Source organism: Xenopus laevis, chromosome 5S (assembly GCF_017654675.1).
Source record: "Xenopus laevis strain J_2021 chromosome 5S, Xenopus_laevis_v10.1, whole genome shotgun sequence".
NCBI classification, from domain to species: domain Eukaryota; kingdom Metazoa; phylum Chordata; class Amphibia; order Anura; family Pipidae; genus Xenopus; species Xenopus laevis.
The window spans coordinates 26021695-26093783 of record NC_054380.1 but is presented as its reverse complement, the minus strand read 5'-3'; the positions used below and the strand labels follow the sequence as shown (position 1 = coordinate 26093783).

Here is a 72089-nt window from a genome sequence, read left to right as displayed (position 1 = left end):
TAAACTTCCTGTTCGAGAGTCCAATACAATGGCACGAAACACACAGTATCAAAGGCACACATGTAGCAATGTTTTCGATTAATAGGTTATAGGAAAAGCATAAGGACATTTGATTGGAGGGACCGGTAATTAGGGATGCACCGAATCCACTATTTTGGATTTGGCCGAACCCCCGAATCTTCCGTGAAAGATTTGGCTGAATACCGAACCGAATCAGAATCCTAATTTGCATATGCAAATTAACATACACATATGCAAATTAGGGGTGGGAATGTGGAAAAAAAATTACTTCCTTATTTTGTGCCAAAAAGTCACGCAATTTCCCTCCCTGCCTCTAATTTGCATATGCAAATTAGGATTTGGAGTCGGTTCGGCCGAGCAGAAGGATTCGGCTGAATCTGAATCCTGCTGAAAAAGGCCGAATCCTGAACCGAATCCTGGATTCGGTACATCCCTACCGGTAATGCACCTGCTGTGCCCACATCCCGGGAGACAGAGAATGGGTGTCTGAGTGAAAAATGTTAAGGTAGTGTCGGGGCTCCTGGGATTCACATACATTTCTTTCTAATTTGATGTTAAATCAATTATCTATGCTTTCGCCTTCTATTTAATTTTTGAATCTGTCAACTATCTTTCAATCTATCATCAGCTATCTATCATCTATCTATCTATCTATCTATCTATCTATCTATCTATCTATCTATCTATCTATCTATCTATCTACTGCATCTATCATCTATCTATCTATCATCTATCTATCTATCTTCTATCAGTCTGTTTCTTATCTATCAATCAATCTATCATCTATTGTATATATATCACTCTATCAATTTATCATCTATCTATCTATTATCTATCAATCTTTCTGTGTGCCATCTATCCATCATCTGTCCTCTATCAATCTCTCTATCTGTCTGTCATCTGTCACATGTTATATAAATTTACAGAGACGGCGACCCCGCTCACAGCTGCTTCCGAAAGTTAAAAATTAATCTTTAAGATTCATTATTAGAAAAACAGTTGCAAATAGAAAATAGAGAGTAATTGAAAAAAGTTTATATTTTTGGTGAAAAATCTGAAATCGACAGAATTGGAAACATGTAAGGCTTAAATTTTAAGCCATGGGGTAAAGTTAGTATGGTTTTTATGTATGTACTTATTATCTATTATATAAATATTATATATATTAGGGTACATATATGTGCCGTGAGCAACTTCTTAAATAACCAATGTTTCATTACATTCAGCCTTTTGGCTGAACCAGAACCTTGTGGTGGTGGTAGCTCCAGGGTTCCCCTGGTTCAATAAGCACATGTTAAGACCAATACGGTTCTTACCAAGGAGGGAGCAGAATATAGGTAAACTAGAAAAGTCCAAAGTGTGGTATCCGAGAGCACTCGTGTACAGTTTTATTAATATCGCTCTGTTTACTACACACACTTATGAATGCAGCCACAAGTGAAGTTGTAGTGCATAAGCTCTTGCATCCAAAAACTCCTTGCACTAAGCCCCAATGCACCTGCCCAGTGATGAATCCTGTGCTTGTGTTCCTATTGACACTGGGGAGCTACTGTCACTGTGGTAAAGAGATAATTACCTGGTTCCCACAGTTGCTTTTGTCAGCAGCAAAATAACTCTTCTTGTAAATAACATTTTGGGTTTATGAGCCTTATTCAGCATCATCCATGGAAGCACCTTGCTGTACGCAGAAGTAATAATACAATGCATGTGGGTTTAATAATACATAGGGGCCCATTTACTTAGCTCGACTGAAGGAATAGAGGAAAAAAACTTCGAATTTCGAATGTTTTTTTGGCTACTTCGACCATCGAATGGGCTACTTCGACCTTCGACTTCGAATCGAACGGTTCGAATTAAAAATCGTTCGACTATTCGACCATTCGATAGTCGAAGTACTGTCTCTTTAAGAAAAAACTTCGACCCCCTAGTTCGCCACCTAAAAGCTTCCAAAGTAAATGTTAGCCTATGGGGAAGGTCGCCATAAGCTTTGGTAGCTTTTTATGGTCGAACAAAAATTGTTCGATCGATGGATTAAAATCCTTCGAAACGAACGATTCGAAGGATTTAATCGTTCGATCGAACGTTTTTTCGTTTGATTGTTCGATCGAACGAATAGCGCTAAATCCTTCGACTTCGATATTCGAAGTCGAAGGATTTAACTTCGACAGTCGATCATCGAGGGTTAATTAACCCTCGATATTCGACCTTAAGTAAATTTGCCCCATAATGTTGTTTTAATGCAAATAAAATTCACCTTGGGCTTTAGATAGACTTTAAGTATTACCCTTGAATGCATAACGATTAAGCTGAAATAATGTAACTAATGGTCCCTGACCTAACTGTTGAATAGTTTAAATATTTAGCCATTTTTAACCTGTTGTTTTACTTATTGAGGGCAATGAAAAACAGCATTTCTTAGGCAGCTAATGACAGTGTTTATTTGAGCGATTGTGCAAGCGCGTTGTGCTAAATACCCCCCTATCGGCCCATACGATTTGCTCGCTGTCATTCCCCCGAGTGTTTCTGCTTCCCCTCAGCTGACAGTGTTTGCCTTTCCTGCTCCCAAATATTATTTCAAAGGCAGGAAGGAAAAAAAATGAGAATACCTAAAGCTCTGTAATTACCTCGACTAAGATATGAAACACGCTGCATCAAAAAATAGATAAATTATCAGAGCGTTAAGCTGATAAACCATATTTAGAGCGTTAATCTCGAGTGTTTGTTATTCGGGCCTTTGCCTTTTAAGATGACAGGATGTGATCAATTGCTTCCTTAAAGGTTGGCAGCTGTCCTGCACCCGCATTTACATTCTTTTTCATGTCCTATGTTTTGTGTGAATGTTTGTGAACTACCGTTCGGATACAGAACCATGATTAAAATAATTTGTGCATCTGGTTATAATTAAAGAGCCGCTTGAAGGTAATGACAAGTTTATCTGAAGACTGGCAGAGCTAACCTCTCCTGAAAGAATCAGGGTTATAATGTATCAGTTGGATCGTGCGTTTGATCTCCTTGTTTCCTGAACACTGGACAATTGTGCTGATTGACATGGTACCTGTGGGCATGGTGGGAATTTTACAGGGACGGGGCTGGTGGAATTTTGATTGGTATAGCAAATAACTTTGTTGTGGATCTCTCTGGGCCAAATTAATGAGTTTATTATCATGATACAAATTAATGATTGTAACGATCGCCGCCCGGAGCAGGCCCAGGAGCTCCGGGCGGCGCGTCCATCTTCGCCGGCGTCGCTCCCAAAATGGCGGCGCCCATGGCCGCCACGTGGGTAGCGGCGCCGGGCGATGACGTCAGCGCGCCGACGTCGGCGCAAGAGCGTCAATGACGTCAGAATGGCGCCAAATTTGAATATAAAAACTCCAACTAGACGCCAGAATGGCGCCCAAGAATAGGATTACTTTCCTGAAGCATATCCTGGGTTTCCTGTGTGCCTTATTGCCTAATATTGTTCCTGCCTTGTATCCTGACCCTTTGCCTGGACTTTGGACTTTGATTGTATTCTGCCTGCCTGTGAACTCTTGCCTGATCCTGACTATTCTCCGTTTAACCCTTTGGATACCGCGACCTTGTTCCCTCAAGAGGGCTTCCTCCTTGATCCAGACAACCTCCCTGGAGGGAGCTCCCGGCTCCCTGACAATATTCTTGGGCCATGGATCCTTCTGAGGAAGCCACACCTCATGTCGGACGAGCGCTCCGCGGACTGGCATCCCGCATGGAGGACTACGAAAACCAGCAGGTTCGCATTGGGCAAGCACTCGATGTCCTGCTGGCTCAAGTGCCTTCTGCGTCCTCCACTGCTCCACCTACTGGGGATCCCCCCAGGGCGGCAGCCCCCACGAACACAAGCTACCCGACAGGTGAGCCTCGCATTCCTCCTCCCCCTCGTTTCAGTGGGGACCCACAAGCCTGCAGGGGATTTGCCACGCAATGCCAAATTCAATTTGAGTTCCAACCCACACAGTTTCCAAGCGAGCGTTCCAAGGTGGGGTATGTGATGTCTCGATTGGAAGGCAAGCCACTGGAGTGGGCAACGTCTCTTTGGGAGAAGAATTCCCCGCTGACTTTTGATGTTAAAGACTTTCTCCAAGCTTTTCGTATAGTCTTTGATGCTCCAGGTCGGGTTACGAACGCCCCTGCCCGTCTCTTGCAGCTCCGGCAGGGAAGCCGCAGTTATAGTATTCAGAGCAAGCTCACCGAATTTCTTTGTTGGCTTCTTCCACAGGTATTCTGTGTGTAATACCCAATAGTTCAATGCATTCAGTAGTTGTGGAACAAATCCAGGGCAGCAACTTGTCTGCAAAGTTCTTTATTGGGATAATGAGTTACACAACATGTTTCGGGCCCACGCCCTTTATCAAGTGTAAAAAGGAACAACCAAAAACAATCATTTATATTCTCATGTGACTACCAGCAGTGCAGTATGGGTAAAAATTTTCCATTAACTATTTAGTGTTATACATCTTAAAGTGCATTGTGCAACTATAACTCCCATATGGCTGCACACAGTTCATCATGGATAAAACTTTTTCATTAACTATTTAGTGATATCCATCTTAAAGTGCATTGTGCAACTATAACTCCCATATGGCTGCACACAGTTCATCATGGATAAAACTTTTTCATTAACTATTTAGTGATATACATCTTAAAATGCATTGTGCAATTATAACTCCCATATGGCTACACACAGTTCATCATAGATAAAACTTTTTTCATTAACTATCAGTGATATACATCTTAAAGTGCATAATAGAGATTTTACAAATTTATAAAAGCCTCTCACAAAGTGTAAAATTACAAAATATAATCTCTAATAAATATTGTAAAAACTTATTGTGACCCAATTCATCTAGCTATTAAAAGTGACACACATTATTTCATATAATACATGTTGAAATCCCACTGAAACATAATGTTAAAACCAGGTTACTGCTCAATCCGCCTAACCTGTAAAAGACCTGTAAAAACAAGGAAATTGCCATTAGCCTATCCAATTCACTTGAAATCTTTATGTTGTATCAATTTAGCACTTCTATTATATCAATTTAACAGTACCTAATCTCGCAACGTATGTTGCTATTCTAAGACATTCTGTAATTATTTCCTATCACTGGCTTCTATGTATATATTATCTTTCTTAGCAACAAGGTTGCAATATTATAGTTACCAATTCAAAAATAAACGATATATATATATATATATATATATAAAGACTCCTGATTGAATGGACTCACCCATATGTAAATGCAGCAGGAGTTCCATGTCATTACAACTTGGAATCTAGTTATAATTCCTGGGAACAAAGGACGACAAGCCATTACTATTAAAGAAAACATGATAAATTGCACTGCTCATTTAACCCTTTCGGATAAGCACTATCCAAGCGCTTTATCCATCTGGCCTCCCTCTGCAATAGTATCAAGTTATGATCACCTCCTCTACTGGGTTTTGCTACTGTCTCTAACACTATCCACTTTAGCTGACATACATTATGTTTTACAGTATCAAAATGTCTGGCTACAGGAGTGTCAGTATAGGTGTCATTTTTAAAATTGCGTATATTGCCTTTATGCTCTTTTATCCTAGTACTGACAGACCTTATTGTCTTCCCTACGTACATTTTCCCGCAGGGACATTTCAGAGCATAAATTACGTGGCTGGTTTTACATGTGGCGTATGACTTTAGTTTGATTACCTCACCTGTAATGGGATGATTTATACAAGGTCCTTTTATAATGGAATTGCAACAGTTGCAATTCATGCACGGGTATGTGCCTACTTTTGGTGTACCTTTAAACACAGTATTGCTATTATCCACTCTTGAAATGGCACATAATGTGTCTCTTATTGACTTACCCTTTTTATACGAGAACCGCGGGGGATTCGAAAAAACTTTTCCGAAGATAGCATCAGTTTGCAGAAGTGGCCAATATTGTTTCACTATCTTTTCTACCTTCTTACTCCTTTTGTCGTATGTACTTACGAAGGTTAATCTATCCGTCTCACCCTGCTTTTGTTTGGGCTGTAATAAAGCAGCACGGTCCATCCCTTTCACCTCTTCTACCACTGCTTTAAGTTTACCTTTGGGGTATCCCCTTTGCAGAAACCTTTCTGTCAGATCGCTACTTGCATGTTTATAACCCACTTCACTGGATGCTATCTTCTTGGCTCTCATAAATTGTCCCTTAGGGATCGCATCCAGTGTTCGTGGGTTATGGAAACTCTTACTGTGGAGGAGATTATTTCGGTCCATTGGTTTCCGATACAAATCTGTACATAGGCCCCCATTTTCTATTTTAATTTGTACATCCAAAAAACTAATAGTTTGATTGGATGACTCACTGGTAAATTTGACTGTATTGTGGGCCTCATTTGCAGTATCCACCATATTATTAAATGCCTCTAACGGTCCATCCCAAAGGATCAGTATGTCATCCACATACCTATAGTAGCATCTAATATACTGCAAATATGGCTCTCTCAGAAATAATTTATTCTCCAAATCATATACAAATAAATTTGCAAGGGATGGGGCGACCGCTGAACCCATCGACGTCCCTTGTTTCTGCCAATAGAAAAGATCGTCAAATTTGAAATAATTCTTTTTTAATACAATTTCAAGGCAGTCAATTAAGAAATAAACATATGAGTTAGACAAATTAGTTTCCAAGAGAGCATCCTCCACACATTTAATCCCCTCATCTTGGGGTATTGAAGTAAAAAGGCTCTGTATGTCGATACTACAGAGCCAAATACCTGGGGATATATTATGAACCTTATCCAATTTTAACAATAACTCATTCGTATCTTTAAGGCATGTAGGCAAATTACAAACTAAACCTTGTAGATGTCGATCAACGAGTTTGGAGAGGGGTTCAAGTACTGACCCTATTCCGGACACTATGGGTCTTCCAGGTGGGTTCTCTAGTGTTTTGTGAATTTTTGGCAATATATACAGCATTGGTATTCTGGGAAAGTCTGTAATAAGATATTCCTTAGTGCTCTTATCTATTGTTCCTGCAGTATAAGCATCAAACACCATTGTATCAATTAACGTTTTAAGTTTAATTGTTGGATCGCTTTCAATTAGGGAATAGTGCCCGGGGGTCTCCAATTGTCTCATAACCTCTGTTCTATATGCAGATATATCCATTATGACCACCGCTCCCCCCTTATCCGCCTTTTTTATTACAATATCTTTATTGTTTTTAAGGGTGGTTAATGCTTTCCTTTCTTCATAATTAAGATTATTGCGGACCCCACTATTGTTACCCCACACTTTTTTCACCTCCTCAGTGACCACCTGTGTAAACATTTCGAGGGCCCCACATGTTACATCAGGGATAAATGTACTTTTCTTTTTCAAAATCGGCAATTTCAAATCAGGCATAGCAGTGTTAGGTTTTACCCCTGAAAAATTCATTTTAAGTTTAGCAGAGCGAATAAACTTATAAAAGTCCACCTCCCAATCGAAAAGGTCTATAGAATAACTAGGTACAAAGCCTAGGCCTTTATTAAGGACTTTAAGTTCAGTCTCAGTAAGTGTAACAGAGGATAAATTAACCACAAGTTGATTTACCTCCTCTGGTTGTTGCTGTTGTTTCGATACCGCTGAGGATAGGCGTCTCTCTCTATCGGGTAGCGTGGATTTTTCTTCCCTATTGCTCCATTTTTCTTCCCTATTTTAACATTATGTTTCAGTGGGATTTCAACATGTATTATATGAAATAATGTGTGTCACTTTTAATAGCTAGATGAATTGGGTCACAATAAGTTTTTACAATATTTATTAGAGATTATATTTTGTAATTTTACACTTTGTGAGAGGCTTTTATAAATTTGTAAAATCTCTATTATGCACTTTAAGATGTATATCACTGATAGTTAATGAAAAAAGTTTTATCTATGATGAACTGTGTGTAGCCATATGGGAGTTATAATTGCACAATGCATTTTAAGATGTATATCACTAAATAGTTAATGAAAAAGTTTTATCCATGATGAACTGTGTGCAGCCATATGGGAGTTATAGTTGCACAATGCACTTTAAGATGTATATCACTAAATAGTTAATGAAAAAGTTTTATCCATGATGAACTGTGTGCAGCCATATGGGAGTTATAGTTGCACAATGCACTTTAAGATGTATAACACTAAATAGTTAATGGAAAATTTTTACCCATACTGCACTGCTGGTAGTCACATGAGAATATAAATGATTGTTTTTGGTTGTTCCTTTTTACACTTGATAAAGGGCGTGGGCCCGAAACATGTTGTGTAACTCATTATCCCAATAAAGAACTTTGCAGACAAGTTGCTGCCCTGGATTTGTTCCACAACTACTGAATGCAGGGAAGCCGCAGTGTCAATGAGTATGCTATAGACTTCCGAACACTGATGGCGGAGACTTCCTGGTGTGATGACGCTTACAAGGCTGTATACTACCAAGGCCTATCCATCCGCATCAAAGATGATCTCGTCTCCAGAGAGACTCCTGACACCCTGGAAGGGTTGATCGCTCTATCCATTAAGGTGGACACTCGTCTCAGAGAGCACCAGGTGGAGAGAGAGCGCAGTAGACGATTTTCTCCCATGTTGGCCCCTCGCTTTCAAAGGCCGATTCTGCAAACACCCGCTGTTCCTGTGACCCATGTGTCGACGTCTCCCTTGGAGGAACCCATGCAAGTAGGAAAGACTCGCCTCTCCGAGCAGGAAAGACTCCGAAGACGTATGGCAGGTCTCTGTTTATACTGTGGTGGGCATTCCCATTTTGCCAACGCCTGTCCTGCCAAAGCCAAGAGTTTTGTACCCCGAGGTATGTCTCAGGTTTCTTATGTAGGGGGCATCACTCGAGGTTCTCTGGAGAAGTATCAAGAAAATTCACGCAGGCTTCTCCTTCCTTTGCAGATTCACCTGGCAAGTAAGTCTATCTTCGAAAGGGCCTTCCTCGACTCCGGAGCGGATGGCAATTTCATGGATGCCTTTTTTGCCGAACGCATGAAGATTCCTCTGCTTCCATTGTCTTCTCCCCTGCGAATTACTGCCATAGATGACAAACCCCTGGAGTTTGAATTCGTCACAAAGTTCACGGCGGAACTATCTGTACAAGTTGGGGCGCTGCATCAAGAAAAACTTTCATTCTTCATCATCCCCTGTCCTTCTACTCCAGTGATATTGGGTCTTCCATGGTTACGTCTGCATAACCCCACCATAGACTGGTCCACTGGGCAGATCTCTCGTTGGAGTTTATTTTGCCTGCAACATTGCCTTCCGCCAAAACCCCTCGAGAAGGTGAATGTCTCCTCTGCGGAATTAAAGACTTTGCCCTCCACTTACAAGGGATTTTCCGATGTGTTTTGTAAAAAGTCTGCAGAGTTCCTTCCCCCACATCGCTCCTACGACTGTCCGGTTGAACTCCTGCCTGGAGCTATGCCCCCCAGAGGGCGCACCTACCCTCTCTCTCCTGCAGAGACTACCGCTATGAAGGAGTACATCCAAGAAAATCTCCAGCGGGGGTTTATCCGCCCTTCTACCTCTCCTGCAGGGGCTGGGTTCTTCTTCGTGGAGAAGAAGGACGGAGGCCTTCGGCCTTGTATAGACTATCGGGGTCTGAATAAGATCACCGTGAAAAACAGATACCCTCTGCCCCTGATTGCCGAGCTCTTTGACCAGCTGAAAGGGGCCAAGATTTTCTCCAAGTTGGATCTCCGGGGGGCCTACAACCTCATTCGCATCCGGGAGGGTGACGAATGGAAGACGGCATTCAACACTCGGGATGGGTACTATGAATATCTCGTTATGCCCTTCGGCCTATGCAATGCCCCTGCCGTCTTCCAGGAGTTTGTGAATGATGTGTTCCGAGATCTCCTAGGAAGGTTCGTAGTCGTATACTTGGACGACATCCTGATCTTTTCCAAGGACCTTGAAAGTCATCGCTCCCAGGTGAAGGAGGTACTCTCTCGTCTGAGGAAGAACTCTCTCTTCGCCAAGTTGGAGAAGTGTGTTTTCGAGGTATCCAAGATCCCCTTCCTAGGATACATTATCTCTCCAGAGGGATTTGAGATGGACCCCGTGAAAGTGTCGGCCATCCAGGAGTGGCCTCTCCCACTGAGTACCAAAGCAATCCAGAGATTCATCGGATTTGCTAATTATTATCGACAGTTCATCCGGGGGTTCTCTTCCCGCATTGCACCTATCCTGGCCCTCATCCGAAAAGGGGGTAAACCCAGCCTGTGGCCTCCATCTGCTATAGAAGCCTTTCAGTCCTTGAAAGAGGCCTTCACGTCCGCTCCTGTTCTTCGACATCCCAATCCTGCACTACCCTTCTGCATCGAAGTTGATGCTTCTGAAGTCGGAGCCGGAGCTATCCTGTCTCAGAGACATTCCTCTGATGGAAAATTGCACCCCCTGTGCGTTTTTCTCCAAGAAGTTCTCATCCGCAGAGCAGAACTATGACGTCGGGAATCGAGAACTCTTGGCAGTCAAGCTTGCCCTTGAAGAATGGCGTCACCTCCTGGAGGGTTCTGAAATTCCTGTCCAGATTTTCACTGATCACAAGAATCTGGAGTTCATACAGTCCCTCAAGAGGCTAAATCCCAGACAAGCCAGGTGGGCCCTTTTCTTTTCCCGATTTAACTTTGTTTTGACTTATCGCCCAGGTTCCAAAAATCTGAAGGCCGACGCCTTGTCTCGTAGCTTCACTCCGGTGGACCGTGACCCTGAGAGACAGGAACCAATCATTCCACCAGTCAAGATCATTGCCTCTCTGTATCCCCAATTTGCCGACCAGATTTTGGCTGGGCAGTCCTCGGCTCCTCAAGATACTCCGATTGGCATGGCCTTCGTCCCTCCAGAACTTCGCCTGGCCATCCTGCAACAAACCCACTGCTCCAGGCAAGCTGGACATCCTGGTTCGGCTAAGACCCTTGAACTCTTGAGGCGCCTAGTCTGGTGGCCTGATATCCGCAAGGATGTAAAGGACTTTGTGGCTGCTTGTAATGTCTGCGCCACTTCTAAGCCTAGCCATTCCCGCCCCAGTGGGTTGTTACAGCCTTTGCCGGTACCCTCTCGTCCATGGACGCACCTCTCTATGGACTTTATTGTCGAACTTCCTCCCTCCGGTGGGAATACTGTGATCTGGGTTGTTATTGATCGCTTCTCCAAAATGGCCCATTTCATCCCTCTGAAGAAGTTGCCCTCTGCGGTGGAGTTGTCCCAGCTTTTTATCCAGTACATCTTCCGCCTGCATGGTTTCCCGGTGGAGATCGTCTCCGATAGAGGCACCCAGTTTACTGCCAAGTTCTGGCGTTCCTTATGCAAAGACCTGGGAATTGTTCTTCAGTTTTCATCTGCATACCACCCGCAAACGAATGGGGCAGCTGAACGTGTCAACCAAGCCCTGGAGCAGTTCCTGAGGAACCACGTATCCCTCTGCCAGGATGACTGGTCTGATCTCCTCCCATGGGCGGAATTCGCTCATAATAATGCTTGTCATTCCTCTACAGGAAGGTCTCCGTTCATGTCGGTGTATGGTCAGCATCCTCAAGCTTTTCCCCAAGACTTTGTGCTATCTGACGTCCCGGCTGCTGACGACTCCGCAGCCCATATGTCTGCTATTTGGACTGCGACCAAGTTGAACCTAGAGAAGAGTGCTCTTGTTCATAAGACTTTCGCGGATCGTCGTCGAAGATCCTCTCCTCTCTACAAGGTGGGTGATAATGTCTGGCTCTCTTCCAGGAATATCCGGTTGAAGATACCATCTCCCAAGTTGGGTCCAAAATTCGTGGGACCATTTCCCATCTTGGAGATAATCAACCCTGTGGCTGTCAGACTCCAGCTTCCACCAGAGATGAGAATCCCCAACGTGTTCCACGTGTCTCTGGTGAAACCCGCCATCACCAACCGGTTCTCTGGCGGTCAGTCTCCTCCTCCTGCCATCTCAGTGGAGGGTCAACTCGAGTACGAGGTGGAGAAAATCCTAGACTCCAGAATCTCCAGAGGGTCCCTTCAGTACCTCATTCAGTGGAAGGGCTTTGGCCCTGAAGAATGCTCCTGGGAAGGACACCGTGATGTTCACGCTCCTCGTCTGGTGAGGGAGTTCCATTCCAAGTTTCCCCAGAAGCCAAGTCCTGGTGGTCCAGAGGCCCCCCGTGAGGGGGGGGGTACTGTAACGATCGCCGCCCGGAGCAGGCCCAGGAGCTCCGGGCGGCGCGTCCATCTTCGCCGGCATCGCTCCCAAAATGGCGGCGCCCATGGCCGCCACGTGGGTAGCGGCGCCGGGCGATGACGTCAGCGCGCCGACGGCGGCGCAAGAGCGTCAATGACGTCAGAATGGCGCCAAATTTGAATATAAAAACTCCAACTAGACGCCAGAATGGCGCCCAAGAATAGGATTACTTTCCTGAAGCATATCCTGGGTTTCCTGTGTGCCTTATTGCCTAATATTGTTCCTGCCTTGTATCCTGACCCTTTGCCTGGACTTTGGACTTTGATTGTATTCTGCCTGCCTGTGAACTCTTGCCTGATCCTGACTATTCTCCGTTTAACCCTTTGGATACCGCGACCTTGTTCCCTCAAGAGGGCTTCCTCCTTGATCCAGACAACCTCCCTGGAGGGAGCTCCCGGCTCCCTGACAATGATATTGTTATACTCATTCCAAATATGCCTGTAATTGCTACCTGCTTTCAGTTTTAGGTATATCCTTTAGTGATGTGTGGGTCTGGAAAAACTCAACTTGCACCCTAACCCGAAAATGTTACCAATCCTGGACCCGCACCAAACCTGTACCCATGATTTCTCACTCTGTACGCTACCTCTGTGTGCTCCTCTGGTTCCAAAACAGGGAATATATAGTAGTAGCGGAGAGCTGTACTTCCCTCGTCTGAACCTATCCAACCCTAACCCGCAATGGTTGGCCAAATTTCAACCCAACCAGTGGTCAACCCACGGGTTGCCAGGGGTTTCAGTGGTTAAATCGCATATCTCTAATATCCTTTAAAGAGATTCTGACACAAGATATTAAACTTTTTTTTACATCTATCATAAAACTGTCTTTGCATACTATCTATAATTTGCCATAAAAGTATTTGCAGATGCTTTTACATTACCCACTTGATCCCCAATGTTCCTATATGAGTGGGATGCCATATTTGAGCTTCAATAGGCCGTTAGCATTAGCAACTATAACTGACATGCTGAGAAGGGACAGTCAGATTGGCAAAACAGCCAGGTTTATTAACTTCAAATAACAATCACTTACAAAAGCAAACCTATTGGTGAAAAACGATTAACATGAGCTATAGGTGAATTTTAATGTAGATTAATATTTTGAAGAACACTTTTTTAGTGTCAGTATCACTTTAATTGACAATAGAGCTGTAATATGTGTGAAATAAAGAACAATCCTATATATATATATATATATATATATATATATATATATATATATATATATGGTATTGCTGAATTATCGTAAACTTTCAAGGGGTAGCTTTTAGTACTTTGGGCTCCAGTCCTTAAAAGGGATATAAATGAGCTGGAGAGAGTGCAGAGACTAAGTTCAACTAAACTGGTTAGAGGAATGAAAGAGGGGAGACTGTCAAGGTTGGGGTTGTTTTCTCTGGAAAAAAATACACTTGAGAGGGGACATGATTACACTTTACAAGTATATTAGAGAACATTATAGACAAATGTGAGGACACAGTGAGGTTGGGAATGCACTGCCAGATGATGTTGTGATGGCTGATTCTATTTATCTTTTAAGATGGGCTTGGATAATATTTTGGACAAGCAGAATATCATAGGCTATTGTAATACTAAAATTTACAGTTAGTATATACAGTACACTGGTATGTGCGGCTTATGGAAGTGTATGGAAGGTCTGTGTGAGTGTGTATATGTATGGACTCACGGTTTCATTTGGAGGGGTTGAACTTGATGGACTTTGGTCTTACTCAATGATTTTCTGAGACCATTTGTAGTCGGGTTTCTAGCTGAACCCTAGCAACCAGGCAGTGGCCTTAACGAGAGACTGCCAGATGAACTGGAAAGGGCCTGCATGGAAATATAAGAATACAAATTAACAATAACAATAACATTGTAGCCTTAAATAGCAATTTGTCTGCTGTGGTCAGTGCACTCCATTTGACATCTGGCAAAAAACAGAATAGGAAGACAAATCATTTTTAAAAAAACTACAAATGTGTAGGATATTCTATAACAAGATAAGTTAAAGGTGAACTATCCATTTAACCCATAGAGCCCTGCCTAACTAGTGAAGCGGGCTGATGCTATAAACCACTGATTTCTAAACTTTGACAAAGTGTCCAGAGCAGTGAGGCCCAAATTGAAGATCATTTGAGATTTCTGGAGAAAGACTAGTTTATGGGAAATTTGAGGTAATCAATTTTCTTTGAGGTATGAATGACTGGTTGATACGCTTGTCCATCTTAGAATTCTCAGAATGTAGAGGTCTTCAAAATTTCACTTAAAACTCACCCCTTTATTGAGGCTTATTTGATGGACTGATGTCTCTTTTCAACCCAAATGACCTATGTAATTATGTAATATTACTCATTTTCAAATACATGAGTGCGAGACCTGGGAATGCAATACTCCAGAGTAGTGATGTGCGGGTTGAGAAAAAATGGACCCGCACCTGACCCTAAGCCACTGCTCCTCCACCGGCACCTGACCCTAATCTGGCGTGCTCCCCCTATACCTGTACCTGTACCTGTCCCTCTGTGACACCACAAAAGGGGCAGGCCTGCACAAGTATATAAAAAGTAATGTGCAGAGGCAGAAGTGGGGCAGAAGAAGGCAGCAGGCAGGGAGAACAGAGCCTAAAGGTCAGCCCAAATCAGCCCACAGCCTGAGGATGTTGTGAGAAAGTCAGCCCAAACCCATTAGACCCGCTAGTAAACCCACTGGCCCTGGCCTGTTCATCAATACTCTAGAGCAGTGATCCCCAACCAGTAGCTCGTGAGCAACTTGTTGCTCTCCAACCCCTTGGATGTTGCGCTCAATGGCCTCAAAGTAGGAGCTTATTTTTGAATTTCAGGCTCGGAGGTAAAAACCAGATGTACTGCCAAACAGAGTCTCCTGTAGGCTGCCAGTCCACATAGGGGCAACCAAAGAGCCAATCACAGCCCTTATTTGGCACCACCCAGGAACTTTTTTCATGCTTGTGTTGCTCCCCAACTCTTTTTACATCTGAATGTTGCTCATTAATAAAAAAAAAGGTTGTGGACCCCTGCTCTAGAGGCCAAAGACAATCAAAGACAATAAATCACTGGCTGAAAATCAGCCATGGAAAGTGCTAGGGAAAGCATAAATTGTGTAAGAAAAGCCAATTGCATTCTAAAGCCATAGATAATAAAAAAAATATAAAATATAAAAATGGCTGGTTATGTGTCAATTTCTCTCATTATTTAGCCATTTAGTAGTTATAAGTAAGGTGGTGTTGGAAGGATGGAAGAGGAAATTTCAATGCATATGGCAGGACCAAATCTAGATAAAGATATGTCTGAGCAGATGTCAGGCAATGGAACACAAGTGGTTGGTAAAGAAAAGGTTATCACGCCTGACATTCCATTCCTCTGGAACAGGCAGAAGTTGCTGAAGAGCAATGAAGAGATAGTAAAGGATTTAAGTGCGTTAAGATGGGTGTTTGAGTCCGATGTGCAGCTGACGGAGCCAGCAAACCTTTGCAATGTTTTGGTACATATATATCAGGTTATATTTCAACATTATAGAAAAAATCAGATAGAAAAGAAAGACTGCATAATGAAATAGACTTAAGTCTTTTGAAGTTTCTTAACTGGATAGAAAGTTGCTTCTAAGCAAATTAAATGGATACTGCCACTTTTATTCCACTGATTTTTTTTACATTATTTATTTATACTTTTGGTAATTTATGTTGAATATTTTTGTAATTCAAATAAATTACTTAGAAGTATTAATATTTCATTCTGAATTATGCCACTAGGTGGCGCAGTCCGTGAAAATGTACAAAATATACTAAAATCCTTAGAAAAAGGCATTACTCGAGACATCAGTGTTTTAGCATTTTTTTTATTTCCCCCCCACATAAACTACAATACCCTGGAGCCTCCACAGTTTTTTATAGTCACAACATGACCTAAGGGAGTGCATGGCAGACAAATGCAGAGAAAAGAGACAGGGCAACTAACCTTCCTCTAAGCAAGCCTTTGGCTCTCAGGCAAGAAACGTGCAGCTTTTATTTAGGATGCAAACACCTTTGTTTTTGTTAATTGAATGTTTCAACTTAAGCCAGTTAAAAAAACTCAAGATTCACCTTTAAACGGGTTGTTCACCTTCAAACAACTAGTTGTTTTCAGATAGATCACCAGAAATAACAACCTTTTTTTAATTACATTCTATTTTCTACGTGTCACCGTTTTTCTAATATTGAAGTGTAAAGTGTCATTTCTCTCCTTCTGAAGCAGCTCTGGGAGGGGGGTCACCGACCCTGTAAACTGTTCTTTTGATACATTTAGTTGACACCTTTCTTATTTTTGTCCCTGCTGAGCAGAATCTCTGGGTTTCATTACAGGCAGCTATTAGAATTGATACAATTGTTGCTAATACTCCAGAGATGCAGCTGAGAAATGTATCAACTCAATGTTACAAAATTGTAACTGTTCAGAATCTGCACCTGAATTACTGAGCTGCCAGACTCAAACACCAGAGACAGGAACATTCAACTTCAAACTTAGAATTTGGAAAAACAGTAAAATATAAATAATAGAAAGTAATTGAAAAAAGTTTTTATTTCTGTGGAACAATCTGAAAATAATGGAAATGAAAAAAGTGTATGGAAGGTGAACAACCCCTTTAAGTTATGTTTTTTAGTGGAAGGAATCAGTAGGCATGAAAAAATGGAAAGTAGAGGTGGACAGTGTCTGGTACAGAGGAAGGTGAGTTCAGAAAAGAAGGAGCATTGTCAGATGCCATAAAGGAGTTCCAAAAAGGTGGCTGATTTTACTAGTAATCAATAAAGGGAGCTCTCTGACTGCCATTATGGCCCACTTCCTGTCCCACCTCCGCCCACTTCCCACCCGCCTCTGCCCCGCCCTATCCTGCCTCCTCTGCCCACTCACTGCCCAACTCTGCCCACTCTGAACCCTGACTTGTGTCCCTGGGGAGAAGGGGTTTTTATATTAGCTATAAAGGAAGCAGACCCCACAGTCCAGCCCCCCTGTTCCCGGGCCCCTCTATATTTACGCCACTGCATTCAGCTCCTCACTACAAATAATATAACCTTAAGCCAAGCATTTGGTTTTTTGCAAGTGTTGCTTAACTTACACCATCTGTAGACATTCAGTAATAGAGTATACTTCTAATGAACAAATGAACAAATCTATATTTTGCTAACGAGCAACAAACATTCTGCTCACATCACTGGAGATAGGAGACCACACAGCGCACAAAGGATTCACAGAAGTCTGGTTGGCAAATCGGGAGAATCTAAAGATCAAGAAATAGGAAAAAGCGTAACACTTGCCTTACAAGTGGTTTCAGTTCTACCTACTGCTTAGGTGTTGAGAATGTTAAACTTCAGCATAACATAATTTTATTCAACACAGGAGCCAAGAAATAACTGGCAAAATCACCACCTCGAACTGACAAAATCACCACCTTTCTATCAAAAACGAACGATCAAAGGTCCCGACTCATAAAACAAAAATAGAATGTAGGATATGATTCATAATGGTGGAAAGTTTTCACATAGAACGGCCTCAGAATAAATCCTGCATGAGCTCACAGTCTGTAGATAGGTAAGTGGAGGGATGCTGCTAGGCACCTTTAGAAACCATTAAGAGTTGCAAATATATATACTGACACATATGTCACGGTAAGTGCTGACATCCTTACGAGCTGCCAATCACTTTCAAGTTAAATAACACATTTTAATGGCTTTGAGTTAAAGGTTAAGGAGCTGGTAATGTCATTTGGCAGGTGTGTATGCATGACATATTAATACGAGGTACACTAACAAAATTAACCCAACATGGATTCACACGCACTATTTAACTTTACAATGGAATGCTACATTGGCTATTTGTATATCAAATTTATATCAAAGATTTCATATATTGTTTGTCAGATTGAGGGCACCCTTGATTGTGAGGCCTACTTGCTCAAATCTAATATGCCAAACACGACTTTTATGGACAAAACAATGCACAATGTGACAGAAACATGGCTGAATAAGTCACATGACTGGACAGTTAATATCAGCAGCTATATTTTGTTTCAGAGGGACAGGGCAATAGAAAAGGAGGAGGGGTATGTCTGTTTGTTAGGTAGGATTTAAATGCTAATATAAAGAGGGGGGTGGGCTGAAGTCTTTTGTGTGGAGTTCTTCAACAATTGTAAAGAGTCCAGCAAATTAATTGAAGGAGTCCCTATAGACCCCCTAATGTAAGTGAGGAGGAGGAGGCTAAGCTCCTGATGCAAATAGAAAATGCTGCTAGTTTGGGGAAAGTAATCATAATGGGGGATTTTAATTACCCAGATATTGACTGGAGCAACAGTACTGCCAGGTCACAAGTTTATAAACTTGTTGCATCACAATTTTAAGGAACAAGTTGTTGAGGAGCCAACCAGAAACCCTGCTAGACCAGTGATCTCTAATGACCCAAACGTATAGCAAATGTGCCAGTTGTTGAACCCCTGGGTAATAGTGACCATAATGTGATCTCCTTTAATGTCTGGTGCAAAAAACAAATAAACACTGGCACAACAACAAAAACCATGAATTTCATAAAAGTTAATTTTAGCGCCTAAAAAAAGTGGCTTAATATAGAAGTAAAGAAGTTAATAGGAAAGAAGAGAAAGACATTTAAAAACTATAAGACTGTGGGGACAGAAGCTGCATTTAATGAATATAAACACTATAATAGATGTTGTAAAACTGCAATCCGGAAGGCAAAGATACCAAACGAGGAGTGCATTGCGGCATATGCTAAGACTAAACCCAAAAAGTTTATTAGTATATAACTATACTAATAGTAAAAGTCAGAATTCCCAGGCTCACTTCATAGCTGCACTATTGGCTCTGCTCTAGTCAGTGGATGACTCAGGATATGGTACATAAAGCTTTAATAAAAACTAATGTAAACAAGGCACCAGGGCCACATGGCATACACCCCCAGGTTCTAAGAGAGCTTAGTTCAGTTTTAGACTGGCCTCTTTTTCTGATTTTCTCAGATTCGCTTTCATCTGGTATGGTAATTATGGATTGGAGGAAATATTGTCATTCCAATATTTAAAATGGCATTACAATCTCAGCCTGGCAATTATAGGCCAGTAAGTCTGATATTTGGGATCTGGAAACCAGTTATCCAGAAAGCTTTGAATTATGGAAAGGCTACCCAGACTCCACAGACTTCCCACAGACTCCATTATATTCATTTAATCCACATTTTTAAAAATGATTTCCTTTTCCTCTATAATAATAAAACAGTACCTTATACTTCATCCAACCTAAGATATAATGAATCCTTACTGGAAGCAAAACCAGCCTGTTGGGTTTGTTTAATGTTTACATGATTTTCTATTAGACTTAAGGTATGAAGATCCAACCTACGAAAAGATCTGTTATCCGGAAAACTCCAGGTCTCAAGCTTTCTGGATAACAGGTCCCATACCTGTGTTTGATTTCTGGAGTCCAATGGAACCCTTCAAATAAGGAGGGGGAACTACATGATTTGTGGTGGGATAGGTTGTATAGAACTTGTTGGTCTTATACTGGAGCCATTAACCCTATTCTATTCAAGGGAGTGATGGTCAGCTACACCAGGATATAATCCCTAGTTTCTAATCCTAAAAATCTGAACACCACCTGTGACCTTTGTTCCTGACCAGGGGGCAGAAGTTGAATAGGCATCATGTCATTGACTTTTCTTGTTGTCGGTGGGAGGGTGGAAGAAAGTATGCAAAATTAACATTTCTGCATCTCTTGGGTACTGCGCACTTGGGCTCCCATGGAGTAGAACCAGTAATGTTTTACATGCAGTTGAAATTGAAGCTGCACTTTTTGCATTACGTCTTTTGATTCTTAGTGACTTGAGCCAGTTTTTCCCTGGGTGAAATATAATATGGCAAGTATTCAATACATTCATTTAGCTACTGACATGAAGAGCATATTCTGTAATACACATTGATACATTTATACAAAAAAGGAAACGTAATGATTAACAGACATTATTGGGCAAGATTTTGTTTCAGCCGTGTTGTCAGAGAGACAGTAGTTCATTCACAGCCTTTCGAAAAATCCCCGAGAGCTGAGAAGAGGCAGGATATAACACATTTGCACTGGTTCATCTCCACCTTGGCCTCTGCAACACTTTATACCTCTAAGGAGGCGCGAGACATCAGACATAACAGCATTATGGATTCTGCTGGAACCATCAATTCGGAAGGACTGTGGCATTACACAAAACTCTTCAAAAACAGAATAAGAAGGCTAACAAATCATCCATTCTAAACAATTCCCCATGGATTACATTTTAAAAATAAGAATTTGCAACTGGTGACATTTATATAATGTGTTTTGCAAAAGGTATCTGTTACAATCTCTGTTGCGAAATAAATTTATTTCATACTTTCCTCTAACCATTTTAAACACTTACAACATTTGTATGTATTTGGAAAATTGCTTTCCTACAAAGAATTTAAAATATGCTGTTATTTTCACTTTGGTGAACTCTTTGGCCCAAGGCATGACTAAGTACATGTATGGGACCTCTTATCCAGAATGGTCAGGCCCGGGGGCTTTCTGGAAAAGGGGTATTTCCATAAGTTGGGTCTCCATACCATTCAGCTACTAAAAAGTAATTGAAATATTAAATAAACCAAAAAGGATTGTTTTGCCTTCAATAAGGACTAATTATATATAGTTGAGATTATAACAACACTGTACGGTTTTATTACTAAAGAGAATTTTTTCTTTTAATTAGATTAAAATTGAGTCTATGGGAGATGGCCTTCTCAGTATTTGAAACTTTCTAGTGGGTTTATGGATAATGGATCCCATACCTTGGTGTTTATTTGTCTTATTGTAAATTTTTTTTTTTTTTAAAAAAAAAAACAGATTCTTTATACAAAGTTATCCAAAACTGTGTATTTTGTTTTAAAATGACAATATAGTGCATAAAAAATGTGCAATAGTGCTTAAATACAAAAACAATAACAGTGCAATGCATTAAACAATGCATACTAAATATATAATAAATAAAATGTAGGGTTTTTTTTTTTTTTTTTAAAAAACATTATATTCTTTATACAAAGTTATCCAAAACTGTGTATTTTGTTTTAAAATAACAATATAGTGCATAAAAAATATATAATAAATGAAACACAGCTGCATTGTGCTTATAATGTGAAAATACATACTAATTTCCTACTGTAAAACACAAACAATATCCATAAATTTGAGTACATTGTGCATATTATATACAATACAAAGTGCCATATTGTTAACAAATATATTCCTAGAGTCATTAATATAGAAATAATTTAAAAAAAAAAACTAAAAAAGCTGTGGTGGTATAAAGTGAATAAAGTACCCCCTATTGTAAAATATAAGGATATTATGTCACTGAGGAGTTCCATGACCATATAAAAGCACGAGGCCGAAGACTGATAGCCTTTTCCTTAACCTCTCAGTTCTGACCTTAAGATAGAGTCCTGCGCGGGTCCATTTTTTGGAAGCCACATCCAACCCATACCCGCAACCTGCAATCCGGACCCGCAACCCATATTCTTATTCATATTCCAATCGGACCTGCTACCTGACCCACAAGTACCTTATTCACAACTTGGAACTGCGACCCACTGACCATCAAGAATCAGGAAGTGCTGTCATTGTAAACTGGAAGTGACATCATTGGAAGTAGACGTGATCAGAAAAAAGGAGTAAAAATCGATATTGAGAAGGCCCGCGGCCTGACCCGCATACCCGCAGAACCGCCGATCCGCGTCACCTGGAACTTCTACCCGCAACCCACAGGATACCGCTGCAGGACTCTACCTTATGACTCCTAAAACTATTTCCTGATTTTAATAAGTCAAACAGATAACTACAAGGAAGAGTTCCATCTTTAATGATTCTGGAAAAAAGCAGAGATACTGAACTATTGTTCGTCTGTCTATACAACTGAGCAACTCTTAATGAAGGTTTCCTTCTTAATAGTCCCAATTCTAGTAATACAACTGCATGGATCACACATGAGGAAATTATATATACATATATAATCCTCCAATGAAGAAGCCGCACTCACAGGTCTTATCCATAAGTATAAACAATTTATTCAAGAAACTAATGTTTCGGCTGCACCTCAGCCTTTGTCAAAGTTGACAAATTGGCAACTTTGACAAAGGCTGAGGTGCAGCCGAAACGTTAGTTTCTTAAATAAATCGTTTATACTTTTGGATAAGCCCTGTGAGTGAGGCTTCTTCATTGGAGGATCGTATGTTTTATTGGTGGCACGCACCCAATGAGAGCCGAATTATCGTGAGTGCTGTGATTTTGGGGAATATACATATTTGTTTACATTTGATCATTACATTAGATCCGCTGTAAGCAAGTGCACTTCCACATTCTTGCAATAGCTTTTGAAGCGATAGAGTGTCGAGTCTGAGTTCTTTGTCCCCAGACACCCCATGTGCCATCCCCCTAGGATTATATCGGCATTTTTGTACTGATGTCCCAAAAGCAACATTAATCCATCCTGGCTGTGGCTAATGGGACTGGTAAGCAATATTGTGACCACTGCCTGTTTCCTTTAATATTTGTTTATCTTGTAATATTAATGTATAAGAGCTTGACGTCCATTGTGTTACTTTGTATTGTCTACCCTACTGGACCTCTTTTCAGAGTACGGAATACAAATGCAAGAAGTGTGATACAGCGCACTTTATGGGAACTTAACCCAGAATTGAATAGGTTAAAAAAAGAGAGCCTTTAAAGTGATTCTAATTACAATAAAGTATGAAGTTATTCTCCATTCTGAGTAGTTCAAAAATATGTATGTGAAATATAACAATTAATAACAGTGTCAAGAAGCAATTCATTAAGTAAATGTAGTTGTAATACTAATCATAAATTTTACGTGTTTGAAGCACTTTTTATGGAATCAGTAGAATTTAGCCATGATTTAAAAACCGATGGCTCCACCTGCTGGCCTTTGGGTATATCTGGTATGTAATGCAAGCATCTTCTTTACTCCTCATCACATTTTTTGGAAGTAATACATATAATAATGCATGTCATGTGTTACTTAACTGATTGAAAGATTCATATAGATGTTTCTGTTTATTCCCACAACCTTTTCACAGCCAGTGTGTTGTTGCATTTCTAAACAATGCTATTTAATAACCCTGATAACAACATCCACTGGTGCTGGAACAAAACAGACTCTTTTGGGGGACTTTAATATGTTTTGTTAGGGGAAAAAAATGTTCGCAAAAACCATTGCAAATGTTAGCGACCATATCGTTTTTGACTGATTACAGATCTAAATGACTTCCTCGCAAAGTTTGCAACCAAATGGCTTTTGCAAGCATTTGCAGTGTATGTAATAACATTTCACAATCGCGAACGGGATTTTGCAAACCTTTGCTTAGTGATGTAATATTCGCCAGCGAATGATTTAATTACATTCCCTATTTTTAATTCTTCTCATGGCAGTGCCTCCACCTCATTAGGAAACATTCAACACACACACACACTTTATTCTGTGTAACAAATAACTTTATACAAGATAAGTGCAAATAAATTTTTTTGCAGAGCAGAGATATATCTGTGTATTGAGCGACCTTTTTACCATGGAGGGGGATCATAACTGTTTTTGAGACCCCAGATCCACAGCTTTCCATTGTAAATGGAACTATAAAGTATTATAGAATTTGTTTCTGTTCTGCTTGAAAATAGCAATGATGAGTTTCCAAGTATCTGATACAGGTTTTGAACCTGCCCCCCTCCCCCATGAATAACAGGACTGTGGTACAAGTACGGAATCTTTCTTCCAAATTATATTACAGGTATGGGGCCTGTTATCCAGAATGCTTGGGACCTGGGGTTTTGATCTTTCTGTAATTTTGATCTTCATACCTGAAGTCTACTAGAAAATCATGTAAACATTGCTTGGTTTTGCTTCCAATACGGATTAATTATATTTTAGTTGGGATCAAATACAAGCTACTGTTCTTATTACAGAGAAAAAGAAAATAATTATTAAAAATTTGGATTATTTGATTATAATGGAGTCTTTTTTCTACAAGCCTGGCACTAACTTTACACCTGTATAAAGGTTAAATGGAGAAAGCATGTTGCTTTTGGTTGATGACTTTGCATCCCCCCACCTTGAAAATATTGTATTGTCACTGTATGCCATAATTGCGCTATTTGCTAAAATAGCATAAGGGAAGCACCCCCACTACAGCATTGGTACTTGATGCTGGAAATGTACTATATTACCATTTACAAAATATCCAGTAGGTGTCAGCAAAATGACTTGGGTTTTGTCCAGCAGCAAGCTTGCATTTCATTTCACAGGTACAGATGCATTCACTACAGTCCCGTTTTCCATGAGGAATAGAGCAATTTGGAAAGCAGAAGCCTCTGTGAGTTTTGGGGCCTCTTCGGTATGTATTTGCAAGTGTGGTTGGGATTATAAATACATCTGGATCCCCAAAGGCAAAAATAATTTGGGGCCGCAGAAAATATTTTTTTTTAAAAAAACTTTGGCGCCATGACCCTCTTACAAGTTAAAAAAAATTGGGGCCCCAAGAACATTTTATAAAAAAACCTTGGCGCCAGCACCCCCTTACAAGTTAAAAAAAATTGGGGCCGCAGAAAATATTTTTTTTAAAAAACTATGGCGCCAAGGCCACCCTTACAAGTTAAAAAGAATTGGGGCCCCATAAAATATTTTTTTTAAAAAATTGTCAGGGGCCTATAGAGTATTAAAATAAAACAATGGTGGCCAGGGGATTAAAAAAAACCCACATTGAAGAATTGAACTCGTGGTTTTAGGACTTCAATTATAGCTGTTTTCGTGACATCTTTTCGCCGCTTCAGGACTTTAGTGCCGGCTCCTTTCGTGACTTTGTTTCCTTTTGCCGCTTCAGGACTTTAGTGTCGGCTCCTTTCGTGACTTTGTTTCTTTTCGCCGCTTCAGGACTTCAGTGTCGGCTCCTTTTGTGACTTCGGGTCTTAACGCGGCTTCAAGACTTTGTCTGTTCAGCACTTCCGCATTCGGCTGTTCGGGACTTTGATCGAGCAGCACCGCTTCGGAGCAGTCAAGGGGGGCCCAGGCCTGGGACACTCGTCCCCCCTGCCCCCGCTGATGGCGGCCCTGTTTGGAAGCATGCTAACAAGTCTCAAACCTCCATACCTACCCTAATTATATATTCTGGCCTTTCAATTCTACTTGAGCTTAAAGGCGGGTCAACTTTAAGTTAACTTTTTGTACATTATAGGGGGCTAAAAAGCCGAAATAACCGGAAAAAAACACATATGATAAAAAATGAAAACCAATGGCAAATTGTCCCAGAATATCATTCTCTACAGCAGTGATCCCCAACCAGTGGCTTGCAGGCAACATGTTGCTCGCCAACCTCTTGGATGTTGCTCCAAGTGGCCTCAAAGCATGTACTTGTTTATGAATTCCTGGCTTGAAACTACTGGCGGCCCCTGTGTGGACTGGCAGGCTACAGTAGGCTCTGTTTGGCAATGGTTGCTTAAACACCAAAGTTCACTGCTAAACAGAGCCTTCTGTAGGCTGCCAGTCCACACAGGGGCCACCACTAGTCAACCACAGTTTATTACTGGCACCCCCAGGAACTTATTCTATGCATGTGTTGCTCTCCAACGGATTTCTCCCCAATATGTCCACAGTGAGGTGGGCGATATCGGGCTGATGCGATCATGGGCCCTAGGGCCCAACAATCAGATCATAATGCTGCCAATACGGGCGGTCGGATTGTGGGACCGAATCTACGAACAGATGCGGCAGTGATCCGGTAGGATTTTTAACCCTGCCTGATCAACATCTGCCCGACGTTCAGCCAGATATCGATTGGGGATGATGCCTGTCGGAGGGTCACAAGCACGGGCCAATAAGCTGCCGACTCGGCAGCTTTTATCAGCCCGTGTATGGCCAACTTTAGTTAAATAAAGAGTGAGAATCCCTGTTCTTGACCAGTGGCATAACTACAGTGCGCCCCTGCAAAAAATTTTTAGAGGGGCCCGGCACACACCGATCCCCATCCTGCTGCCCACTTCCTGTCCTGCCTCTGCCCCGCCCAAATACCGCCCACTCCCACCGACTTGCTTCCCCATTGGAAAGAGAGCGCGGCTGGGAAGGAGGGGGGTTTTCATTAGCTACTGTATAACAGCTATAGCATTAACCCAAACACATATATGATCGCTATCGTAGCATTATCCCAAACACACAAACAGTAGAACCCCACTTTTCTCATGGGTCCGCGTGAAACAAAAGCAAAATCCGGGGAAAAATGAATGGAACGTACATCCAAACCCAGGACCACAAATAATCAGTGACTAATCCAGGAAAACAAGAAATTAGGTCTTTACTGTATATGACAGTTATGGTAGCATGTATGATAGCTATGGTGGAATTATACAAAAAACTATTTGTATACAGAAGCATAAAATTCCTCCTAAGTTCCCTTATAGAAGCATAAACTTGCAATTTAGAAACTCTCAGTTCCACTACAGACGCACATACTTCCAATTTAGGAGCACTCAGTTCCACTTTATTAATATACAGATCCACTCAAAACTCACAAACAGCTCACAACAGAAACCTACTTTTTAGGAGCACACGGTTCCACTTTTTGCACACACAGCTCCTATTTGGAAGCACATCTTTCCACTTTAGGAGCATGGTTTCCAAACTGCCGCACACACAGCCTTTATAGCACTGTCCCTGGTGTACTGGTACTTCATAGTCAAATTTCAGCAGTTCCAGATTTTGCCCTGTGTGCCATAGCCCTTATAAACCATTTCCATGCCGACAGCTGCCTTCCAATTACAGAAATGAGCACATATTATTCCCCATGTTGTGTATTATCTGGATTATGTCTGTATTGTTCCCCCCAGCCCTGTGAGCCAGTCAATGATTAATCTCAGGCAGGATGTGTGACTGACTATTACACTTATTTGTTTTTCTGTTTCTCTCTAGCGAAATCTCATTTCTGAATAATGTCAATAGGTGTTTGGAATTATCTCAGAACTTCTGATGAATGAATTACTCATGTGTTTTTATTACACAATAGGGTTTTTAAGGGTGTTGCCAGACAATAAAAATGTGCTGTGAGTAATAAAATAAAGTGTGCCGCAATCCATGTGTTTTACACACAGACATTACTGAGTCTATGTCATAATATGCTTATATTGTAGGTAAAGCTTCTGGGTTGGTAATGCTCCTTTTACCAGTAATATTGGCGATACACCTACTGATGTTGTCATCACATTCCTTAGGATAATGTGTTTGATCTTGGATGCTCTGGTCAGACTGGGAACAAATAATATAGAGGTACTCACAATACCACCAGTATGGAGATGCTTTATACCATTTATTCAGAAGTTATGCAGCAACACAGACACTTCTCAATGTGCTCAATCAGATCTAATTGCCCCATGGATGTTGATCCTTCCTGCGATCAAACAAAGTGTAACATTTCAGCTGTATTATATTTGAATTTTAAGATAACAATAGTAAGATCTATACAGAAAATACTGGCTTCGAGTGTGTGGCCTGTCTCATAACAGATATTGTCACAAATGATTTCACCATATTTATAGAATAGCATTTACATAGTATAGCCTGTATGTCAATGTCTCGTAGTTCAATATCCCAATATATGCCATTAGCTTGTAATTGCCCCATGGATGTTGATCCTTCCTGCGATCAAACAAAGAGTAACATTTCTATTTGAATGTTAAGATAACAATAGTTAGATCTCTACAGAAAATCCTGGCTGATGTCTTCGAGTGTGTGGCCTGTCTCATAGCAGATATTGGGGGCAATTCACTAAAGGTTGTTATTCCTTAACGCAATGTTTTGTGCGTTATTTAAGATGCGTTATTTAAGGAACGATTCATCAAAGTATTTTCGCATGCGCTAATCGACATATCGAAAGCATTAATTCTACATTTCTGCACAGCGGTATTCTAATCGCATTGCGATACTTATAGAATAGAATTTATACTAACGCATTATTATTATAAAATAGTGCGATAATTACTGTGAAATTTAACACCTCCTAGGAGTAGGCATTACTAAACAACATCAGATGGATTAATAGAGAAAGATTTAGTGAGGAGCTGTAGGGCAGCATTTAAAGACCTTTTGTAATAACTTACCCTGGTAGTCTAGTGGGGGGATGGCAGGGACGCCTGCCGCGCCGAAAATCTTCTATGGCGCCGGTTCTCTAGGGCGTGTGCCACGCACCACTTCTTCAATTATAGGCACTGGCGTAATGACGCCAGCACGCAATGGCTCGCAATTTAAATGTACTTAAGGGTACATTTTTCATTTCCACGCTGCCCGTTATAGGAGTTTGATTCTGGTGCTATCTGAGCTTTTGCTAACCTGTTTGGACCTGTTTGATTCCTGTTGTGACCCCTGCCTGGCTTTTGACTATTCTGACCTCTGGATCCTGACCCTTGCCTGAATACCAAGTACCTCTTCTGCTTAACCCTTCTGATTGACTTCCTGGTTTGACCCTTGCCTGCCTGACTACGTTTATTCTCTGCCTGCCCCGACCCGGCCTGATTTGACTACTCTATTGCCTAACGTCTTGTACCGCGACCTTCGGCCTAAAAGACTCTAACAGTCGTGCCCCTCTGCCTATACAGAACATCTAGCCTTGCACCTCTCGTTTAAGTCCTGGTGGCATCCAAGTAGCTGAGGGCTCCTCCCAATGCCAAAGGCGGTCACACTACAGGTAAAGCACGAGCCGAGACCAGGGTGCGTGGCATTTGTTCTGGTGTTTGGTGCCGACTGTGACACCTTTATGAGGAACTGAAGCCTTACCTACAGCCACTAACACATTTTCCTGATACCTTGGGCAGGTCCAGAATGTACTGTGTTTTGTGTCATGGCATTATATTAAGTTTCCCAGGGAAAGGAATGACTAGAATACTCTAAAATGAGACTACTACTCTGCCAGTGGTATCCCGAAAGTCTTAGGTGCTAATTGCACTAATAAAGTGTGACTTACGCCCCAGGACCGAATTTAAACATGTCCAAAACCAGGAGCCTTTTCCCTGGTTCTCCTATTTCCAGCTTAGACAGGCCGCCACTACCCAATTTCAAGGGAATGATATGAACCTTGAATATACAGCAGTCAGCAGATGAGAGATCAGCAGCAGTGCCCACAGCAGCTACACACAGAGCACTGCAGTAGAAGGTAGATTACTAGCCAGCAAAGCTACCTAACCTAAAATGTCCCTCAAATCCCTGCAGAGTTCTGTCCCTACAATACAGAGCAGTATCAAGTAGATTACTAGCCAGCAATGTTACTATCAACTGTCCCTCAAATCACTAACAGCTCTCTCCCTTCACTAGCTCTTCCAAGCACACACAGGCAGAATGAAAAAACGCTGCAGGGCTTCAGTTTATATATGGAAGGGGAGTGGTCCAGGGGGTGTGGGGGTGGTCCAGGAGGGAGAGCTTCCTGATTGGCTGCCATGTATCTGCTGGTCTGGGGTGAGAGGTCAAAAATAAGCGCCAGCTATGGCGAACCCAAATTGGCGAACGTCGCGCGACGTTCGCGAACATTTGGCGGACGCGAACACCCGATGTTCGCGCGAACTAGTTCGCGGGCGAACAGTCCGCGACATCCCTACCCACCACCAAGAAACTTGTTACCAGGCTATACTCGATTCTCCTCGCTACTATTAAACCTCCATTTAACGCAGCGGGTGCAGTTTGGAGCAGAGACATGCCAGGGTTGGAGGATGAGGACTGGGAAGAGGCAACTGATAGGGCCTATGACTACCTTGTCTCAACCAGAGATAGACTGATTCAGTTCAAGATCCTACATAGACTCCACTTAACCCCAAATAGGCTGTTCCTAAGTGTAGAGTCTCAGAGGCAACTTACCTACACCTCATCTGGTCATGCCCACGAATCCAAGCCTTCTGGTCCCAGGTTCTCAACTATATTCAGGATAAAACTGCACTTCCTAAAATAATAACCCCTCAGGTATGCATTCTTGGTGTAAGAGACGACATCACCCCAAGGGCGGTCAGGAGAATACTTTTCCGTACATTACTATTCTATGCCAGGAAATGTATCCTCCTGAATTGGATGTCCCCCCAACCCCCCACATTTAATGGCTGGTTGAACTTGTTAAAAACAGCACTCCCCCATATACGGCAAGAGGGTGTCCACAGAAGTATGACCTGGTATGGCAAGACTGGCTGGAAGCCATAGAGGAGCTTTAATGTCAGGGAGGGAAAGAAAACTGTGATATAACTATCTATAATATTTATTCAAGAGGACTAGGGGGTCGCAAATAGACAAGTATAACTGAATTAAAGTGTATACAGATGTACAGGATTCAAACATATTAAATGCTTATTCTGTACTGTCATAACTACAAAAAGACAAAACCACACATGATATAATGTACGTTTGTTTATTGTTATAAAATGCAAACTAAAAACCTTTTAAAAAAAAATAAAGTGCGACTATATCAAATGCCCTAAAATATCCAACAAAATAACGCACAGAATAAAGCATGCTATGAAATACTGCACACAATTCAGCTAAAATGAACGTAAAAATATCACTTCTTAAGTTAGACAAGTAAACTTTTAGTGAATCGATCGTTGATTCTAAAAATATAAGAAGTGATAAAATTTTTACGCCATGCTATAAATAACACTCACTCTATCAACCTTTAGTGAATCAGCCCCATTGTCACAAATTATATCACCATATTTATAGAATAGCATTTACATAGTATAGCCTGTATGTCAATGTCTCATAGTTCAATATCCCAATATATGCCATATACACGTATGGTAAGCACATAAGCACAAAAACATATAGGTGGGTTAGTTACTTCCTTATGGAACTGACCCTAGTGAGTATCAATGTGATAGGGGAATCAGCTTGTAAGCTTCACTGGGGCATGCAGGGAGATAATTTGTATACGGGCACCTGAGGGCCCATGTCTTGGGTGGCAATTTAGGGTGGGTGGCCCTTGGCTGCCCATAAAAAAATGTTTTTTTATTCTTTTAAATCCCTCGGCCCCGCCTCCAGATAGTTGGTGTGAAATCTGTAGCTGAGGGGGAAAGGGGTAGCTGCCTGTGATCTGATTGGTGAATTCACAAGCAGGGTCGCCATCAGTAGTCATGGGGCCCCTTCCTACTAAATTAGCAGGGCAACACCGCAGGGCACCTCATTAATTAGTCAGTTGGTCACCTGGGCCATCTGGGGTGTGGCCCTTACTGAAAAGAAAATGGGACCCAATGTAAAAAAACCCATTCATGCAAGGCCATGTCCCTGATCTGTCTCAGCCACTCCACAATTATGCTCAAAGCCCACTCATGAACCATAGACCTCCCATCCACTTCTCACACTATGTGCAATAGTCTAATTCTAAACAGGGTGGACTGTCCAGGGCCCCCATAGTAACAGTATGAATAATGATGAGTCAATATGTAAAGCAGTATATGAATATTATCCAATACATTCCAAGGGTTGGGTACGGTTTAACATTCTCATCTTTACTTTGTGGTATTTCATCATATTGGAACTGACCAACCTATGGCCTGTTTTTAAAAGGAACTCTCAGTGGACCCTGGAGAGTTCAAGGGGCAGAGTGAGGTGCACGGGTAGGGGGATGACATTGGGGGGCAGAGTGATGGCGCAGGGATGGCCCGATGACATTAGGGGGGAGAGTGATGGCACAGGGATGGGCCGATGACATTGGGGGGGCAGAGTGATGGGTCAAAGACATTGGGGGCAGAGTGATGGCGCGAAGATGGGCCGATGACATTAGGGGGCAAAGTGATGGTGCGGGGATGGGCCGATGACATTAGGGGGCAGAGTGATGGCCAATGATATTGGGGGCAGAGTGATGGTGCGGAGATGGGCCGTTGACATTAGGGGGCAAAGTGATGGCGAGGGGATGGGCCGATGACATTAGGGGGCAGAGTGATGGGTCAATGATATTGGGGGCAAAGTGATGGGCAAATGATATAGGGGGCAGAGTGATGGCGTGGAGATGGGCCGATGACATTAGGGGGCGAATGAACATAACTACGCTAATTCACTAAGATTGAGATTTTACTGAACGTTACCTCTTGCACCAGACTTGCCTTCGCCAGCTCAGACCAGTCGAAGTGCAATAGAGTAGATAGGACTTGGTCAAAAAATAGTTGAGAAAAAAAACTCTGGTGTCTTTTACTTTTTACAGGGTGATAGGCTGCAAAAGAAAGTAATTTTTTTTGGGGGGGTACCCGGCTTCTCCCCTACATTTCCTAACATATGGCACATAAACTATACACTGGGCTCATGTGTAGGGCAATATAACAACTGTAGTTTATTTTATTAAGGTTTCCTGGGCTTGTGTAGTCTAATGTATTTGATGCAACATATACGTCCATTTAACTTTAACTTCCCGCCGTATGCAAATCAGCCAACGCTATCGCAACTTCGCAAGCGTTCGGCACCCTGGACGCAACTTCCGATTTTCGTGAATTAGCATTGTCCTGACAAATCTACACCTGGCAAAGTGTTGCAATGTGAGCGAAGCCGTCGATGGCGCAATTTCGAAGGTAAGTAAATTTGCCCCAGTGAGCTGTTTTTGCGCTACTTGTTTTAGCCTATTGGCTAGTTTTGGGCTGGTTTTGTAGCTGACTTTGGCTGGTTTTAAAAATTAGGCCTCACAACCCTGCCAAAGGCTCTTCTCTCTCACACATACGTCGGGCCTTGGCCTCCAGGCGACAATTTCCGTGCACACGTGACTCACGGGCACCTCGTTCCTTCCCCAGGTACAAATTTGGGCGGTGGGGCTATCGACAAGGAGCAGGGCCGGGATACAGGGGGACGTGTCTGTGAGGAACATGGAAGTAATTCACATAACTAGGAGGCGTCAGAAAACCTCTGGCAAGTTGCTACCTGCCCTGCTCTTATCTCTCCCTCCCGCCGGTGCCACACAGACTGGGCGGGGCCCCAATTGTACCGCAAGCGACGGGCCAGAAAGCTGCCAACCCCCCTTCTGCCTGAGCTGGGTGGGGATAAACTAGTTCTCCGCTCACTTCTCTCTATTCCTGACACGGGGAAGCACTAGCAGGTGGCGGTGGGAGCGAGCAGCCCTGACAGAAAAGGTGAGACAAAGGTTCCTACCCCGGGCTAGGGATTATGGGAGGGCGCCGTCACCTTTAGCTCAGTACCTGCAAAGTCTCTAATAGATAGTGACACGGTATGAGGATCATCACTACTTACTGACACTGCCAGTGCCAATTTCAACTAGGTCCTCTCAGTTGTAGCCACTTATTGGCATTCCTCATAGCCCTGCCACTCACTCACTCACAGACACACTCACAGAAACACTCACTCACAGACACACTCACTCACAGAAACACTCACTCACAGACTCACTCACTCACAGACACACTCACTCACAGACTTACTCACTCACAGACTCACTCACTCACAGACTTACTCACTCACAGACACACTCACTCACAGACACACTCACTCACAGACACACTCACTCACAGACTCACTCACTCACAGACTCACTCACTCACAGACTTACTCACTCACAGACACACTCACTCACAGACACACTCACTCACAGACTCACTCACAGACTCACTCACAGACTCACTCATTCACAAACTCACTCATACTCACTCACATACTCACTCACATACTCACAGACATACTCACTCGCAGATACACTCACTCACATACTCACTCACGGACTAACTCACTCACAGACACACTCACTTGCAGATACACTCACTCACATACTCACTCAAATACACACTCACTCACATACACACTCACTCACAGACAAGACACACTCACTCACATACACACTCACTCACAGACAAGATACACTCACTCACATACTCACTCACAGACACACTCACTCACAGACAAGACACGCTCACTTGCAGACAGACACACAATGGCTGTTGTTATTGACTAGTTCCAGTCTCTGACTGACAAGACTGGGGCTTAGTCCCTAGTTTCCGTGGCACACACACAGTGTGTAAATAAACAGTGTGTATTTATGCCGTATTGCACACAACTAGGGTTGCCACCTGGCCAGTATTTTACCGGCCTGGCTGGTAAAAGTGATGGCTGATCCCAATGTTATTAATAGGGGAAAAAGAAAATATATAGGAATGTTGGGTTTGTTTTTCAGAAAACGTGGCAACCCGCCACACAACACAAATTATATTTTAACTAAAAAAAAAACAACTATGCTGCACCCCTCAGAAATGGTCGATAATGTGTTTTTATTTGTGCCAAAGACTGGGCAACATTTCGGACACCTGTGCTTTGTCGAGCCTTATAAGAGGCAAAACGTTGTTCAGTCTTTTGGCACAATGTACCCTCTAATTCCTCCTTCTGGCTGTGTGCAGATTTAAAAGTGCTCACGTCAGAGTGAATACAAAATTTTTACCTGCCAGGCCGCTAAAATACCGGCCAGGATGCAACCCTGCTCACAGCTTACAGGGGACAATGCCAGTTGTTTTTGGAGTGCGCTGTAACCCTGGCAGTGGGGTGAGCAGTCTGCGCCCAGCACTTCACAAGGCACTTGCTTCAGGTATGGGACCTGTTATCCAAATTGCTCAGAACCTAGGGTTTTCCAGATAAGGGATATTTCCGCAATTTGGATCTTCATACAATAAGTCTACTTTTTTATTAATTGCAACAGTAAACAAACCCAATAAGATTGTCTCTAATAAGGGTCCGTTATATATTCATTAGGATTAAGTACAACCCACTGTCTTCATTACGGAGAAAAGGGAAATTGATTTTACAAGTGAATTACATGATTAAAATGGAGTCTATGAGTAGGGCCACTCCTGCCTCAGGTGGCAGCAAGTGGCCGGATATAAGGGAAGGCAAAAAGCCGCCTCTTGTAACTATAAGAGCCAAATTTCCAGGTTTTAACTTGGAAATTCGCTCCTCTAGGGCAGGGAGAGCTATTGCACTAGTCACCAAAACTGGCAGCACTTTAAAGTGGTGCCATTGTTCCCTCGGACATTTGCATGCAGATTAAATGGAGCATTGTTCATATTGTTTCTTATTGGCTCTTGGAGTGTTGTGCAGGTGTGCAAATACGATCTCTTCAGTTTGAATTGAATGTGCTTTATTGAATTTTCTGTATATTCAAAGAGATGCAAGAGAATGTGTGATAAAGAGAAAATATAGTTTGTTTATGAGTGTGCCTCATACCCTATAAACAGTAAAATGCCTTTACCAAGGCATTTATATGTTAAATGTATGAATATAATTATGCATAGAGTAGAAGGTCTCAAAGTGTCACCTTCCCTGTTTATTAACTAAATCATTAGCACTATACTTGATTATTATAGCAGGACTGCTGTACTCATTACAAGTCATTTCCACCCCTATCTGCCTGCACAAGTACCCTCCAACCTCACATTTTCTGGGGCCACACTCGAAATACACAAAAACACTTAACGCTAGCTTTTGATTTATTTTATTGTAAAAGTAAAAAGAAAAGAGGGTATCATAAACTTAGTTGGATTTTTGACATTGAAAATCAGATTTTCACGATTTTTTCTGATTTTTCATTCGATTTTCACAATTTTTCCGGATTTTTCATCTGAAAACTGAAAACTCCAAAAACTTTGGGGTATTGCAGGAAACCAAGTGCACATCAAAAAATCATTGGGACTTCTCCCATTGACTTATATGCAACCTTGACAGGTCTGAGATGCCAGATTTTCTGATTCTGACTTTTCCATCCTCTGGGTTTAATAAATTCCGTAAAATTTGTGATTTTTTAAAAGTCATAAAAAATTCTGAGTTTAGTAAATAACCCCCCAAGTGTGTTCATTCTTGAAAAAAGTTGCTCACAAATGTAGGCACTGCTTATATCCCTAGCATAGCGGGCGATGCCACTGAAGAATGCTTACCTGCCTTTGTAAGTAACCGAACGCTCACTTGTTAACTGCTTTCGTTGCTCTAGAAAGCGACACAACGCACACCCCATGTAAAATTTAAACCACACATGCACACAATTAGCGATCCTGTACATACGTGCTCTGTGCGTGACATTGCAACATGACGTTTCCTGGATTGGCGGAAGTTCAATCTGGGCCGCATTCATATCCATCCTGGGCCGCATGCGGGTTGGACACCGCTGTGTTAGAGCAAGGGGCATAGATTAATCTGCATAGGACTTTTATACCCAGGGTCAGAAACACCAGCACTTTTCCATAATCCATGAGCATGTTTCCAATATATATTTCTTGCAGTTTGTTAACAGTTTTAAAGTTACAAGTTACAGCAATGTATCCATCTGTCCCATGATATTTATCCAGTGCTTGTCCTGATTTCATGAGCCATTGACTCAATGTAGCAGTAGGCAGCCTTCCTTTAGCCTAAAACTCTATTTCCCACAATGCCACGGCACATGGGTGTTTTGTCGGCTAGGTTATAAATATGCACATATATTTATATTGCTGCTGACTACGGCCTCTTATTATTTAGTTATGAAAAGCCAATTATATTCTGCATTTCTGTTTCTGTACAATAGATTGTAACGTTGGAGCCCTGCAGTAACTTATTTTGTTGGGAGCTGTAGTTTGATAACAGCCAAAGGGCCACAGGTCCGCCTTCTTACCTGATATCAGTATTTTCTTCTTGTTTTGTTGTCATGCAGTTTGTGCACACCACCAGAAGTGAATGCAAACATTGGTGTTGTTATTGGCGGTCACACAATATTACAATTATTCAAACATTTCTAAAACCAAGATTTTTCTGATCACAGTACAGCCAAACTGTAGCCATGAGTTATACACACACAGTGTCTTTAGCTTTCTGATACCATTCAAGCGGTGTGATTTACAAAATCAGAGTGTTCTGTGTTGTGCCCCACAAGCCGGAACTTGCTGCAGAGTTGCCTGTACAAAGTTCACCCTCAGGGAAGGGATTCTGGAAGGCAAGCAGTAGGAATGCAGAGCAACCTGGTGTGCTGTTAGAAGAAGATTAGCTCTGAAATTCCAAATATTGATATCTTCAGGAATCATCTGCAGCAAAGCCAGGCAATTTCATGCACAAAGTGAAATGTATTCTTTGTTTTACTCCAGTGAGGAAACATCAGAGGCATGTTAAGTGGCTAGGGGCCCGAGTATTCTTATGGTTATTATTGACACCTATTAACTTTAATAATACTTTGTGGGGAGAGCTTTATTTATTAACAGCACTGTTTGTCGGCTTTTTGGTTAGCTGCAATTTAAATAACCCTTGTCTCACTTAGACTGATGATGAGCTCTAGGGAATGGGCATCAGCAGTAGAAAGACTGTGACTGTGTGGCAGGATGGTTATAAAGTGATACAGTTGCCTTTTTGTCCTACTGTTCTCAGTTGTATTAACCTACTGTTATTATAGGCACCATCTCTCCCTACTATACCTGCTATCACACAGTCACGGTCCCTTCTTAGAGACTATTATTCCACTGTTACTATAGGCACCGTCTCTCCCTACGATACCAGCTATCCCACATTCACACATTCACAGTCCCTTCCCAGAGACTATTATCCCACTGCTACTATAGGCACCATCTCTTCCTACTATACCTGCTATCCCACAGTCACACTCCCTTCCCAGAGACTATTATCCCACTGTTACTATAGGCACCATCTCTCCCTACTATACCAGCTATCCCACAGTCACAGTCCCTTCCCAGAGACTATAATCCACTGTTACTATAGGCACCATCTCTCCCTACTATACCTGATATCCCACAGTCACAGTCCCTTCCTAGAGACTATTATTCCACTGTTACTATTGGCACCGTCTCTCCCTACTATACCTGCTATCCCACATTCACAGTCCCTTCCCAGAGACTATTATCCCACTGCTATATAGGCACCATCTCTCCCTACTATACCAGCTATCCCACAGTCACACTCCCTTCCCAGAGACTGTTATCCCACTGTTACTATAGGCACCATCTCTCCCTACTATACCTGCTATCCCAAAACCACACTTCCTTCCCAGAGACTATTATCCCACTCTTACTATAGGCACCATCTCTCCCTACTATACCTGCTATCCCACAGTCGCACTCCCTTCCCAGAGACTATTATCCCACTGCTACTATAGGCACCATCTCTCCCTACTATACCAGCTATGCCACAGTCACACTCCCTTCCCAGAGACTATTATCCACTGTTACTATAGGCACCATCTCTCCCTATTATACCTGCTATCCCACAGTCACACTCCCTTCCCAGAGACTGTTATCCCACTGTTACTATAGGCACCATCTCTCCCTACTATACCTGCTATCCCACAACCACACTCCCTTCCCAGAGACTAGTATCCCACTGTTACTATAGGCAACATCTTTACCTACTATATCTGCCATCCCACAGCCACACTCCCTTCCCAGAGACTATTATCCCACTGTTACTATAGGCACCATCTCTCCCTATTATACCTGCTGTCCCACAGCCCCTTCTCACCTGCAATCTCACACTTGATTTATGTACATGCATAAACCATATCATTGATTGCCATTTTTCAAGGAAATTCTCTTACCTAACCAGAAACCTCTTCTTTTTCTTCTTTCCCAGAATGACCCATACAGCGGCAGTAGGCCCAGCATCTTGGGAGCTCTCTGTAAAATTGGATGAGCAGAATGGAGTTGAGCCCCAGAAGGTAAAGATAAGAGTATCTGGAGATCTGCACATTGGTGGGGTCATGCTTCGACTTGTAGAACAAATCAGTAAGTTAACATCAACCTATACAATACAATTTTGAGTCTTAATGGTTTACTTTAATACAGCAAATGTTTATTTACTCAGGAAACACACAGGCAGGTTAGCTGTCTCTTAATTATATGTTGAATGTTTTAATTTCTTTGGAAATATTCCAAAAAACATCATATATTTGGTTTGTGTTTATACACACAGAGCTGATGTTTATTTTAGCAAGGATTATAGTGGTGAGCTCTCTAATATCTTAACCACAGCATGATTGTCACAAGCATGGTATACCAATTTTATATAAATATCAATTTTTTTTGTAATGACATATATTATATTGAGAACACAGTAGAAGTGGTTTTAACGGTAGCCTGTGGTCTACTGAATCTGGTGTAATATCATAAGTCTTCCTCTGATTAGTTTAGTGTAGTTATTACATAGTAACATCGTGGTTAGGTTGAAAAAAGACACATCCATAAATTTCAAACTTTTAGGATTATGTATAACCTATCTAACTGCCAGATGATCCAGAGGAAGGCAAAAAACACCATTTGAAGCCTCTCCAATTTGCCTTAAATGGGGGAAAAATTCCTTCCTGACTCCTGTACTATGAGCTATCTTCCATAACTCTGCATTCCTTCCCTTGCTGAACACCATCCAATCCCTTCTTAAAGCTATCTAATGTATCAGCCTGTACCACTGATTCAGGGAGAGAATTCCACATCTTCACAGTCCAATATTTAGGTGGAACCTCTTTTCTTCTAATCTCCTACTGGTAAATAAAGCATTAGAGAGATTAATATATGATGCCCTTATATATTTATACATAGTTATCCTATCACCCCTTAAGTTCCTCTTCTCCAGTGTGAACAACCCCAATTTGGCCAGTCTTTCCTCATAGCTAAGATTTTCCATACCTTTTACTGTCTAATTCAATAATGTCCTGTTTGAGTGCTGGAGAACAAAACTGCACGACATATTCTAGATGGGGTCTTACCAGTGCTCTATACAGTGGAAGAATTACCCCTCCTCCTGCAAATTTATGTCCCTTTTAATACAGCTCAAGACCTTATTTGCCCTTGATGCTGCTGCCAAGCCTATTGCTTGCGACAGCCAAGTTTATTATCTACAAGGACTTCAAGCTCCGTCTCCATTATAGATTTGCCTAGTGCAGTCCCATTAAGGGATATATAAGTGGATATTTTTACATCCCAGGTGCATGACTTTACATTTATCAACATTGAATTTCATCTGCCACTTAGCTGCCCAGATTGCCAGTTTGTCAAGATCCTTCTGCAAAGATGTTGCATCCTGGATGGAATTAATTGAGCTGCATAGTTTTGTGTTATCTACAAACACTCTTACAATACCCTCCCCTAAGTCATTAATGAACAAGATATATAAAAGTTGACCCAATACCGAGCCCTGAGGGAGCCCATTAAGAACCTTACTCTAAGTAGAGAATGTACCATTAAGAACCACCCTCTGTACCCGATCCTGTAGCCAGTTTCCTATCCATGTGCAAACAATTCATTAAGCCCAACAGACCTTAGTTTAGAAAGCAGTCATTTGTGGGGCATTTCTTAGTAACTCTAAAGCATTTGATCCTGCAGAAATACCAATGGGTCAATCTCAGATTACAGATATCTTCTGACCTCTGTAAATGTTTAAGGGAGCTAGCACACGGGCAGATTCAGGGGGATTTAGTCGCCTGGCGACTAATCGCCTCTTCTGCGGGGCGACAATCTCCCCGAACTGCCTTCTCCCCTGCCTTCCACCTGCTGTAATGAGAAAATGACAGCGCCAATGCACTCGCGGAGCATCGATTTCCGAAGTTGCATCACAAGGAATCTTTGGCTGAATTCGGCAATTAAAGTGCCGCGAGTGCATTGGAGTTTTTTCATTATAGCAGGCGGAAGGCAGTTCGGGGAGATTGTCTCCCCGCAAAAGAGGCGATTAGTCGACAGGTGACTAAATCTCCCCGAATCTGCCCGTGTGCTAAAGCCCTAAAGAATGGAGAAAATAAGCAGATAAAGATCAAGTTTTAACACAGGGTCAGAAATCTGACATCTCAATATATGTCCAAAAAAACTGTTACAAGTCACCATATAGCTCATTTATATATATACAGCAAGAGCAAAAACACCTAGTGAAATATGTCAAGAATTCTGTCAATTACGATTTCCATATTGATTGTACTTTTTGCATGTTTTATTTTCTTATTTCTTTTGTGCTGAGTATTTGGCTGTCCAGAAATGATTTATCCAATACAGGTATGGGACCTGTTATCCAGAATGCTCGGGATCTGGGGGTTTCCGTATAACGGATTCTACCGTAATTTGGGTCTTCATGCCTTAAGTCTACTAGAAATTCATTTAAACATTAAATAAACCCAGTAGGCTGGTTTTGCTTCCAATAAGCATTAATGATATCTTAGTTTGGATCAAGTACAAGCTACTGTTTTATTATTACGGAGAAAAAGGAAATCATTTCTAAAAATGTGGATTATTTGGATAAAATGGAGTCTATGGGAGACAGCCATTCTGTAATTCGGAGCTTTCTGGATATCGGGTTTCCGGATAAGGGATCCTATACCTGTACTTTGTTTTACTTCAAGTTAGATAATAGCCTCGCTGAGACACAAAAGAAATCAGTGTAGTGTCAGCTTCTTCAAAGCAAACTATTGTATCTTCCCACACCCGGTACTTCTTGGAAGTTGCTATTACACTTTTCTCTGCTTCACCTATTCACAATTGTTATATTAAGTGGGTTCCTGTCAGTTCACAGGATCAAGTTCACCTGTCCCAGTGAATCACCTTTAATGCCTTTGGTGCTGCCATGTAGGTCAGAGATGTCAAGTTCGGGCTTGTTTGGGGGTTGCTGCTGGATCTGGGTTTGACGTCCCTTTTCTGATGTTGACAGACAAAAGCCAATGAGCCCACCCAGTCCATCCATGTACTTTTTTTGGTCCTAAATTGCAGTGAATTGTTTCCTTTCATATAATAACTGCCACACTAATAGGATTCATGATGGAAAACACTAATGGACATATTTCATTGCCCTAGTGCAGAATGATCTTCAAAGATTTGGAGGGTATGCCTTACTTGCTGCTTTGTGTGTGGGATGTTGTTTCCTCAGGAGATCAGATAAAGCAGACAGAGTCCAGATCCCCTGAGCACACACAAATTCTTCTTATACTCTTGAGAAACATTCCAACATGTCTGATGTGTGCCAACACACAGCTTCTCTTTTGTACAATAAAAACAGTAAGAGTTTTAAAGTAATAACAATTGCCCTGCACTGGTAAAACTGGTGTGTTTGCTTCAAAAACACATATATAGTTTATACAAACAAGCTGTTGTTTGGCCATGGGGGCAGCCATTCAAGCACAGGATACACAGTAGATAACAGATAAGTACTACTATAGTTTATATAAACAAGCTGTTGTGTAGCCATGGGGGCAGTCATTCAAGCACAGGATGCACAGTAGATAACAGATATGTACTGAAGAATCCTATTATATACTACAGAGTTTATCTGTTATCTGGTGTGTGTCCTGTGCCTTTTCTCCTTTCTCAGCTTTGAATGGCTGCCCCAAGGCTACACAGCAGCTTGTTTATATAGACTATAGTAGTATTTATCTGCTATGTACTGTGTATCCTATGCTTGAATGGCTGCCCCAATGGCTACCCATCAGCTTGTTTATATAAACTATAGTAGTACTTATCTGTTATCTACTGTGTATCCTGTGCTTGAATGGCTGCCCCCATGGCTACCCATCAGCTTGTTTATATAAACTATAGTAGTACTTATCTGTTATCTACTGTGTATCCTGTGCTTGAATGGCTGCCCCCATGGCTACACAGCAGCTAGTTTATATAAACTATAGTAGAGTTTCTGAAGCAACCGCACCAGTTGTACCAGTGTAGGGCAACAGTACTTTATATTGTCATTACTTTAAAACACTTTCGTTTTTTGGCGTTACTCTTCCTTTAATTTTTTAATATTAATATGGGATTCTGCTCAGTCAGAAATAATTATTTCCTTTCATATTATCACTACTACACTTGGTTATTATTAATCACTGCATAACTATAAAAAACAGATTCCACCTCCATGCAGCTACATAGAGCTGAGCAGAGGGGAGATTGAGCTGAAAAATAAGAAAGCAGGCATTTTCAAGCCCATCATAGCTCCACTCGGCTCTGTGTAGCCACATTCAGGTAGAAACTGGACTTTTAAAGGAATTGTTCAGTGTAAAAATAAAAACTATGTAAATAGATAGGATGTACAAAATAAAAAATGTTTATAATATAGTTAGTTAGCCAAACATTTAATGTATAATGGCTTGTTGCTTTTGAATCTGAGCTGAATTCTAAGGATCAATTGCAAACTCACTGAACAGTTTTGTCCCATGTGGCCCCCCCTTATAATCACAGTTAGAGAGCTGAAAAGCAGGAAGTAGAGTTCTGGCTATTCTGTTAGACATCCAGTCACTTTAGCCTTTATACATTACATTTTTGGCTAACTAACTTATTAGAAACATTTTTTATTTTGCACAGCCTATCTATTTACCCAGTTTTATTTTTACACTGAACTGTTCCTTTAAATGCAGATAAAGGAAGTCGCTGATTTCAGCAGATACACTTCTCTCTGCCTCATTAAGATTCCTCAGGTGGAGAAAAGCACGCAATAGTCCGCATTCAGTTTGTCTGACCCTGCCCTAAAGCACAATATTGCTCATATAGTATTAGCAATGTTCTGAAATACAGTATACATACATTAAAGGAACAGTAAAACCAAAAAATGAAAGTGTTGTAAAGTAATGAAAATATCATGTACTGTTGCCCTGCACTGGTACAACTGATGTGGTTGCTTCAGAAACTCTACTATAGTTTATATAAACAAGCTGTTGTTTAGCCACGGGGGCAGCCGTTCAAGCACAGGCTACACAGTAGATAACAGATAAGTACTACTATAGTTTATATAAACAAGCTGCTGTGTAGCAATGGTGGAAATCCAAAAAAGGCTATATGGCACAGGTTAAATAGTGGATAACAGAAAACACTGTTAAGTTTTACAGAGCTTATCTGCTATGTGCTGTGTAACTTGAGCCTTTTCTCATTTAATTGGGGTCCCATTGCTACACAGCAGTTTATTTATATAAACAATAGTAGTGTTCCTGAAGCAAACACACCAGTTTTACAAGTGCAGAGTGACACTGCATTATATTTTTAGTACTTTAAAACACTTTCATTTTTTGATGTTACTGTTCTTTTAATCTTGTACATTGTGTTCCATTTTGCTACACCTGACATTGTGAAGAGCTTATTATATTATTTCATCTATCTAGGGGTATCCAAAGATTGGTCAGATTACGCACTGTGGTGGGAACAAAAGAATTGCTGGCTTCTAAAAACCCACTGGACCCTGGATAAGTATGGAGTTCAGGCCAACGCCAAGCTGTTTTTCACCCCTCAGCACAAGCTCCTGCGTCTCCGTCTGCCTAATATGAAAACTGTCAGACTGAAAGTTAGCTTTTCGGCGGTGGTGTTCAAAGCTGTTGTCGAGGTCTGCAAAATACTGAGTAAGTAAAATAAGCAATAGCAGGGAAACATAAGGTGCAATGGCTCCAAAACTGTTTAAGGCTGAAGATATTGTTCACATTTGGATTACATACAAAAGAACGATATTATATAGTGAATAAAGTACCCCCTCTTGTAAAATATAAGGATATTATAAGTTACCGAGGAGTTTCATGACCGTAACCAGGTCATGGAACTCCCAGGTAACGTCTAATATGCTCATATTTTACAACTGGGGGTACTTTATTTATTATAATACACAAATTTCAGTGAGTCATGTGACAGAAATGACATCAGAACTCACTGTTTATAACTGATGACATCAGAACTCACCGTTAATAAGAATATAATTTACAAGATATTCATGGCTTTTGTGTATTATATAGTGAATAAAGTACCCCCTCTTGTAAAATATAAGGATATTATAAGTTACCGAGGAGTTTCATGACCATATAAAAGTACGAGGCCGAAGGCCGAGTGTTTTTATACAGGTCATGGAACTCCGAGGTAACTTATAATATCCTCATATTTTTCAACTGGGGGTACTTTATTAATTATAATACACAAATTTTAGTGAGTCATGTGACAGAAATTACATCACTACTCACCGTTTATAACTCATGACATCACTACTCACCGTTTATAAGGATATATTCATGGCTTTTGTGTATTATAAGGATATAATTTACAGGATATTCATGGCTTTTGAGTATTGTATAAGTTGATTTTATATGCAGTATGGTTGTTTATAATACCCAACTCACACTTCAGTCCAGCCTCCTCCATGAATACCTGAGCGAAGCAATTTGCCTGGAAAACATATTTATAAACTGTATAGAAACACAGTTTCTCTTCCACTTCCCACAATACATGTTCTTGTTATTTCCTGACTCACATGGGGAAATGCAAGTTGTTAAATGGCTGTGACTGCACCATTAGCTTCTTGCAATGCAAACTTCGCTTATTTCCATAACATTCTTGAGCATAGTAAATAGCCATTGGCCATTGTATGGCTGTAATTTTTAGATAACCGTTGCTCCTGTGTTTCGAATATACTCCACAAATCAATCAGCCTATGAGGAAGTGGCCCAGTAGGCACGAAATGCGTTAGGCGGTCACTTGCATGTTCTAATGAATTATTTGAATTTTTGATTATTTTTGGTCTTTACTTTTGGCGAAAACTCACAGATTTTTGCACCCGTGGACTGGGGTGAACTGTGAGTATTTTTTCCCCTTTCATTATTTGCCTTGGACACTTCTCTTTGATCAATAATGGTACAATTACTGACATTGTGCACCAATTCTTGCAGTGTATGCTCCACAAATGCCAAATCCTCCTTAAAGAAACAGTAACACCAAAAATATCATTTAGTGTTGCCCTGCACTGGTAAAACTGATCTGTTTGCTTCAGAAACACTAATAAAGCTCATATAAACAAGCTGCTGCGTAGCAATGGTGGAAATTGAAAAAAAGGCTATATGGCACTGGTTAAATAGTGGATAACAGAAAACACCATTATGTTCTACAGAGCTAATCTGCTATAGCTATGTAACTGGAGCATTTTCTCCTTTGAATGGCTGCCCCCATTGCTACACAGCATCTTATTTATATAAACAGTAATAGTGTGTCTGAAGCAAACACAGCAGTTTTACCAGGGCAGTGCAACACAACATTATATTTGTATTACTATTTGTAATTTTTTTATGATATATGTTTTTTTAGCTATTCCCTAAAGTATCTGTCTTTCTTGATCCTCTATTCATACAGGAGTTGGGTGTCAGATTTTGATTGACTGATCTAATATATCTTTTACGGGGGGGGGGCTCCCTTTCTTAGGAGATGTATTAGAGCTAATCCAAATAACTTATTACAGTATACAAAATAACTGACTTTGGCACGAATCCTGCATGTAGAGAGACATGGTTATTGGTGATTTTGAAAGAGGGAGCTGAGATGCTGAGAGGGGGACAGTGAAGAGTAATTTGATTTAAACTAGGGATGCACCGAATCCCAGCCGAAGCGAATCCTAATTTGCATATGCAAATTACTTCCCTCCCCGCCTCTAATTTGCATATGGGAGGGAAATCACCTGACTTTTTGTCACAAAACAAGGTTTTCCCCTTCCCAGCTCTAATTTGCATATGCAAATTAGTATTCAGTTCGGTATTCGGCTGAATCTTTCGCAAAGGATTCGGGGGTTCGGCCGAATCCAAAATAATGGATTTGGTGCATCCCTAATTTAAACTGTACAGAATTTGCAATTAATTGAATATATTTAAAAAAAAATATTTCAGTTTATATTCCAGTTTTATGTTTGCAAAAGTTCCCCTCTAAGCACCCCATTATGAATGTGAGTTATGAGTAGGTTTCAGTGTGAGGGCAGAGACTGAGGAAGTATTTCTGGCCTTATAGATCACTGAAATACTCATGTGTAGTTTCAAGCAGCAGAGAACACCAGGTACTTTCTGGGGACACTTGTGCAGATCTATACTTCACAGAAGTACCGTGTAAATACTTGTACTAGGCAGAGCGAGTTCTTGAGGACAGATCTTAAAACATTCCAGGTATGTCCCTGGGTGATTTAGTTCTGTTTGTTTAAATGAGGCGCTCAAGGCAGACAATCATAGGCCGGGACAATTTGCAGTTCTCCATTTTTTTAATATGTTGTAGCTTTTGCATTATTTAAAGGGATTGTTCACCTTTAAATTAACTTTTTTGTATGATGTAGAGGCGGATGTTCAAAGATAATTTGCAATTAGTTTTAATGTTTTATTATTTGTGTTTTTTGAGTTATTTTGCTTTTTATTCAGCAACTCTCCAGTTTTCAGTTTCAGCCATCTGGTTGCTAAGGTGCAAATAAATTAATAGTAGGGGCACCTGAAGGTCTCTTAAAGGGGATGCTTACCTTACAACATTTTTTGCAGTTAGTTTCAGACCATTCACCAGGAATAAAGACTTTTTCCATTTTTTTCCCTATTTTCTATGTATGACTATTTTTCTAATATTGAAGTTTAAAGTTTAATTTTTCACCATCTTTTGTCTTTCTGAAGCAGCACTGAGAGGGGGTCGCCAACTCTGTAAACTGTTCTAAACTGATACACTGAGTATTGTGTTTGTCCCTGCTGAGCAGAATCCCTGACTTTCATTAAAGGCAGCTGCTAAAATTGATACACTTATATTCCCCAAAGATCATACTAAGAATTGTATCAACTAAATGTAGCAAATTGTAAGAATTCCGAATATGTTCCTGGATCAATGAGCTGCCAGACTGAGACACCAGTGACAGGAACATTAAAGGAACATTAAAGTAAAAAAACATTTTATGTAAAAAATCCCTTCTACCCACCTCCAATAACACATCTAGCATTAACAGGGTTAATAATCTTTAATTTTTTCAACCTAAATAATGACACAAAATCCCTCATCTACTGCTGTCTCTGAAAAAGGCTATAGGGCGACGAGCACTTGAACCAGCTTTTACGTGCGCAGCTACTGTCTCCCGATAGCCGACTATTTCTCTGCAGTGGAGGAGTGACTGCATTCGTGAGCTGACTTTGTTGGGGCTTTCTGAGATTTATGGCTGACCAGGCTGCTGCCTTTACTGCTGAAGTTAGTTTCTGTGGCTTCACAGAGCCTGCACTGTTCTCCCTCCTTGCTTGTTTGGGTTCGGAGAGTGTGTGGGTAGTTTTATTTGCTCAGCCGTGATTTATAGCAGCAGTAAACCTGACCCGAATCCGCATACTTACCCGCATAGATCCGCTACCCCACCCGCAAGTACCTTATCCGCAACCCGTTCTGTGACCCGCTGGCCATCAAGAAACAGGAAGTACAGTCATTGTAAACCGGAAGTGACATCATTAGAAGTAGGCGTGATCAGAAAAAAGGGAGTAAAACTCACTATTGAGAAGACCCTTGACCCGCAAACCCGGAAAACCGCCGACCTGCATCTATACCTGCTCCCGAAACTTCTACCTGCAACCCACAGGGTACCGCAGGTTTTTGTGGGTACCCGACCCGCTGCAGGACTCTAGATCAGGGTGCTAGGCTTAGGGAACTGTAAGAAACCCTTAAAATCATGAAAAGTCTGCATATTTTTTAATTGATCTATATTGAAAAGTTGCTTGAAATTATGTTTACTTTTCAAAAAGCTTAAGTTATCTTTTTGTGGAGTTCCTCTTTAAACTTCACAGAGAAAACGGTAAAAAATAAAAAATGGAAAGCAATTGAAAAAAGTTTTTATTTCTGGTGAACAATCTGAAAACAACTGAACTCAAAAGAGAGGCAAGAGATGGCTGTAAAGGCTTGTTTACCATTATATCCCTTTAGTTATAGCATATTTATTAATTCATGTGTCTGTATCTATTTCATGAGCGGGGCAGATGACAGGGGCAGAGGTTTCAAACTGTAGCTGTGGAATGTCATTGAGTAACAGACATAGTTTCAGTCACACCAAACAAGACTGAGCATGTGGCCCTATAAATACTCAATGAGATCTGTTACAACATGGCACATGAGTGAGAGCCGTCCTACATCAGTTATACACACTGAGCATAAACCCTGTCAGTTTTAATAAGCCAAAGAAATAGAGCTAATATTTTAGAATATTATTCTTCTGATTCTGCTAGTCCGCTTATACATGTTCTAAATTCACATGAGTTTAGTTTACTTTTATTTTATGTCATTGGCCCGGCGTTTACAGGTAATGCCGGTTGGATAGAGATGTATCCTGAGACCATTTGCTTTAAAGTCAGGTAGTGTGGGGGGGGTTAATATGTCTTTGGTGTCTTAGATATTCGTGAAAATAAAAAACCAATACACCAATATTTTCTCATATATCTGGGGTGAAGCCCTAATCTAAGGGTGGACTTTCAAGAGGGACCCTGGCCAAAAGCTGGACCTTCAACCAGTGGTGTAACTATATATTACTGGGCCCAGCAGCAAATTATTTTTCAGGCCCCCAAAATATTTAGCAGTTGACTTGTTTTAACAATATGTATTAAAACTGTATATGAATTGGGGTCTAATGGGGCCCCTATACCTCCTGGGCCACCTGCAGCCGCAGGGTCTGCTTCCTCTATAGTTACGCCCCTGCCTTCAACTATGGCTGGAAAGAAAAAGTTTGACAGTGCAAGGTTGATATTCTTTTATGAGTGTGGCTGCAATGAAGTGTGCAAGCAGTCACCCATAGGAAACAGTAAAACCTGTTGCAGCTGCTATTCTCTTTGTGTGACATTCCCTTAACCTGGCCCTACACAAAGATCTGCTTTTTAGTTGAAATTGCCAACTGAGCAGATCTTTCCCTCAGAGGTGGCGCAATATGGAGGTGAACCGACAGTTTGGCCCTTTGGCCAAACAATGGCATCACAACAACAGTAAACACAGGCTTGGGTAACTGAAGGGCAATAGCACATGGGTTTTTTAAGTTGTTTTTCCTACTGAAAACACAGAGTCATCATGCCCGAAATCATTCAATACTGTCTTCTATTGCTGGCAATGATAATCACATCAAAATTCCAGCATAGTCAATTATGATGTGATTTAGCAAGGGATCTTTTAGCATGATGTTTTCACCAGGCAAAAAGCACCTGAAAATACATGTATTTGTTGATGTCTTTATTTTAAACCAGACATACTGTATACTAAAATATACCAAATCATCAACTAATCTAGCTGGAGTCTGTTTAAAATCCTGTGCATTGTATATTGTGCATTGAATATTGTGCATCTAGACCAGGGGTCCCCAACCTTTTTTACCCATGAGCCACATTCGAATGGATAAAGATTTGGGGAGCAACATAAGAATGGAAAAAGTTACTGGGGTGCCAAATAAGGGCGGTGATTGGCCATTTGGTAGTCCCTATGTGGACTGGCAACCTACATGAGACTCTTTGTGGCAGTATACCTGGTCTTTATGCAACCAAAACTTGTCTCAAAGCCAGGAAGTAGAAAATAAGCACCTGCTTGGTCACTGGGAGCACCATCCATGCGGTTTGTGAGCGACATGTTGCTCATGAGCCACTGGTTGGGGATCACTGATCTAGACTAATTGTCAATTAGACCTACTATAAGTGCATATGCTTTTATAGTAGGGATGCAACTAATTCAGGATTTGGTTGAATCTGAGATTTTTTCAGCAGGATTCGGCCAAAACCAAGGGCCTGACTGAACCGAATCTGAACCCTACAAAATGTGAAAATTTTGCCGCATTTCACACGCACATCATAAATGTCATTATGTCAGTAATTTCCTCCAATAGCGTTCCACGAATGATTATTTTCCTTGTTCACTGGCATGGCTTCCGTTTCTACTGCTCTGGTTTAAACCTTCTGCACATGTATTTGGATCCAGTTTTAGTCAGAACAGTTTGTGTAAAGAAGCTTCATTTTTACGTAAATTATTAGTGTAGTCAGCCACATTTGGAACAAAATGAATGTGTACATGTCGGCATTTCATGTCAGTGGATCACTCTTCAAAGCTGGACATTCCGATAATATTGCACAAAACAAAGTTTTGTACTTGATACAAGTAAGGTGGTCCACTGATGTAACCTATGTGAGCTAAACTCAGCTTCAGCTTTACTAAAAAGGATTTAGTAACCTATGACACGCTGAGCGTTGAGTATTAATGCCATATAAATAAAAGCTTCAGAAGCATGGGCCAGTACTTGAATTCTGAAGCCTGTACATAACAGTCTATCATGTGAATTTTTCCTTTCAGACATCAGAAGGCCTGAAGAACTGTCTCTACTGAAACCCTCGGATGACTATGTGAAGAAGAAGAAGAAAAAGGATAACAAAGAATCTGTGCTAGATGAAGTTATAAATTTGGAGAGCCCAAACAGTAATTCTGGATCCTTACGTAAGTACAGTTCATCCCTGGGACAATTATACAGATCCTCACATTTAATTGCCATATTGTTATAGGGTGAATAAATAATGGCTGGGAGGCCTCTGCCTAGGCACTACCTGTTCTCACCAGTCCAGTTATGCTGTATGACCTGTTTTATAACAGACTCATCAGCCCCGCATCAAGTAAGTTTTATTTGGAATTTTAGTTTATGCAAATGTACTTAATAGAATAAATGCACTGGGGCATTAAAAGGTCAGCAGCATTCCTGTGTAACTCTGGGGTAGGCAACATCTCAGAGACACCCAGTAATTGTGCCAGTGTCAGATTGGTTTTTCCAGGGCTCACCATAGAACCCAACATCCAGCCCCACACTATGGACAACCAAACATGATCATTATTTTATTTTGAATATGTAAATTAATCTTTGGCATAAAGTGAAATGTCTTGCGGAAGGTTCACTGGAATCCAAAAAAATAGTGATATATATATATATGCTATCCCACAGCACCGGCACTCAGATCATTATTTTGCAGGTGGTGCATGATCAAAGTAGCATTGATAGTGTAGAGACGATCAGCACTCACAGTGTTGTAGATGAAGAAAATAGTTTTTATTCAAGTGATTTTACGTCTTAATCCGGTTGGATTAAGATGTAAAATCACTTGAATAAAAACTATTTTCTTCATCTACAACACTGTGAGTGCTGATCCTCTCTACACTATATATAGATATAGATATATATAGTATTTTATAATAAAAAAATACAATTAATTCCATGGCTTTAATGTTATAGTGATATTTATATTCATATAAATTTCTCTTTGGAATAAGTTGAACATTAGTGAATCCATGGTACTGTTTGGTGTTGCAGCAAGCCCAGGATTATACAGCAAAACCATGACTCCTATGTACGATCCTGTGAATGGGACTCCTGCGTCCTCCACAATTACTTGGTTTACCGATAGCCCATTGGCTGAGCAGAGTTGCAACATCCTAGCCGCCAGCCACCCAAACGAATCGCTCGATATACTCGCACAGATGTACCAGCCACGGACATTGATGGAAAAAACGAGGTTAAGCTCAGGGTGAGTATTCCTTTCTTTCATGATCCATGGCATAACATGAGAGTAAACTGGTGGTAGTAGAGACGGTAGAGTTGATCTGGCTTCTGATACACAAACAAATGGGAATGTGGTACTGTACTTTATGCTGCCAGCAGCATGTGCATCATTTTTCTCCATAAACATTATTATTCTCATTGCCTTGGTGTGTTCCACAAACATTTGCAGTGTGTAACCAAATGGGGAGATACTCAAATTGTATTCATTTTGGGCTTGGATGATGCTAGAACCAGATGCTGAGGTTTTATGGAATAGCAGTGTAGTACAGAGTGAATATCATACAATTATTTTACTTCTTCTCCTCTTGTAGATGGTTAGATTCTTCCAGATCCCTAATGGAACAAGGCTTCCAAGAAGATGATCACCTTTTGCTGAGATTTAAATACTACTCCTTTTTCGATCTAAATCCTAAAGTAAGAAAAGGTTTCAAATCTAATTTGCACAAACTGTATAAAATAATGGGATGAAAATTAAGCGTAGGACTGGCCAGATATGGGATGACTTTGACGTAGTTGGCCTGCTTAAATATATTGCAATATATGGACAAACAATCCCTGTGTTGTTTAAAGGGTAAGGCATTTTTCAGTAGCAGTATGCACAAAATGTCTCTGTCTTAAATATATTGATAATGGGTTGAGTGCAGAGGATCTCTTGTATTTGAAAATAATGGGAGCATTATTGTGGCTGCTTACAGGGGCTCATTTATCAACACTGGGCAAATTTGCACATGGGCTGTTACCTATAGCAACCAATCAGTGATTAGCTTTTTAAAGCCAACTGCAAGTAGAACAATGAATGCAGCAATCTGATTGGTTGCCATGGGTTACAGCCTATGGGCAAATTTGCCCAGTGTTGATAAATGACCCCCAGTGTGTCTAAATCTTTTGGCTTCTAGCAATATTATATAAACAGACCTGGCACAGTTGCCTTTTTTTATATACAGTGTATAAAAGTAGGTATTTAGTTTACCAGATATAATTATTTTTTTAATTTTATTATTTAATTATTTTTGTAGAAGATATGCACTCGTGAGGAAGTAACTATTTTATTTGAGTATTTAGCCCAATTTCCAATCCCATTTCTTTTGAAGTGAATTCATATTATATTATTCCTGAATGTGCAAGCAGTAGAGATACGGATGAAGAGTTCATTTTAGTGAACTAGAAAGGCAAGGGGACTTATCTCCTATGCTTGTCCCTATAGTATTCACTTAAGAGGGATGTACAATTTTTGTATGCCCCAGATTTGTAAATATGATATAACTTGCAGTTTATTTTTATGGGAAACCCACAGAGAGGGAGATAATGATACCTTTATGAAACACTTCAAGCTCCCCTCCGAATTTATATACACCATTTAGAATCCTGGACATAAAAGCCATAAACCCCACTTTTAATGAGAATGACAAACAATCCTTGACAAATACTGTAAATTATTCAGTATACATTTATTTCCATCCTTAGGTTTTTTTTTTTGCTAGAGTATTATAGAGTAAAATAGACATAAATGTTGCATTATTGACTCTCTTTGCACTTAAGTATAATTATGATAGGCATCATCATGTTCTTAAATTGGGTCCCCACAGGGGGTTGTGCCATTAAGTCTTGTACCAAAAGATTTAACATCTAAAGACGCCTATTAATCTGAACTTTCCAGTGTCCAGTGAAAAATGGTAAAAGCATGGCCCATTATATGCTTTTCTACACTTGTCCCTACTGACCATCACTGCTATATGTGGACCAGAGCAAACAAATATGCTTTGTTGATGGTTACAAGGGCCTGTGTGTAAAATAATATTCTGTCAAAGTAAGATATACCATAAACATGTTTGTCTCCATTACCCAGTATGACGCTGTGAGGATAAACCAACTGTTTGAGCAAGCGCGTTGGGCTCTTCTGCTGGAGGAAATTGACTGCACTGAAGAGGAAATGTTAATGTTTGCTGCATTACAGGCTAGTATCCTACATCATTCTAATGATTTGTGGATAAAGCAACCACTATATGGCCTAAGGGCACATCTCCTTTAAGCTTTTATATTTTTTGGCAGCCACATGTTGGCAATTGTATTAGGCTGACCCACTTGGCTCAGCATCTGATAGCTGTAACTGTAAATACACAAAAAATCCTGCCTGTCCTAAATATTTCTGTGTAGCTTTCTCTTCTGTCTTGGCATAATTTTAAATGCAATTATATATATGTATTGCACATTTTTTCTGATTGACTTTTAAAATATTTGTGTCATTTTAACTGGTATGGGTAGCAGTCAATGGAAATATAAAACTGACGTGTTCCATTGTTTCCAATTGTAGTACCATATTCACAAGCTGTCATTATCGGCTGATGCTTTTGAGTCAACAACAGACGGGGAAACAGACGAAATTGAAGCTGCTCTATCAAATCTAGAAGTTGCACTAGAAGGAGGGAAAATAGACAAATTACTGGTAATTATTTTTTTTTGGAAGGAAATGCAAATTATGGAACTGATTTCCGATGGCTAGCAAATAGAACTGGTCTATGTAAGATTATTAGGGTAGTTCTATACAGTGGCATAACTTCAGGGCCCCTGCACAAAAAAAATCCTAGGCCTGTCCTAACAAAATTGCAGGTAACCCACAATGTAACTAAAATTGCTGATCACTAAACATGTACATTATGGCTCAAGGACATTTGCAGTCTTGGGGGCAGATTCACTAAGCAACAAATTTGCGCTAGCATCCGCTTCGCTCACATCGCAACACTTCGCCAGGGGTAGATTCGCCAGGACAAAGCTAATTCACTAAAATCTGAAGTTGCGTCCAGGGCGTTGAACGCTGGCGAAGTAGCACTAGCGTTACTGCGGCAAGCAAAGCAAAGTTGCGCTAGTTTTGACTAATTTGTATACAGCTGGAAGTTAAAGTTCAATGGACATATATGTTGCAGCAAATACATTACATTACACAAGCCCGGGAAACCTTAATAAAATAAAATAGAGTTGTTATATTGCCCTACACATGAGCCCAGTGTATAGTTTATGTGCCATATGTTAGGAAATGTTGGGGGGGAAGCTGGGTACCCCAGAAAAATTTATCTTTTGCAGTCTATCACCCTGAAAAATGAAAAGTCCCAGCGTTTTTTGGGACTTTCAACTATTTTTTGAAGAACTTCTATCTACTCCTATCTACTCTATTGCACTTCGCCTGGTCTGAGGTAGCAAAGGCAAGTCTGGTGCAAGATGAAATGTTCAGTAAAATCCGCATCTCGGTGAATTTGCGTAGTTACGTCCCTTCACCAGAGTGCAACTTCGCCAGGTGTAAGTGAGCGAAATACCGATAGTTACCGCGAAGTTACGTCTGCACCCGTTAGTAAATTGGCAAAGTAATGAAATGATGTCACGCTGGCGAATCTTCGCTAGCGTTAGTCACTTCGCCCTCAAGTGAATCTGCCCCATGGTCTCTCAGAAATGTCATACCAAAACCAAAAAAGGGATCTTTTGAAAGGGAAGGTGGTTAATAAAACAGCATATTCATGTGACCATGCCCTCCAGCCCCCCATATCCTGAATGCAGGTTGGGACTAGCACCAGGAAGGTGTTGCAGAGAATGTCTTTACATCAGTTACAGGTGAATGTACTGTGACAGCCCCTGGCTGTGACAATCCAGGGGTCACAGTGGAATGAACAGAACAGTAGGCTGGTACAGACGGATCTGAATGTAAATTAGGGTGAATGCTTCTATTTAGCAAACAAGAACACATACAGGATAAATGTATGTTTGAACAATCTTTACCAGTTTATAGGCAAGTGAGAGCTGAAACATATTTATATATATGTCCTTTGTGTAACTATAGCATTGGTATTATTACAGTTTTATCACTTTTTCTCTCTTCTAGGAGGATATCACAGACATACCAAAACTAGCAGATAATCTAAAGCTTTTTAGGTGAGTAAATCACAAGAATATACAATGTTTTTCTTAAAAGCACCTGTATAAGGGTGAGACTGACCTGCAAAGCCAGATGGGAAAACGAACCTGGTTAGGGTGAGAAGGGCTGAAAGGAGCCAAAAAGCCCTTCACAAGCAGTTACATGCAAAGTGAAGCCTTCTGAAATCAAAAGGTATTTACTTGTCTCATGCCGTACACACAGCACTGCCTAGATACCAGAAATGAGAGTTTTGATTCGCCCATAAGGCATCATGGGCAGAGACGTGTAAATCACTCCATTATGTCCCTTTGGCCAACTATGCATCCAGAAGCGCTGGTTTATAGCACAGATACAGTCTAATGGTTCAGAGCCATATATCCAAACTTGCAGACAGCCTGTGCTTCTGAGGGGTAGGACTTGGAGAGTAGCGAAATGGGAAACTGAACCTGGTTAGGGTGAGAAGGGCTGAAAGGAGCCAAAAAGTCCTTCACATGCAAAGCCAGAGTAATGCACCATTTGGTCCATGGAGCACAGCTGTCTGCAGTAAGTTTGAATATTTGAGAGATTTAACCCCACCCTAATATGCTGTAAATATTGTGTGATTCTTTGTGTGTAATCTTAAGTAATAAATTCTTATACAATGCAGTTCATGTGCACAGAAGCAGTGTTAACTCTGTGATTTATTGGAATGTGCTATTGTGTTTTGGGTGGGGCAGTTGCCATTTCAGTGCAACTTGGGAAAACTATATGATCAAATGTCTACAAATTGTATCATTGGTCTGGGAATCAGCTGAGAGAACTTTCCTGTTTATGTTTCAGGCCAAAAAAGCTAACATTAAAAGCCAGCAAGCAGTACTGGTTTGTTTTTAAGGACACGTCCATATCCTATTTCAAAAATAAGGAAGCTGCACATGGGGAGCCCATCGAGAAGCTAAATCTTAGAGGTAAGTGAATGGGATTTATCTCTAGTAACTGGCAAAGCAAACCCCAGTGTTTACTGAAATACACTGTCCGACTTACTGTTGAATTTCTACTCAGCTGACCATAGCCACAGTCCCTTCCCATAAGCTATAGGCACCATTTATCCTACTTTGCCTGCTGCCCACAGTCACACTCCCTTCCCGGAGACTATTATCCCACAGCTACTATATGCACCATCTCTCCCTACTATACCTGCTATCCCACAGTCACACTCCCTTCCCAGAGACTATTATGCACTGTTACTATATGCACCATCTCTCCCTACTATACCTGCTATCCCACAGTCACACTCCCTTCCCAGAGACTATTATGCACTGTTACTATAGGCACCGTCTCTCCCTACTATACCTGTTATCCCACAGTCACACTCCCTTCCCAGAGACTATTATGCACTGTTACTATAGGCACCGTCTCTCCCTACTATACCTGCTATCCCACAGTCACACTCCCTTCCCAGAGACTATTATCCCACTGTTACTATAGGCACCGTCTCTCCCTACTATACCTAATATACCATAGCCACATCTGTACATACAACGTTTCGGCCCAAAATATGCTATTAAATTATAAGAAAAAAAAAATATACACAGTATATAGGCATTATCTCAAGTGATATTTATTTTGGAATCAATATATATTTTGTATTTAATGCACTTGGTTAATGAATTGATACATTGTTCACAGTTTTACATGTAGGAAGCTGTAAGATTTGTTACCTTTTTAGTGTATGAATTGTTACCTTTTAAACACATGGTTGTGTTACATTTTTGCATCCATCTGAGTGTTTATGATATGTATTAGTTGGTTATTTATATTCAGCACATTGTTTATGATATGTATTAGTTGGTTATTTATATTCAGCACATTGCACTTTAATTGACCATCTGTGGTCAAAAAAAGTACCGTACTGGCTCAGTTAGAGTAACTGATTTTAAAGGAGAAGGAAAGTCATCCTGCACTTGGGGGTGCCAAATGTTATGGACCCCCAAGTGATTGTATTGACTTACCTTAAACCCAGGGCCAGTACTCCTATCAGCAGAAAACTGCACCGGCCCGGGGTTATGCCAGTGAGCACCACAAAGCAATCCTCTTCCATCTTCTGATTTCTTCGTGCGGCTGCGTATGCGCAGTACAACGAAAAGCTGAACTTTAACTAAAAAGTCAGCTATTTCTTTCAACTGTGCATGTGTTTGCCCTGGGAAATTTGAAGCAAGAAGAAACCGGAAGAGGATCGCTTCGTGGTGCTCACTGGTATAACCCCGGGCCGGTGCAGTTTTCTGCTGATAGGAGCACTGGCACGGGGTTTCAGGTAAGGTGCCACCCCCAAGTGCAGGATGACTTTCCTTCTTCTTTAATAAAAAAACAAAAGAAATTCCAACATTTCAATTACATTCTCGTGTCTTCCTCAGGGAAAAAACAAGCTTGTTCAAAACATTGGAATTTCTTTTGTTTGTTTATTAAAATCAGTTACTCTGAGCCAACTGAGTGTGGTACTTGTTTGTTACTTGTTGCACATTTTACCTGCACCCAGGCATGCTGTGTTGTTGTTTGGTGAGTGCTCCTCCATGTTTTATATACAATATATATATATATATATATATATATATATATATATATATATATATATATATATATATATATATATATATAAAATAATCTGTCCCATTATATATGTAATGTTTATGAAAACAATTCATGTCAAGCCATTTATTTTTTTCTCTCAGGGTGTGAGATTGTACCAGATGTCAACGTTGCGCAGAAGAGGTTTGGAATTAAATTATTAATCCCATTTGCAGAAGGAATGAATGAAGTTTGGTTAAGATGTGATAATGTAAGTACAGCAGGACCTTATTGTGTAATTGCGTTTCATTAATTAAATACTATTTCTTCTTCCAGTACGCTTGAATTATTGTAAGCTCTGCAGTGCAAGGCTGTCATACTTATTCTTAGGGATGCCCATCATTTAAATCCTAATATATTTATTTCCTAGTGTTATTTCATAGCTTTTAGTTGCATGGTCATATTTTCTGCAGTTTCAGCCAAGGAGATTTACTGTCATGTTTGTGCAAAGTAAGTTTTATACCACAGACTGTTCACCCAACACATTCCTTCTCTCTGCCCTTGATATTTATCACTTTTCAGTTTTAGCCAATGCTTCCACCTGCAGGTTGAATATGGTATTGTGTGCACACTTAAAGCATTTACTAATCAGTCTGTTATGGTAGTACTACGCCCAAACCTAACCCTCCCTCTCCCAGCCTGGTGAGCTATCACTACTTATCCACTTGTAAATCTATCACTATTATCCACTTGTATGTCTATCATTGATGGAGGGGGTAAAGCAGGCATAAATATATATATAAATAGTAAACATTTAAGTTTACAATTTAAGTGTACAATTTAGTGTTAAGATCCACCTTTTGTATCAGAATTTGATCAGGGCAACCATTATGTAAAAATGTGGTTGTAACAATTTATTCAGATCTATCAGTTTATTGAAGCCCTTTTTTGTAATCTGACAAATTTTAATAGTTTTCAACAATACAATCATTATATTGGTATATAATGGTTTAGATCATTGCAGGTATATTCATTGTAATATACACAGAATTAAACAAAAAAAAACACAAAACCAACTTAAAAAAAGGTAGTAACCTGTATTACATCTCTCAGGGTAGTTTCAATTCATACAATACATATAAACTGTATATAAAATAGATTTTGTATTCAAGCCCATTTTAATGGGAACGTTCACCCAAACATAACATTTCATCATGGGGAAAAAAGTAATTCTAATCGTCGGATATACAGATAGAAGCTATAGAATTCTACCTGTATCTGATGATTCAGCACTAAAAATGGGTGATGGTTGGGTTCCTTTAAAGGCGCTCAATCAAAATTTCCAGCTGCCTGATCAACGAGTTAAAAATTCTCAAAACAGTTTCACAAATTGCGAATTTAAGTTACTGTCAACGCTATTTTCGCGCACAACAACCTCGCACAGTGAGCGCACTCACTCAAATCCCTGTCTCATGCGAAATTTGTAAAAACCGGAAAGACGGGCACAGCAGTGCAATACTTCAGCGTTCAGGAAAAAACATGGGCAATACAACCATTTGCGAATAAATGTTTTATAATATTGACCCCCTCTGTCTCTCCCTTTCTGCACGTCTACCCCTTTCTGACTCTTGAAACAATGTAGCAAAACAGAGCTCAAGCCAAGATTTCAATTTCCCACATGCATTGTATGTCTCATTACTGATGTGCGAATCAGCCTGATTAACATAGACTGCTAGTTACTGCTTTTTGTGTTTTTAGGACTGATGGTGGGCTGTCTTCACATACTGTAATTCCTTCTGCTTTACAGAGAACATTGCACTTCTCTGTGTACATTATATTTACCCTGGTATTGTGCATATGATTACTTTAACATTATCCCCTGTTAATGTCATATATGAATTCCCACAGGAATCCCAGTATGCCAAATGGATGGCGGCCTGTGTTCTTGCTTCCAAAGGGAAAACAATGGCAGACAGTTCCTTTCGACCTGAGGTCCACAATATACTCTCCTTTTTAAAGCTGAAAAACACAAATACCAATTCTCAAGTGCCATCTGATATAGAAAACGTGGACATCAAACCCGAGTGCTTTGTTTCACCACGATATTCAAAGAAATACAAAAGCAAACAGGTATGGAAGTGTGCCACAAATTTATAGCACTAGTGTAACTCCAAGTTTGGCAAAAGTAATTAATGGTTGTAACTGTCAACTGTTTTAGTATTTTTTTTATTTTAATGTAACCTGTAGAAAATGCAGTTGATATATTCCTATGTGTTTCTACAGCTGGCTGCTCGGATTTTGGAAGCACAACAGAATATAGCACAAATGTCTCTTGTTGAAGCCAAATTAAGGTTTATACAGGCATGGCAGTCTCTCCCTGAATTTGGTTTAGCCTACTATATTGTAAGGTAAGTGAAGTATGTTATATTACCTGTATATATTGCCTAAGTTCACTTAAAGCGCCTGCGATATGGTGCATTTCAGTTTGTTAAATTGTATGTGGCTGTGTAGAAAAATAAATTTATATTTATTTCTAGCAGTTCACATTTCAGTGTTATTGCACCTTTTATAGATCAGCTCAACTGAATGAGCTCATGTGAAAGAGTGGGATATATTTTCCATTGCGATGTAAGGGCTCTTACAGACGAATGTTTGAAGCGCAGGAGTAGACGCATTCAGTTTTTTCAATTACTCACACAGGCGCATGTAGGCGCCGAACGCAGGTTGAGATGCAACATGCTGCATTTTTCCAGTGTTTGGCGCCTACATGCACCTGTGTGAGTACAGCCCCATTGAAAAAAACTGAATGCATCTGAATGCGTCTACTCCTGTACTCCCCTGAGGCTGAAAGTATAAAAACGGAACGCAGGGGAGCGCAGCTTCAAACGCTCGTCTGTAAGAGCCCTTAAACATAACCAATTTCCTAAGCTATGGGTGTAGCGTAATTACAGGTGAAAAATTAGCTTCAGCTATAGTAATAGCAACAAATCAAAAGCTAGGATGTACTAGATCCCAGATTCTCAATCTGAACCCTAATTATCAGTTGACTTTTGACATGCTGCGATTTTTGTATAGAAATGTTGCTCGTTTGCATATGTAAATTAGGGTTCAAATTCCATTCAGTGCTTCCCTGGGGTGTAACAGCTGAAAAGTAATTAGTGTTCTTCTCCTACACAAGGTTCCGAGGCAGCAAGAAAGATGATTTGCTTGGCGTGTCACACAACCGACTGATAAGGATCGATATTGCAACGAAAGACCCTATCACAACCTGGAGATTTTCCAACATGAAACAGTGGAATGTAAACTGGGAAAAACGAGAGGTAAGTATTTTCCTATGTTCAGGAAAACCCATCTAAGGGAACAGTGGTCCTGCTCTTCTCATCCGATAAGCATGCACTTTAGAAGGGGTCGGCAATCCATATGACGTTAGAATATGGAAACTGACAGGGAATAAAGGGATCCAGGAGGTATTCGCTTTTTGGGTCTAGAAGAGTTTTGGGGTTAATACTTGTTTCTGGCAATCTCTGCCTCATTAGTCCTTTGCATCTGGCATATATATATATATATATATATATATATATATATATATGCGTATATATATATGCGTCCTGTGGGTATCAGCACTCGATACTTGGATGAGTTTGAGGTGCAGGATCAAAATAATTATACAGGTAATGTAAGGATCAGCACACTCATTTGTAGAAAAGCAAAGTGTATTTTATTTCAACACAGCATTGTGTCCAACGTTTCGGTTCCTCCTGGGAACCTTTATCAAGGATGCAGTGCCTTACAGTGCAAGGTTTAAATACCCACCCCCACATGTGGATTTTGGCGCCCTGGTGACGTCATTAGTCCATATACAGATGTTGTTTTCCAAAAACAAAGTCTTTCTTGTGTATAGAGTGTCCTTTTGTTCCTACACCACTAGGTGTCAGCGTAGTACCTTGTGTCAAATCCTCTGTGCGCATGTGTTCAATTGGTAACATGGTTATCAGATTGAAACAGTGTTACAATGAAGCAAAAAAACAGTAAAAAAAGGAAAAACAAATTACTTACAGATCAAAGGAAGAATACTTTGTATGCATTTTCCTGAGGAGCAAAAAAAGATTCAATCAATATCTGGTAGACATTTAGAGACAACAAGTTGTTTAACATGTATATTGTTCATGTAAGAAAACAATTCAATGTTAACTGTCCATTAAGTCCCTTGGGTATAACGCAGTCCAGTTCATGTATCCAGTACGCTTCACGTTTCAACAACAAATTGTCAATATCACCGCCTCTGGGCGGTTTCTGTATATAGTCTATAGGCATACATTTAAACGTGGTAGGGTCATGTCTGGCCTCCTTCCAATGTTTGGCAACTGGCTGTTGCGCTATATCTTGTTTATTGGCATCGACCTTTCTGTCCATATCCAATGCCGCCCTTATAGTGGCCCTGTGCATATTTATTCTCTCTTTCAATTGCCTAGTGGTTTTCCCACAGTAAATTAGTCCACAGGGGCATTTAATCACGTATATTACTCTAGTTGAGGTGCAAGTGAGCCTATGTTTGATCTCATATCTCTTTCCAGTTCTAGGGTGTCTAAATTCTTTCCCTAGTATGAGAGTGTTGCACATCACGCATCCTGTGCATTTATAAACCCCCGGGCGATTGGATAAAAAATGCTGGACCTTGGGTTGCGAATATTTACTTACTGGGTCGGCGGGACTCAGGTGTTCTTTTAAGTTGGTGTTCCTTGCGAAACTGAATTTCGGTCTTTTGGGAACCCTAGGGGCTAGTGCTTCATCTTTGGCCACTATATCCCAATGTTTGAGTACAGCTTCTTTTGTGGCTTTACTGTGGGGATTAAATTTACTGACGTAGTAAATGTCATTGATGTCATTGTCCTTATTGCTCGTGGTGGCAATGGTACTTTGTAACAATTGTTCTCGTGACATAGCTGCCACTACTTTTGTAGTGTCCTTAATCAAATTGGTTGGATAACCCCTGGCCAGGAATTTTTTCCCCATTATTGTTAGATCCTCCTTGCACTGTGCTGGATCACTGTCAATCCTAATGACCCGCATCATTTGTGATTTGGGAAGTGATTCTAGGAGATGCCTGGGGTGGTTACTTTTATAGTGTAGCAGGGTGTTTCTGTCAGTGGCACTGTAAGGCACTGCATCCTTGATAAAGGTTCCCAGGAGGAACCGAAACGTTGGACACAATGCTGTGTTGAAATAAAATACACTTTGCTTTTCTACAAATGAGTGTGCTGATCCTTACATTACATATATATATATATATATATATATATATATATATATATATATATATATATATATATATATATATGTATATGTATGTAGTACTAAAGCACCAGCTAGAGCTACAGCTTGTACAGCACTTGCATGAGTTGACCTTCCATGATCCTGCTCTCCTCAAAACTTTGTGTTTAAGTTCAGGAGAATGTGGAAGTCCCCTTGCCTAAACTATTGTAATGCCTAATAAAATATTTCTTTGTCTGTTTCTCTTTAGGTTGCCATTGAATTTGACCAGAATATTTCTGTTGCATTTACGAGCCAAAGTGCAAATTGCAAGATTGTTCATGAGTACATAGGGGGATATATTTTTCTGTCAACTCGTTCAAAAGACCAAAATGAAACCCTGGATGAAGAGCTCTTCCATAAATTAACTGGAGGTCAGGAGTGAGGAACAAAGACATCAATCCAAGTTCAAAGACTTGCCAGATAATGAGCATTTCAATGTATTATAAATATTACTGCTCCAGCACTGGAAATGTCAGATTTTGATTATAATTCATGTGAATACTTTGTTTTTATTAGCCGCTGGAATCCAGAGCAAAATGAATCCTTGAGCCCTGCTATAGTTCTATATGCAGCTGGATTCTACAAGAAGAACACTCAGGGAGGGCCACATTCTCAATTATATATGAATATGTAAACGGTTACATATTGCGTCAGAACTTATGAATCCTAAAAATACTGGGCTGTGCTTCAGCAGACTGTGAGGAAGCAGATTGTCTATGCGCTTTTCACTTCCTGCTCAGAAGTCTGTAAAGCAAAAACACTAACTCCAGACTGATGACGTAGCACGGGAAAATAAATATTGGTCGGTTCCGGCTGCATTATTTGTCCTTGTAAAATAAACTACTCAACAAAAGTCTCTTGATATGGCTGCATTTTGATGTCTACAAAGGTCTACTGCCAGAGAGATTTTAATAAAATCCAGTCTAATGTTGAATGCTGCTTGAACAGTCATCAATTAGGCTTATTGGTTTAAAAAAAGATGGAACCCATAGACCATAAAGCAATACTGAAACCCATAGACAAGGAGATTTCTGACTATGGGTATTTATAAATGAGCTGTCAATGATTCTGTGTTGTTTGGGCTGGTGGAGGTATTCTTGAAACATTAACAAAAACGGCACATCATTTACCACAATCTTCAGTGGGTGCTTTTTTATTGATGTCAGTGATGATGAAGCATTCAGCATTGCAGATATAACGTTAGGCTTGGTCACAAGTCAAAGACCAGAAAAGGCGGGATCTAAGGAGTGTCTCTAACTCATCCAGTCACATAACTGAAAAGCCATAACTGAATAGTTTAAAACAGGTAAGTAATGTCCGTGACTGGGTAGATTAAAGGGGAACTAAAGTCTAAAATAGAATAATGCTAGAAATACTGTATTTTGTATACTAAACATAAACATGAACTTACTGCACCACACGCCTAATAAAACTAATGATTTATAGTTTCAAAGTTGGCCGTAGGGGGTCACAATCTTGTAACTTTGTTAAACATCTTTGCAAGATCAAGACTGTGCACATGCTCAGTGTGGTCTAGGCTGCTGCTTAGGGATCATCATAAATGATCAAACAGCACAAGTCAAATAATATCTGCCAGAAGCCGATACAACAAGACTGATTTATAATCAGAATATACAGACTGCACTAGGTCCTCTGTTGTCATGTAATCTAATGTGGATTTTATAGTTTTTGTATTGTTTAATACAAACTTTCTCCAACTCTGCTGAACCAGTGGCTGCAGCAAAACAATCCTCTAAATAGAATCCCAGTTTATCATAGTTACATAGTTAAATTGGGTTGAAAAAAGACAAAGTCCATCAAGTTCAACCCCTCCAAATGAAAACCCAGCATCCATACACACACCCCGGTACTCCACTAACAACAATGGTCCAATTAGAAAATGTTCCATTTACCACCACTCTTTGTAGTCTATCTTTTAGCCAGTTCTCTATCCAGGTACAAATACTATGTTCCAGGCCAACATTCCTTAATTTAACCAGTAACCTTTTGTGTGGCACTGCATCAAATGCTTTAGCAAAGTCTAAGTAAATCACATCCACTGCCATCCCAGAATCGAGGTCTCTACTTACCTTCTCATAAAAAGAAATTAAGTTAGTCTGGCAATATCTATTACGCATAAAACCATGCTAGCACAAACTCATAGTATTATGATTTGCTATGAAGTCCAGTATCTTATCCTTTATTAACCCTTCGAAAAGCTTTCCTACCACGGACGTCAGACTAACTGGCCTATAGTTTTGAGGCTGAGAACGGGATCCTTTTTTGAATAGAGGCACCACGTTAGCAATTCGCCAGTCTCTCAGCACTATGCCAGATCTCAATGAATCCTGAAAAATTAAGTAAAGAGGTTTAGCAATCACAGAGATGTGACCTTTGTTAATCTTAACATGTTCTAGTCTCTTTTGAATTTCATCATGTGTGAACCATGCATCATTAGTTGTATTACTAGAATTGGTACTGTTAAGAAGGAAACCTTCACTTACTGGTTCCTCATTTGTGTAGACAGATGAAAAATATGAGTTCAGAATCTGCTCTTTTATTTTGTTTTCATCAACCAGCTGACCCCCCTCTGATAGTAAGGGTCCCACCCCTTCCTGCATCAACCTGAACCTTCAGCTTAAAGGGGTTATTCATCTTTAAATTAACTTTTAGTATGATGGAGAGAGGGATATTATGAGACAATCTGCAATTGGTTTTCAGTTTAAATCTGGCTCATGATCTTTGTCCCTGCAGCTGGAGTTGGAAACAGTAAAGGGGATGTAAAGGCAAAAATATAATCCCATTTATACTTTAACTGAAAAAGAAACCTATCCCCAATAATAAATCTGTATTATTTTTATAAGAAACCTGACTGTATGAAGTGAAATTCAACCTTCATTTACTTGCTCTGACTGCTGTGGATACGAATCTCTACATGGTCGCTGGCTGTTCTACAGGGAAACAAACAAAGCTGCTCCAGTTCTGGAAAGTCCCTCCCCCTGCTGTTTGAAAGTATGATAATTTCCCTGCAGAGCAGTTAGGGACCGTCTGAAGTTTCCTATCCACAGCAATCAGAGCAAGTAAACTACGGGGGAATTTCACTGCATACAGTCAGGGTTATTATAAAAACGGTAGACAATTTTAATTAAAGTATATTGGAGATAGATTTTGTTGTCATTAAAGAAAGTAAAAATGGGATTTTATTTTTAATTGAATGTTTAGTGGTAGGAAGACTTTTCAAGTCAAATTTTTGTCATTGTGGCCATTCGGTATTTTGCCTGCATTCCAAATAACAGTGTAACTGATATAATTTTGCAACCTGCTTTACATATTAGGGATGCACTGAACCTACTATTTTGGATTCGGCCGAACCCCCGAATCCTTTGTGAAAGATTCGGCCGAATACCGAACTGAATCTGAAACATAATTTGCATATGCAAATTGTTTTGAGAAGAAAAGTCACACGATTTTAAGGATTCGGTTCGGCCAGGCACAAGGATTCGGCCGAATCCTGGCTAAATACCAAACCGAATCCTGGATTCGGTGCATCCCTACATATTATTAGGCATCAGTTGCAGAATTTAATGTGAAATAGTGAAAGGCGATGTATATCTGGAAATCCCTATTTCAAAATGTTCTTGCTTGACTAATAAAATGAAGTAGAATTTATGAATATTTATAAACAGGTTTGAGCATTAAAACTTGTAGGAAGCTGAAATATACTGTGTTTTAGTACATGGGTGCTGTTTAAATTGACGTGAACACTTTATACCGACTGTACTGCAAATTGCACAGCATTAAAAGGTGCAGGCAGAGACTCAGTGTTTGCTTGCTCTAGATAGTGCTAATGTGAGATCCATCAATTGAGATTCTTTTGGGACAGACCTGTTTCTGCTTGCTGATTGGTGGCCAACTCTACAAATTACATAGTAACATAGTAACATAGTAAGTAAGGTTGAAAAAAGACACATGTCCATCGAGTTCAACCTTTTTTTTTTTTGTTTATTAACTACCTATCTGCCAGTTGATCCAGAGGAAGGCAAAAAACCCATCTGAAGCCTCTCCAATTTGCCTTAGAGGGGGAAAAATTCCTTCCTGACTCCAAAATGGCAATCGGACTAGTCCCTGGATCAACTTGGACTATGAGCTATTTCCCATAACCCTGTATTCCCTCACTTGCTAAAAAGCCATCCATTGCCATTCTTGTTATAATTGACAGGGATTGTGGCGGTGTGGGAGGGGAACTATATAGGAGTTGGTAAATGAAACTGAACATTTTATCTACTGTATATTTAATAAAAGCAAATATTTTGTGCCAAGGACTTGCCACGTGTATTAGGAGGCCCAGGTGCATCACCCTGAACCTTCAGCTTAAAGGGGTTATTCATCTTTAAATTAACTTTTAGAATGATGGAGAGAGGGATATTATGCGACAATCTGCAATTGGTTTTCATTTTTTATTATTTGTAGTTATTTAGCTTTTTATTCAGCAGCTCTCTAGTGTGCAATTTCAGCAATCTGGTTGTTAGGGTTCAAATTCCCCTAGCAACCATGCATTGATTTGAATAAGAGACTGGAATATGAATAGGAGAGGGCCTGGATGGAAAGATGAGTAATAAAAAGTAGCAATAACAACAAATGTGTAGCCTTACAAAGCATTCTTTTTTTAAGACGGGGTCAGTGACCTCCATTTGAAATCTGGAAAGAGTCAGAAGAAGCCAAGTAATTGAAAAACTAAAAAAAAGAAAAAAATGAAGGCCAGATGAAAAGTTGCTTAGAATTGGACATTCTATAACATACTAAAAGTTACCTCAAAGGTGAACCACCCCTTAAAGGGAACTGTTCATTGTTCCTGTACTTCCATAAATCCATTTGATATTTTATGAGTCTGCCTAGAGGACTGCTCATTGAGTGCCTGCTCTATAGCCATACAGGGGATTTCTTCTAACTATTTTAACCATATGATCTGTAACTATTTACAAAAGATACATACAACTGAAACAATATGTCAGTTTCTCTTGCCATTATGTAGAGCCTCTTAGCTGTGTAAATCAAAGAAAGGAAGGATCGGCACACAGGAACAGATGCAATGTGGGGTAAACCCCTAAGTGTTTATTGTGTCATATGATGCACAATGTTTCGGGGGCACGCCCCTTCGTCAGGTGATGCCGATCCTTCCTTTCTTTGATTTACATTGGAAATCGTGGGAGTGCCGTCTCCCCAGAGGATTGTGCACCAGGTAATTGATTAAGGAAGGCCAGAGTGTGCGCTCACACAGTTTTCTACGAATTGAGCCTCTTAGCTGTGGCCAGGCTGTCTAAGTATAACTTGTAGGACTGGGTAACAACTCAAAGAACTTCACACCCAGCATCCCATAAAAGCTTTTGGCTGTCACTGCTATGAGAAGTTGTAGCTGAAGCAAAGTTCTGCCGCTCATATATAATATGTTATTCAGCTTAGGAAAGATGTGAGAGAGGTTTCTATTTTTCTTCTTAAGCAGAAAAACATCAGAGCAGCCTCTTCTTTCTCCTGACAACTTCCTTGACTACTTGGTGGTCAGACTGGTGGGAAACTGGCCAGCTGGTGGCGCTGTTGTAACAAAATTCATTCATATTAACAGTACATGTATCCTTTAATATCTTGGAATAAAAATAAAATAAATAATGAATGTATATAGCAAAAGTTCTTAGAATAGCACTCTCGTCAGTTTTACATTCACTTATTTTAAAGGTTTACTTATCCTTTAAGATGTAAAATTGAATTCATATTTAAAACCTTAATCTAGAAAAACTAAATAGATAGCAATTAAAAAGTATCATAAATATGCACCTGATGATCTATTTAAAGGCCTGATCAACATACATGCATGCCAGATGTCTCTTTGTCACCAACACCTAAAATTAAAAGAAAGTGTTGGCCATCAACTGCCTGGCTAAACACTTAAATCTCTGGTGTTCTAGTGCAAATAAGGACATTTGTCTTTCTTTAAATAAAAAAAAAAGAGAAGAACAAGAAAAGAAATAACTGAAGTTGAGGAAAAAAGCGCCGGTAAGTTGACTTTTTTTCTTGTTATAGTGATATAGTGAGGGGACAGAGGAAGGATGGCTAACAGAGGAATTAGAGACAGGCAAGGTTGGCAGGTTTCAGCCAATGACCATCTGCACTATGGTTGCTGATGATCTACTAATCACATTCTACCCACTCTTTTACTAATCATATTCTACCCATCCTTCTACTAATCACATTCTACCCACTCTTCTACTAATCACATTCTACCCATCCTTCTACTAATCACATTCTACCCATCCTTCTACTAATCACATTCTACCCACCCTTCTACTAATTACATTCTACCCACCCGTCTATTAATCACATTCTACCCACTGTTCTACTAATCACATTCTACCCACTGTTCTACTAATCACATTCTACCCACTGTTCTACTAATCACATTCTACCCACCCATCTATTAATCACATTCTACCCATCCTTCTACTAATCACATTCTACCCACCCTTCTACTAATCACATTCTACCCACTGTTCTACTAATCACATTCTACCCACTCTTCTACTAATCACATTCTACCCACCCTTCTACTAATCACATTCTACCCACTGTTCTACTAATCACATTCTACCCACCCTTCTACTAATCACAATCTACCCACTGTTCTACTAATCACATTCTACCCATCCTATTACTTATCATATTCTACACACCCTTCTACTAATCACATTCTACCCATCCTTCTACTAATCACATTCTACCCATCCTTCTACTAATCACATTCTACCCACCCTTCTACTAATTACATTCTACCCACCCGTCTATTAATCACATTCTACCCACTGTTCTACTAATCACATTCTACCCACTGTTCTACTAATCACATTCTACCCACTGTTCTACTAATCACATTCTACCCACCCATCTATTAATCACATTCTACCCATCCTTCTACTAATCACATTCTACCCACCCTTCTACTAATCACATTCTACCCACTGTTCTACTAATCACATTCTACCCACTCTTCTACTAATCACATTCTACCCACCCTTCTACTAATCACATTCTACCCACTGTTCTACTAATCACATTCTACCCACTCTTCTACTAATCACATTCTACCCACCCTTCTACTAATCACAATCTACCCACTGTTCTACTAATCACATTCTACCCATCCTATTACTTATCATATTCTACACACCCTTCTACTAATCACATTCTACCCGTCTTTCTACTAATCACATTCTACCCATCCTTCTACTAATAACATTCTACCCACTCTTCTACTAATCACATTCTACCCGTCCTAATCACATTCTACACATCCTTCTACTAATCACATTCTACCTGTCCTTATACTAACTAAATTCTTTCCCACTTCTACTAATCACATTCTACCAATCCTACTAATCACATTCTCAGCACAAGTGAGGTGAAGTTGCACAACACCATTCCTTCACCCTATCAAGTAGCAAAGGTCCATCCTGTGGAGAGAGGGTCAAATGTAACCACTGCTATCTTTAATATTAGCAATATATTCAGAATTACAGTTATCTGTGACCTGTAGTTCTGCAGCTTGTGCTGAAAAACCTTCCAACAAATGATTTGCCCAGTCTCATCATTCACTAGATCTACCAGCTGATACATTTCTGTCTGTTAGTGGATTACAAACTGTGCCATTGGCCTCTTGGGGGTCCTGAAGCAGAAGCAGGGTGGTCATTGGTTAA

The 72089-nt window shown here is 40.4% G+C and overlaps 2 protein-coding genes across 2 annotated transcripts; one reads left to right on the top strand and one right to left on the bottom strand.

Moving 5' to 3' along the window:
* Positions 1-4850: 4850 nt before the first annotated feature.
* Positions 4851-7699, bottom strand: LOC121394168. Its single transcript, XM_041564336.1, has 2 exons — positions 5271-7699; positions 4851-4994 (listed from the first exon to the last, which is right to left on the bottom strand). Exon 1 carries the CDS (start codon positions 7457-7459, stop codon positions 5360-5362), a length of 2100 nt encoding a protein of 699 aa, XP_041420270.1. The 5' UTR covers positions 7460-7699; the 3' UTR covers positions 4851-4994; positions 5271-5359.
* Positions 7700-33413: 25714 nt separating this feature from the next.
* On the top strand, positions 33414-65200 carry fermt1.S (FERM domain containing kindlin 1 S homeolog). The gene is given in 15 exon segments (NM_001085963.1): positions 33414-33439; positions 38907-39058; positions 44392-44625; positions 51341-51481; positions 52344-52557; positions 52904-53006; positions 54439-54546; positions 54904-55035; positions 56461-56510; positions 57313-57437; positions 59199-59305; positions 60943-61164; positions 61318-61442; positions 62213-62354; positions 64556-65200. Coding segments are annotated over 14 exon segments (2028 nt in total). The 5' UTR covers positions 33414-33439; position 38907; the 3' UTR covers positions 64730-65200.
* Positions 65201-72089: the final 6889 nt, after the last annotated feature.

What these genes read in the sequence shown, in the direction of transcription:
- LOC121394168 (XM_041564336.1), bottom strand. Translation starts at nt 7,459, where the DNA reads ATGAATTTTTCAGGGGTAAAACCTAACACTGCTATGCCTGATTTGAAA.